This window comes from Equus asinus, chromosome 23 (genome assembly GCF_041296235.1).
Source record: "Equus asinus isolate D_3611 breed Donkey chromosome 23, EquAss-T2T_v2, whole genome shotgun sequence".
NCBI classification, from domain to species: domain Eukaryota; kingdom Metazoa; phylum Chordata; class Mammalia; order Perissodactyla; family Equidae; genus Equus; species Equus asinus.
The window spans coordinates 16,778,798-16,850,886 of record NC_091812.1 but is presented as its reverse complement, the minus strand read 5'-3'; positions in this window follow the sequence as shown (position 1 = coordinate 16,850,886).

Genomic DNA, 72,089 nt, shown 5'->3' with positions numbered 1-72,089 from the left:
TAAAGCCCACTTCGTCCTGGTATATTATTCTTTTTGTGTATGGCTGAATTCTGTTTTCTAATATTTTGTTTAAGAAGTTGTGTGTCTATATTCATGAGGGATGTTGGTCTGTAGTTTCCTTTTTCTTTCTTTTCTTTTTTCTTTTTGGTACTGTCTTACTGTCTTTGTCTGGTTTTGGTAACAGGGTAACATGAGCATAATAAACTGAATTGGGAAGAATACCCTCCTCTTCTATTTTCTGGAAGACATTGTGCAGAATCAGTGTTAGTTCTTTAATCATTTAGAAGAATTCTCCATTGAAACAATCTAGGCCTGGAGATCTCTTTCTGGGAGTTTTTAAATTACAAATTTAATTTTCTTAATGGTGGTACGGCTATTCAGATTTTCCAATGATCTGTTTCATATTGGGTGAATTGCAGCAGTTGTATTTTTTGGGAGATTGCTCCTTGTGCCCTGCGTTGCCATGTTGATGTGTGAGAGTTGTCGCAGTTAGTATCTGTCTGACGTCTGCAGGGTTTGTGGTGATATCTTCTGCTTCATTCCTGTTATTGCTAATTTGCATCTTCTCTCTTTTTTTCTTTGTCAGTCTTGCCAGAAGTTAATCAATTTTGTTGATTTTTTTGAAGAACCAGCTTTCATTTCATTGAAATTCTCTATGTTCTAGGTGTTATTTTATTTCCTTTGGGGCTCCCTGTTTGACTCACAATTTTTTTTAGAAGTGTATTATTTAGTTTCCATATGTTTGGAGAGTAAAAGAATTTGTACTGGGTTCTAAAATTCTTCCATTAAAAAAATTCTCATGTTACCTAACGTTGCTAACATAACATGGTCACAACTGACCACCAGTGGCAGATCCCTTGGACGTGGGTGGCTGTGCTGTGACATTAGGCTAAAGCAGTGTCTGGTCAGGGTGAAATTTGGCCTTGGATTTCCTTTCTTCTCAGGGAGGTGCTTTGGAGTCTCGACTTCTAAGGCTCTGGTCCGGCTCCCAGAGCTGGTCGAGGGGCCATTGACAGCCATGCTTCTGTGGGGCCTGGGAAGTTTCCTTCTTTTAGCAATGTCATCGCTGGAGAGCACAGACAAGGAAGCAGCAAACCACCCAGGAATAAGTTACATCAGAATGAAAGCTCTCTGGAACCTTAAATGCATGTTGCTCAGTGGAAGAAGCGCATCTGAAAAGGCTGCATACTGTATAGTTCCAGCTCTATGACATCCTGGAAGAGGCAAAGCTATGGAGACAGGAAAAAGGTCAGTGGTTGCCAGGGGTTACAGGGGAGAGAGGGATGTGTAGGCAGAGCACAGAGGAGTTTTAGGGCAGTGAAACTATTCTGCATGATACTGTGATGGTAGATACATGTCATTGTATGTTTGTTCAAACCCATAGAACATACAACACCAAGAGTGAACCCTAATGTAACCTACAGATGTTGGATGATAGCCATGCCAATGCAGGTTCATCCATTGTAACACATGTCCCGCTGTGGTTCAGGATGTTAATGGTGTGAGAGGTTGCATGCGTGTTGGGGGCAGGGAGCATATGGGAACTCTCTACTTTCTGCCCAATTTTTCTGCAAACCTAAAACTCTATAAGCTAAAGTCTATTAAATGAAAAAAAATCATCACAATGAGATACCGCCTCCTGCACATTAGGATGGTTACTATAAGAAAATCCCAGAGAATAACAAGTGTTGGACAGGATGTGGAGAAATTGGAACTCTTGTACACTGTTGATAGGAATGTAAAATTGATATGGAAAACACTATGGCAGTTCCTCAAAAAATTAAAAATAGAACCACCATGTGATCCAGTAATTCCACTTGTGTATGTACCCAAAAGAATTAAAAGTAAGGTCTCACAGAGATCTTTGTACACCCACGTTCATAGCAGCATTATTCACAATAGCCAAGAGTTGGAAATAGGGGCTGGCCCCATGGCACAGAGGTTAAGTTTGGTGCACTCTGCTTCAGCCGCCTGGGTTCACAGGTTCGGATACTGGGGACAGACCTATGCCATTCATCAGCTATGCAGTGGCAGCAACCCACATATAAAGTGGAGGAACACTGGCACAGATGTTAGTTCAGGGCTAATCTTCCTCAGCAAAAAAATAAAAATAAAAAAGAAAATAAAAGGTGGAAATAACCCAAGTGTCCCTCCACAGATGAATGGATAAACAAAATATGGTATATACATACAATGGGATATTATTCAACCTTTAAAAGGAAGGAAATTATGACACATGCTACAACATGGATGAACTTTGAGGACATTATGCTAAGTGAAATAAGCCAGACACAAAAAGACAAATACTGTAGGATGCCACTTACATGAAGTACCCAGAGTTGTCAAATTCAGAGATAGAAAGACAGTTGCCAAGGGCTGGGGGAAGGGAGGAATGGGAAGTTATTTAATGGATGTCGAGTTTCTGTGTTGCATGATGGGAAAGTCCTGGAGATTCGGTTGCATGACAATGTGAGTATACTTAACTCTACTGACCTGTACGCTTAAAAATGGTTAGATGCTAAATTTTATGCTCTGTATGTTTTACCACAATTAAAATTTTTTAAAAGTTGCAGAAGATAAGAAAAGAAAGCTCCCTGAAGCAGAAGAAAGCTGACTGGCTTTGAAAGTCCAGAAGACTCCACTTAATTTAACTTGACCTCCATTTGAATACAGTCTTAGCATTTTAATTTCTAGTGGTTCTGTAAAGGTTTTGGGTGGTGGGCGCTCTGGTTACACTGTCCTTGGATCTATCTGCTCAGCTTTCCCAGCGGTGTAGTGGTGCTTTCGCATTCACGGAGAGTACATCGAGGAGCAGGCAAAGGCCTGTCTTGGCCCCGAGGGGATCATAAACTAACGCAGACGGAGGCTTGCTTACAGAATCTGATCCTGTTCAGATAAAATAAGATGCAATTTAAAATCCAGCCTCTAATTCAAGCTGAAAAAAAAGACAATTGCCGTGGTTTTATCTATAGCTTATTTCTCAGTTCCAGCCCCTTTCCTAGCCAAGTGAAAACCAGTCTGCCCTCTTGTCCAAGTGTGCGGGTAACAAACGGCCCTGACGCACCACCTGCTTCATACGAGGTAAACACAGTAAAAATGTGTTAAACTGACTTGTATTCAGTAATATAAGCAAATGTCCAGTTTAATTTCTTTTATTGTGGTAAAATATACATAACCTAGAATTTACCACTTTAACCATTTTCAAGTGTATAGTTGCATGACATTAAGTGTATGCTCCTTGTTGTGCACCCATCACCACTATCCATCTTTCGAACTTCATCCCAAGCTGAAACTCCGTGCCGTGAACAGCAGCCCACCATTTCCCTCTCCTGCCAGCCCCTGGTCCAGTTTGTTTTAATTTTATAGTGACGGTTAAATGAGCACTCAGCTCTGGAAGCTTTGTGAAATATGTGCTCCCGATCTCTGTTTCTCTTTTTAAAAGTAATTCTTTATAATAGACTTGAAACTGTGTGTGTCAGATTTCCACTCCTGTTTTGTAGATCAGGAAACCAAGGCCCAGCAAGCTAATGCCACTCCCTTAACTGGGTGCAACTCTTGCCTGGCTTTTCCTTCTGGCCCAAGCGAATTATCTGCCTCCCAAGACTCAGGGAACTGGGGTACATTTCATGACCTCTGTTGCTGACTCAAGCAATTTCTGGGTTCCAGCCTCTTGCAGGCATCTTATAGATGCTTGTACCAATGGTGCCACCATAGCCGATTCTGTGCCTTCCTTGTACCCACAAGGAAACTGATGCCCCACCTAAGCGTGTTTAATCATGACAGGTGAGATCTCTGGCTGTGAAAGTTCTTAGCCTGAGTTCCAGGCTCGACTCTCCCTCCTAAGAGCTATTCAGTTTTGAGCAGATGACCTAGTCCCTCAAAATCTCAGCTTCCTCATTGTGCAAGGATGATGATAACGTTTGACATTTCTCCGTAGATATCTGATAGGCATCTCCAACTCTACACAATGAAATGGAACTCTTGACTTTTCCTCCCACACTGGTTTATTCTGCAGTCCTCTCCAGCCTGATAAAGTATCATCATCTGACTGCTTATGACAGAAACCTAGGAGTCCCTCATTCCTTTCTTCCTCTGTTCACCAGAAAGTCCTATTGATTGCACCTGGGAGTTACATTTCCTTACATATCCCACTTCTCTGTGAACTACCGCCCTGGTTTAGGCCCCAGTAAAGACTAAGGAGATGGCCTCTAACTGGTCCACTGGCTTTCATTCTTGGCCTTTCTCCAACCCAACATCAATAATAAAGATAAAGAGAAGAATAAGAATGCTTTTATAGTGCTGTCTACTCCAGCCACTGTTCCAAGTGCGTCACACGTATTAACTCACTTAATCCATATGCTAGTTGCAGGCAAATCCATGACTTCCCACTGTTTTTTTTAAATATTTAAAAACTGAATCTGTTTCAATTTCTTTTATATTATCACAGTCACACATCGCTTAATGACGGGATATGTTCTGAGAAATGCATCGTTAGGTGATTTTGTCATTGTGTGAGCATCCTAGAGTGTACCTACAAAAACCTAGGTGGTATAGCCTACTACACGCCTAGGCTATATGGTACTAATCTTATGGGACCACCGATAGTCGTACATGCTGTCTGTCGTTGACCAAAACTTTGTTATGTGGTTCATGACTGGATTATTTTTAAAAGTTTTTCATCCCCATGACTTATTTATTTTATAACTGGAAGTTTATATCTTTTGACCCCCTTCCATTGACTTCTCATTGCTTTAAGAATGAAATTGAAACTCCGTATCTTGCTCTGCAAGGTTCTGAATGGTCTGACTTCTCCCTCCAATCCCCTCTCCTTGCTCTTTCCAGGCCAACCACACTGCCTTCCTTTCGTTCCTCAGACGTGTTCTCAAGTTTTTGCAGTTTTCCCCCCAGCTCTTTGCATGGCTAGGTTATTCCTGGCTTTAGATCTTAGCTCACAAAATATCTCCTTGGAGAGGCCTTCCCAGTTCACTTCATCCTGCTTCTGGGCCAGGAATTCCTTATCACATCATCCAGTCTGTTATCTGAGCGACACTTGTCACAGTTTTTGCTGATCTTGCTTCTTTATTTGTTTGCTTGTTTATGTTTTGTTGTCCCCACTGGGCTGTAGGCTCCATGAGGGCAGACACTTTCTCTCTCTCATCAGCACCCAACAGAATCCCTGGAATCCTGTGGGGCTGAGCACCTGGGGGTGGAATGAGTGACTGAAAGGACAATGACACACAATAGAGAGCCTTGACCTCATAAGGTTGTGGGAGGGTTAAAGTGCGCGGGGAACCTAATTGTCGTATGTTAGGAATCAGTCTCCAACTCAGGGATTTGAGAACTATAACTTTCTTTCTTTCTATAATTTATCATTTTCTACAATTTTTAGGTCTGAATTTCCCTTCACCTGGATGAACCGACATGCTAACCTTAGTCTTCCTCTCTGGCCCCTCCCAGGGGATCCTCGTAGTGCCAAAGTTAGGTGGGGTGGGGGCATTCAGGCCAAGAGTTGAGAACCATGTCTAAACACCTCCATGGGGTGTCTTTAATGCTTCCAGGTCCCCCTCAGATAAGGGACCCTTGGGGGGCTCCTGGGGTCTGATCTGCCTTGATGGACATGTAGCCATTCCTCTCTGGGCCCTGATACCTTCCTTGTGGCGTTTCCAGGAGAGGCCCACAGACCTCTTCATCTTCCTTCCCATCCCCTAAGCTGGGGAGCTCCTCTTCTTGTCTTCTGGGCCTGGACAAGGAGCCCTGCTGTACCCCCTACTCCTGTCGAAGATCCTGTCTGTGCTCTTGAATCTCCTAAGGTCTTCTGGTGGCTTAAATTCCTTCAAGATGATGGTCAGAGAGATTTTTAGACTACCTCCCCTGAGACACTGATCACAGAAAGGAAAGGAAAAATACAAGAGGAAAAACGTATAATGTTATATCTTATAAAATATCCAGTCACATTGATAAAGCAGCGATCTCAGTAAGCACTTAACAAATATGAGTTCCCTACTTTTGTCACATTCTGTCCTCCCTCAGAGGCCCCACAAATTATCTGTGGTGTCAAACCTCACTGGGACATTGGGCTGACCGGGTGAAATAGCCTCTTCCCTGGCCCATCCTAGTCAGCTGGGGCTGCCACGGCAGAGTACCACGGGCTGCATGGCCTAAACAACCTCATCGCCTTCCACGGCCCCATCTCCAAACACCATCTCCCTGTGGGGTAGAGCTTCCACATGAGAATTTTGGGGGAATACAAACATTCAGTCCATAACACCAACTTAACTCTTCCCCCGGCGCCCAGCTGGCATGTCAAGTTCTTCCTCCCTTTAGTAGGTGACTTATCCAAACGCCACTTTTTTGGTGCACTTCACCTCCTCTTTCTCTACTTCCCACAGCCACTGGGTTTGAGATGTTGACATCTGCAAGTAGGGGATGATCTGGGTTTATCCACACTACCGGGCTTCGTTTCCCATCCCTCGATGTGCTCTGGCTTCCAGATGCCTCCATTCAGGGCTGTGCATGAAGCAGATCCTCTCTGACGACCGACTGGAAGGCCGAGGCCAAGGGCAATATCTGTATTAAGCGCCTGAAGGGAGACGTCGGAGGCTGTCCCTGCTTTCCATGACATTCTTCACCACGGCCTTGCCTTACTCTTTTTCTTTTTAAACTTTCATTATAGACAATTTTTAACAAATGTAAAAGTAGTAAGAATAAAAAATTAACACCTGTGGATCTGTCACCCAGAGCCAACAATCATCAACCCTCAACCAGTCCTATTCCATCCGCATGCCATCCATCCCCACTCCTGAATTATTTTGAGGCAAAGCCCAGACATTTTATCATTTCTGCTATAAATATTTCAGTTTGCATTCCTGAAAGGTAAGAGCTTTTTACTGTGTAATAACCACAATACCATTATCATACCTGAAGTGAATTTATTTAAAAAATCAATTCTTAATATCATCAATTATGCAGTGTTCAAATTCCAATTGTCTCATATTTATTATACATACCTTTATAGTTTTATATTTGAATTGATTCCAATAAGGTCTACACATCAGCATTGTTTGATATATCTTACAAGTATTTTTAGGTTTACCTATCTTTTTTTTCTTGAAATTTTCTTTTTAAGAAACTGAATCATTTGTCCCGTCGAATTTACCACACTCTGCATTTTGCTGATTGCATGTCTGTGGTGTAGTTGAACGTGTTCTTCCATTCTTTGCATTGCCTGTAAAGACTTTCCTTAGAAATGTGATCAGACTCAAGTACTCTTCTTTTGACAAGACTGCATCCTAGGTGGCATCCTGCTCTCGAATCCAGATCTTCCACAACAGCACTGTCCAGTAGAACCTCATGTGATGATGGCAATATTCTATATTTGTGTTGAGGAATGATGGTAGCCGCTAACCCCATGTGGCCATTGAACTCTTGAAATGTGGCTATTGCAACCAAGGAACTAATTTTTAAATTGCATTTAATCATAATTAAATAACATTGAAAATTAAAAGAGCTACATGTGGCTAGTAGCTGCCATATTGGACAGCACAGCTCTAGAGTTTCCAAAGAGGCATCATTGGCGAGCAAAGTGTGGCCAGTGGGGCTGGAGGTAGGCTTGTGATAGACTCTGTTTAAAAAATAAACAGGCTGGCAACTGCCCTCTCTGTGTTATATAGCCAGCATTGTTGCATCCTTCAGTGCTTGGAAGAACCAAAGTCAGGATCCAGCACCCGTCACTTCCTTTGGTACAGATGGGAACTCAGTCCCGTGTGCATCTCTTGCAGGCTGGGATGTGGGCACTGGCTTCCTTTACCGCTTCATCTATGCGTGTTCTCAATGGCTCCAGCTCCCAAGGATCCTCAAAAAAATATACACTGATCATACATAATTCTCATGAATGTCTTCTGTTTAGAAGAATCTTTCTAGTATATTTAGTTTTAGTTTTTCAAGTGAGTACCAACTTCCTTGAGAAGCATCTTAGCACAGAGTGACGTAAAGAAAGGCATGACGTTAACTGACTGAAGACACCATCCAGGGAAAACAGTGCTAGCAAGAGACCTGGCTGCTCCTGGGCTGACATGAACCTTTCTTTCAGGTGACTTTGGTCCTGTGAAACACACCGAGGCAGTCCTTAGCACTGCACACTAATACCCACTTCTTTCCTTCCAGGCACATAATAGGCTAAATCTGTCCCTTTCTGTGGTTTGGTGGAGCCATCTGAGCAGCCCTGGCCAGTGAGCGGTGAGTGAAATGCTGACTGCTGTAAGGTAGAGCGGTTCATTGCTGGGGCTCACCTCCAACCTTCCTTCTTCCCTCAGAGATGAAGCCTTCCTCAGGCTGGGTTCTTGAGCGAGGATGACAAAAAGGAGAACATGTTCCATGTGAAGGACATGTAACCTGAGTAAGAAGTAAGCCTTTGTTATCTGCAGCCACTCATGTTTCAGGAGCGTTTGTTACCACAGTATAATGTAACCTGTTCTAATCAGTGCACCTCTTTTAAAGCTACCCAGAGGACAACTTGATGTAGTGTGAAGAGATGCCTTACCCAAGTTCTAGTCTATTTAGTAAAGAAAAAACAAAAAAAAAAAAAAAAGGAAGGACTTCTCAAAGCTGATAACTGGGCTTCTGGAAGATTGAATCTCTGTAGTTGAATCTGCTCTTCCCTCCATAGGACTCCCCGGTACCCCCAGGGTCTTCATCGTGGATAGTCATTGCATAGAATAAGGATTAGAGGCAATGGCAATTGTGCACTGGAGCTGAGAAGCCATGTAACGTGGTAAGGAGCATCTTAAAATGGCCAAAATCAGTGTTATAGCTATACATATTCTTTTATGGTTATTTAATAATGCTTTCTCACTGAGCTAGATTGTAACAGCCGTGATGACAAGTATCAAATCTGTTTATCACTGAATCCCTAAACACCCTTTAATGAATGAATAAATACATGTCTATGTGTGTCACTGAGCATTCTTTGAGTGTTTCCATGGGTGTGGAGCAGCTCTCTATGGCAAAGGGCATGGGGGGTGTGTGTGGGTGAGGTAGGAGATGTGGGGGTGGGGGAGGGGAGGAAGACTGTGGTGGGTCCACAAACCACAGCAAGCGGATTTCTTGACTCAGAGCTCAGAAGAGAAAAATCTGCACACTTGTAATCTGTGGACAGGAGGAATGTTTGCAAGTATCCACCATAAAGTCGCATACAAAGTACTTTGCAGTGACATAAAAAATGATACATATACGTTTTATATTGGCCATGACCCAAGGCTAGATGCCAGCTAAAACAACACAGCTGCCTATCTTGTTTTAGCTTTGGTCTGTATAAAATACATGTACATTTGTCTTCATTTTCAGTGATGTCACTGCTAATTTAGCCAATCGCCCAACACACAGCAGTGAGAGATAAGTGATTATTTTAAAAACATTTTAAATAGCTTCTAAAGTAAATATTGATAGTTATTCATCATGAAAACCTCATACATATTTATATAAAAATGGAAAGAATTGCATTTCAGACCTAATATTGCTCTTAGTTTTTACTCATTTTACAAGTCCTTGGGGTTGTGTCTGGTTTGTAGCATCAGCCATCTTCAGGTCATGAGGTGGGCTGACCCTTTAACATGGTCAAAGGCTTTTTTCAAGTAATACTGTGTGAATAACTGACAGGTAAGTAATTGAGATATATTGTTGATATTGAAAGTAATTTTAATTCCAAAGTATTTCTCAGATGGTGGAATTTGGATAAGTGCTTATAGAATTCTTACCATATCTTTAAAGATAGAAAAGCTACGTAGGAATTGGTCTCTGCCTTCATGTGAATATAATTAATGATAAGGCTAACAGAGATGGGATGATTTTCTACATTTTGCGTAATTCGGTATTATACACCATATTATATGATAAAGAGCTATTGAAGTTATAGAAATGTACAGAAGAGAGAGATGAGTAACCTGAACTAATCAGAGAAGGCTTCATGCGGACTTTACAGCTTGAGTTGGATATAGTGCCCTGAGGATAAAAGGGAGGGCAAGCTAGACAGGGGGCTGTGAGAATAATAATGCGGGAAGGAGCACGCATGGTGCGTGTCTCACCAAGATTAGAGGGTGCATGGTTGGGAGACCTGGGAAATAGGGTAGGATGGGTAAGGTAGGGCAAGACTACAGAGAACCTAGGAAATCACTCATAAAAATCTTGTTGGAGGCAATGGAAGGCTATGAGAGTAAGTGTATCAGTTGAGATGCTTTGAGCTGCAAGTAATAGAACACTTGATTCCATTGGTTTTAACAAAGAGAAAAATATATTACGACTTCACATAGAAGTCTGAATGTATAGTCTGGGTTGGCCCTCTTCCTTCTGCCATTCTCTGGTGGCTTGTTCCAAGACTGGCCTTCCTCATGGTCTCAAAACGGCTGCTACATCTTTCCAAACATGACCTCCAAACACAATAACATCTAGAAGACAAAGATAGGGCCTCTTACCCTGAATGGCTTTTTCATTTCTTTAATCAAAGAAGTACATCTTTCCTCAAATCTTCCTCAGATCTTTCTTCCTATACATTGGCCAGAATTACATCACACGTGTCTGTCTAAGGCAATTGCTGGCAGAAGGGCTGCAACTGCATGAGGCTGGGGCTGGAGCCATTTCCCTGAGACCCAGAGTCATACAGGAGAAAGTGAGCCTCTGAACGAAATTTGTTTTCTCTTAAGAGACAGGAAGGGGTGTTGGCTGTTGGCAAGGTAGATCAGATTTTGTGTGGCTCAATGTTTACACACTGTGGGATCCCTCTTTAAGAAAAGGAGTACAAAGTTACTAGTACAAACTTAGGAGTAAAAATAATAACATTTTAAATAACTGCCTGGCACATCCCCATGGAAGATTTTTTTCAAAAGCCTTTTCACAGGATAATGATTTTGTGTATTATTTTCTATAGTGACGACAGAAAGATAATTTGGTTTTTCTTCAACAGGGTGGATCAAAAAATTCTTTTTAATTGGTAGTTTAAAGAAGTTTCTTTCAGTCTGACAACTTGCTATTGGTAATGTTATGTAACGTTTTAGGGTTGTTGCTAAAACTGGAGAAACCAACATCCAGTTTCTTCCACAGATGAATTGTAAGATCTCAGAGTATTTTAGGTTGTCTTGTGTGTTGACTAATCTCAAATACTCTTTTCATTCCAGATGCTCATTGAACAGTTAGTTGTCAATGTCCTCATTGTCATGTGTATTATGAATTTTGTGTTAAATTTGTTGATGTCAGAATGTCAGTATTTTGTAGCAAATCATTAAGACATTAAAATTGTTTCCAGTGTTCACATGATTCAAATTATTAATCAAATTATCAAATAATCCCAAAGTCTACTCATTATTTTTATACACAATTTATTTTTTCTTCTTAATATATTACTGCTTTAAAAAATATTCTGGGTGTAATTCAAACAGTTCCTAAACCTCACTGCTTTTAACCAATGTGGGTTTACCTTGAAGGGAACCACATAAACCTATTCTACTAAACCCAAACCAAGTGCATCCCCAACTTCCGCTTATCAGAACACCATCAACTACCCACAGACACCCTGCCACCATTCGACATGAGGGGAAGTGTGAGGGAGAGAAACTGGGGTGGGAAACGACAGTGGTCACAACCGATTGTGGTGAAAATATCTTATACACACATATAAGCTTGAAAGTGTGATGCCTTTTCCCGGGCTTTGGAAAGGAGCCCAGCTGAGCGAGTGGCTGGAGAGCTTAAGTTTCAGTGGCCTCATGGGAAGTGGAAGTCTACCCCTGGCTCCTCAGTAGACAACTTACGTCCGCTCTCATGACTTAAGTAGAGTAGGAAATCTTCAGGGGCAGTGAAGTGAGGAGAGCTTGGTATGAGGGATTGCAGGAACCAAGTCAGAGCAGAGTTCTAGGAGGACCTAGACCTGGGAGTGGTAGCAGGTGTGGAATGAAGCCGGGAGGCAGGAGACCCTGGAGGCAAGCACTACAATGGCTGGGGAGAGAGTGGATGCAGCAGATGAGCATGGGCCGCATCAATGACGCATCTCAGATTATCAAGGCGGGATCTGCAGGAAGATGGGCATTACTGGTGGAGACAAAGAGGGTGGAAGGGTGGGATCGTCACATTCCGTAACAAGGCACAGTGTGACTTAGTTAGCCAGTCAGGAGGGGGTGAGACCTGAAGCCAGCTGAGCCCCCAGCAGATGATGGAGGGCGGTTTAACGCAAGAAGGGACTTACTGGGGTTATTCCTCAGACTGTGGCAAAGCTGGAAGGGAATCCGTTTTTTTCTGGCTCCTGTCCTTTTCTTTACCCGAGGCTGCCTCCCAAATAAAACCTTTACCTCACGCTAAGCATTCCAAGCTGGAAGAAGGCATTCATTCTTGCCTTCCTCGGGGGCGGCTTGTCAAGTCGTGGTGGGTGGCTCCTCTTACTGATGTTTTTATCAGTTGTAGGGAATCTGCGCTGGGTGCTAAGAACATCCAAAAAGCAGCAGAGGGAGGGAGAAACCTATTGTATTGAGTCTGTCTGTCTCAGTTCAGTTTTCTCCCCACTGCCTCCCACAGACACCTGGTATTGGTGCCAAAATAGGCCTTCTGGTGCCTTTAAGCAAAACTAGTTCTTCTGCCAATGAGGACTCTGACACTAAACTTTCTGGTTTTCCCCCTTTAAAAACCCTTTATCAAATTTTCACCACACAAAAGGTGAAGCGTTGCAGTCACTGAAGCAGGTCAGTGATGGTTTTGGCTGTTTCTTCTTGAAGGGACTATTCATTCATTCATTCAACAAACACTGATCAGATGCTGCACTGCGGCAGACTCCACGCCTCATACTAGAGCAAACATCGTTACCGTCCTACTGTCTTGGAGACTCTAGTCAGATAAATCACAAACCAATGTAAAAGGGCAACAGTCACCTAGTGGAGAGGCACCTACTTGGCTGATGTGCAGCTGCTGTGCACATGCACTGCTGGGCCGTGTTAAGATACTTACATGTGTCCACAGTGATTGTGGAAGATATTTTCCTCAGATGTCCACTATCCTTTCCTTCCCTCTGTGTACACAGATGCTGTTCCACCCATCAAGAGGTGAAGTCTTTCCCCTTCCTTGGATCGGGCTGGCCTTGGGCCTTGCTTTGACCAGGAGGAAGCTCTGCAGGGATGTTGGGAGACTGAGCCAAGGCCTTAAGAGCACTGATGGCTTCTGCTTCTACCTTTTGGAAGCCATCCTGCACAGAAAAAGCCCAATATTCTGAGACTACAGTGTTGTGAGGAAACCCAGCTAGTCATGGGGAGAGGCCACACGGAGAGAGTGGTGTTCAGCCAGGTCCTGGCTCCCTAGCCATCCCGACTAAGATGCTAGACATGTGTTTGAAGGTTACCTGGGACACTGCTGCCCCAGTAGACACCACACAGAGCAGAGAAGCCACCCAGATGGAACAGCCCAGACTACAAAATGATGAGAAAGAACAAACTGCTGTTTTAAGGTCTTAAATTTTGAGGAGGTTTGTTACACAGCAGTAGATAATTAGCACACCAGTATAGCTCCTGCTTTGAGCCCCTTCCCCTATGGCTTGGGCCCCTCAAGTCCTGTCTCCAGCTCCCCTGGGGTTGCTCCCCTGGCAAGTTAGCACTAAACAGTCAATTCTTGGCAGAGCAGGAAGCCTCCAGGATCTTGTCCCAGAGTCCATTCTAACTAGGCCCACATTCTGTTGGTCTACACAGTCCTGGTAAGTGTTTTGAATACCATCGTTAGGTATAGGGTGGTGTCAGATCGTATAGTGGTGGTCCTTGACCTATTCAGAGAGACCAGGGAAGGATTCTCCGAGGAAGTGGCACTTAAGCAGAGATAGGAACTTTGTGGAAGTATTAATTTAGTGACAAGGGAGAAGAGCCATGACCACAGGGAAGGCATGTAAAAGAACTCTCAGGTGGGACAGAAGAGAGTGGAAAAAGGAACTGAAAGAAGGCCAGTTCACAGAGTGAGAGAGATGTGAGGGGTCTGGACTTTGTAATGCTCCTCTTAGGGTACAACTGACTGGATTAGAGAGCACCCTTCTCCAGCCTGGCCACTGACCAAGAAGAGTGTTGTAGGCTGCAAGGTGACTGGCTAACTCAATCAGATGCTCTCTTTCAGAGAGCTCAAATCAAGACATATCAAGATAGTCCACTGGTCAAGAGCAGAATTGCAGCTGGGCCGCTGTAATGGCAGACCACACAGGATGCCTCTTTCTGGTTGAGGACTGACCTCCAGAGTTTCTGTAGAGCAGAGGCAGCAGATAGTGACCTGCAGGCCAGTGGCGTGGCTGGCACAACTTTTGTTCTGAATGTCCACACAGGGTTGCCAGAACAATATTTCATTATTAAGTTAGTTGTGAACATTAAAATATAAAAAAGTTTTCAAATAGAAAGCTCTCAAGCATTTGGGAATTTGTTGAATATTCTGCCACATTCCTGATGGCTGCAATGGATGGAGATGAGTGGCAGCTACTTGTACTAGACGGAGTACGAGCAGGGCACACCGGTTTGGAACAGTTTCCACACTCCCTGGGGTGTTCTCCCAACAGTGGAAACCAGTGTCAGTCGCCATATATTATCCGACACAGGCCCTGCTGCACGTGCACGTTACCCACCAGCCCTTGGAGACGCTGGACGGTGAGGTCTCTTTTTTTGGGACATTACAGCTGCCATTGTAAACTGAAGACCCTTGATGTCCTCCTCGTTGTGAGGTAAGGTTGCCAGATTTAGCAAACAAAAAAAAAACAAAGCAACGACAACAGCAAAACAAATTAAAACCAAACTCCTGGTTAAATTTGAATTTCAGATAAGCAACAAATGACTTTTTGGATAAGTAGGTCCCCAATGTTGTATTTTCCCTGGCAGCTCCATATGTGAGGCAAAGCCGCATGGCTGCTGAGACGATGTCCTGGCCTCTGTATCCCCATGCACAGGCCACCACTAATGGAGGCAGCCTTGAGTGACTCTCTGCTTCTTGTGGCTGAAGCGCCATACAGCACAGTGTCCACGAGAAGCCCCTTCGAGTAGACTGACTCAGAGGAGTGATGAGAGCTCAGGTTGGAAGGTAGTTTGTGGACAGATTGAGGAGGGTCCTGCCAGGCTAAGGGCCCTAGATGGAAAGTGGCACAAGGGCAGCAGCCTTTCAAGAAGATGCAACTGACAGTGCCATTTTCACAAACTGGAAGACGGTGTTGCTTGGCAGGGCAGTGGGGCGGCAGGGGTGGGGGGGATTGCTAACTAGAAGATTGTGGTGACACTGAGGTTTGAAGTAACGAGAGTCTCCCCTGGAATGTGGAGGCTGTAAAGGAAAACTATTTCTCTGCTCACAACACTTCTGACACCACATGGGGGTTTTCCACACCAAGCAACTCTCCAGTTCTCTGTGGACACCAACTGGGTGTCCTACAATTTAATTCAACTCTGACTCTAACTACCTGGGGTTGGTGCAGACCCCACATGTCAAGGGCTCAGTCATACAAGACTGTCCCCAGTTGTTACTGAGCAAGTGCTTGCCACCTGATGCCCACAGGAGCCGACACTGTGGCACACCAGCTTTTGAGGGAAGAAAGGCTTTATTGCGAGGTCAGCTGGCAAGGAGACAGGAGGCTGAGCTCTCAAATCTAGCTCCCTGTCCAAGGTGTGGGGTAAAGTTTAAGGGATCAGAGAGGGCTGGCTGGTCTGCAGAAGCACTGGCCGGATGAGTTTCAATTGGCAGGTCAACATTTTTTCTTCTGTGTGTGCTCCTGGCTGGCTCACCACCCCTGACAAGTAGCTTTAACATTCTGTTGTCAAGATGGGGTCAGTTACGGGAGGTTGCCAGACAAAGCACAGTGAGCAAGGGTGAAGTTGTTATGTAGATTTCGGTCTTTGCCTTCTCCATGGATAAGAGTTTCTGGAGATTTAGAGTCATCTCCTCTTCCTCAGTACAGAGAGGGAGGCACCCCTACAAGTGGAGATTTCTCTTATAAATGTAAATTTCCCTTACAAAAGGGTAACTACTAGGTTTTCAGAGCTTTTCTTGTGTCTGCTGTTTCTTAATAATCATCAGTTCAAAATAGCCCTTCTGCCAAGAGGCATATTTCGGGGTGGCAAATTCTGTTCCTGGTCCTGAGGTTACACAATCACAAGCAGTGGGTCCCCAGGTTACTTGCACTTCTATCTGACTTGGCAGCAAATCCGAGTTCCTATGACTCCCTCCTTAGGTTGAATAATTGGCTATAACAGCTCACAGAACTCAGGAAAACCCGTTACTTGCTATTACCAGTTTATTATAAAGAATATTATAAAAGATACAAATGAATAGCCAGATGACAAGGTGCATAGGGTGAGGTCTGGAAGCATCCCTAAAGAAGGAGCTTGTATCCCAGGGACGAGTCACCGTCCCAGCTCGGGGATGTGTCCACCACCTGGAAGCTCTCTGAAGCCCTTTGTTTAGGGCTTTTCTGGAGCGTCCATTATGTAGGCATGATTGATTAAATCAGTGGCCATCAGGGACTCAATCCCCAGCCCTTTTCCCCTCTCAAAGTTTGGGGGTGGTGGGGCTGAAAGTTCCAACCCTTTAATCACATGATTGGTCTCTCTGACAAGTGGCCCCCATCCTCCCAGAGTGAGTTTAGCATAAACAAAGGTATGGTTGAAAGGGGTTAATTATGAATAGCAAAACACCCTCCTCTCACCCCAGTCAGGAAATTCCAAAGGTTTTAAGGGCTCTGTGCTAGAAACCAGGGACAAAGACCAAATATATATTTCTTATTATATCACAGGATCATAGCTGGAATGAAGAGGAAGTGACGAGATGACTGGTTTTGAAGGGAGAATCAAGAGGCGTTGGTGACAGGTTGGATGGCAGGAGAGGCGGGAGAGGATGAGTCAAATACGTTGGTGATATACACTTCTGTGGTTATCAAATAGCGGTACCACTGTCCTGGGCTTCTATTTCCAAGGAAGTTGGAAGAGGGAGCTACTCTGAAGAGAAGAAGAGCAAGACCTTTTTAGACGTGTTGATTTTGAGGTACAAATGGAAAAGTCCAGTGGGTGGTTGAAAATTCCATTAAATTACAAAGGCAACTAATATTTACCTTGTGCTTCTATGTGTTTCCTGTTCTAAGAACTTTACACACGTTAATTTGTTAAGTCCTCACAAAAGTTCTATGAGAGAGATCCTATTATGAGTCCTACTTTATAGATTAGGAAACTGAGTCAGAGAAGTTTGGTAACTGGTCTAACGTCACACAACTGTCGATGTTCCACCCAAGCTGCCCCTTAATGCCTTTGCCACACTTCCTCCCAACTTAGACCCAGGGATTTGCACCTCGGCTCCTTCTTCAGTTTATCAAATCAGTCTAGAGCTGAGAAGAAAAAGGTTTGTCAGTATCATATTAATTAATTAAAGTTTTGTTAGGGGAAACACACAATTGAAACCAGACATCCAAAATTAAATTATATTTACATATAAAAAGAATCAAAATGCTTGTGTGGCCCCATGGCACATTTATTTTGTGGCTCCTGATTAGGATGCTCTGCTTGTGCCGTTGCCATCTCAGTGTTTAATATTTAGTAAGGCTGTAGGTGGGGATCAGTAGTGAGATGAATCATGAGAAACAATATTGTGACTTTGAAGAGCCTTTAAACATGATTGAAATTATTAGCAATGATATGTTAATTAACTAACTCATACTAATTTTATAATGCGAATCCATGGCAATTTTCTCATACAGGTGGCAGAAAATAAGCTGCTCGCAGGTAACTCAGTTTACTTCTTCTTTAAAAATGATGTTTATTTTATTCTGTGTATAAGAGGAATACATTTTCATTAATCAATTTAACTTTAGTCATGCATTCTTGCCGGACTGAAAATTGCTATTTTGTCTTTTTGAAGAGAATTGTGGGATCCATGTGCTCAGATTAATAGCTGGCATTGCTCCCTTGTTCTGGAAACAGTTTGAAAGAGAATGTTGCATTCCTGACGTCAGAGGCTGTTCCTGGTTCCGGCCTTCCTCCACCCAAGATCCGCTGGAACAGACAACTTTGAGAGATGGGAAACTGCATCCACGGAGATGTGATGGGGTCATCACTAGGGGAGCAGATTTAGGACACAGGTGGTCAGGACAACTGCTGTCTCTTCCCACCAAGCCAGCAGCCGTGCTCCCAACTTCACAAGCAGAAGAGGGAAATATGGGAAAGGAAAACATCTTTACTCTTGCGCATGTTTTGGCCTGTTGCTGACTCTGCCACAGGCCGTTTGGGATGTGAGAGTAGCTTTAGTGTGTGTGCAGCCTGGCTCTTCTTGACATTGTGTGCTTCTCTCTGTCATCGGGCCATAAGGAAACTTGGGAAAAGTGACAGCCTGGAGACCTAAATTTGGGACTACTGTGCAGTGACACTGAGCAGTGGGGCATCCCCCACTCTCCCCAATAATTCACTGCTGACGCTGAGGGAACACATGTTTGTTGATGGCACAGCTGGGGTACTTTGGGATGGACTGAAGATGGCGGCTCTAAGGGCCCTCCAAGATGCCATGGGCCCAGGCACTGGGCGGTTGAACCCATTGTAGGGTTACTGACCCATAAATTTCATGGGAAAATTGGAAAAATCTTTGTGAATTTGTTGTGCAAATTAGATAAATACGCTTGCAGTAGATGAAATTGATCAAGTCATGTAACTTGGTCCAGCCTGAGAGCCGTGGGAATGAGAATGCCAGGGAGAAATCCAGTGGCCGTTTTGCTGAAGCAAGGGTGTTCGTGCGTGTGTGCGTGTGTGCGCGTGTGTGTTTGAGAAGCCTTATCCCAATTGCTCTTGGGCTTCCAGTACTTAGATCAGGATCCCTATCCCTTTCTATTCTAATAGCATTTTCAGTCCCCCAACCCTTCCCACTTCCTCTCATTCCTGAATATTAGTAGTGATTTTAACTTGACCCTTTTACCTTTCTTGGACACATGAATTTTTTTAAACCTGGAGAAAACTCCTTGGAGACTTATTTGAACAGTTGATTAAAACAAATCCTATACAGTCATGTGCCGTATAACGATGTTTCAGTCAATGATGGACTGCATATGCGATGGTCCCGTAGGATTTTACCATATAGCCTCAGTGTGTAGTAGACCATACCATCTAGGTTTGTGTAAGGGCACTCTATGATGTTCGCACGAGGACGAAATCATCTAATGACACATTTCTCAGAACATATCCCTGTCGTTAAGGGATGCATGACTGTAATAAAAAATATTAATAGTTCATATTCTTTAAAAAGGTAGAAAATCTGCTCATTTCAAGCAAGTTCTCCTGCTGGCCACTTGGAATAAAGTTAAAACACCTTTTGAATATTTCATCTGAATGTATGTTCTCCTGTAAGTAGGTTTAAGTAAAAACAGATTGCGGTTTCTCTTTCCGTTTCCTTGACATCACTACGTGATGATGCTTGTCTGAAGGCCAGACACAAAATGAGGGGGGTGTGTGTGTGGACATATGGAATCAGTTTTCTTCTCAATGATGAACACATGAGTGGATCCCATGCTTTCTTCCTTGTTGTGCAGTTTCAAGCACAGGCAATGAGAGAAGCCCTAAACTGTGCTGTTTGGCCTAGAACGGACTCCTGCAACTTCTCTTCTGCTGGTGGCTTAAGAACTAAGATGAAGACGGGAAGTAAGGCTCTTCAGAAATGAAAGATCTAAGTCAAGCTTCTAATTTGGGAAAACTTTGCAAACTTGATTAATTACTAACTTAAATTCAATAGTTTACACCCAGGGGGTTCTGTTGACTGTGTTGTACTCTTAGCAGCCCTGAATGCAATGAACATTAGGATTTTATTTAAAACAAAAATGATTTGCTTTTATTTTTCCCACACAAAGGTGAAGGGAGGGTGGGGGCAGAATAAATCTATTGGTGAGTTCTTGAAATGAAAGTCATGAAGCAATTGGATGATTTATTTTATGTTCAGATTCTAGAGTATTTTTTTTAAAATCTAAGCCACTTATGTTTACTGTGTTTGGGGATATTCTAAGAAAGCAGTGTGAATAAAATATTTCACTCTGCCTTGTCTAACAGTTTTACATGCAAATTTGGTTAAATGATTGAGAATGCATGTAAGGGGAAAAAAGTGCTAGTGAAAAGAAGAAAAAAATGTATATATTCTTAGTAAAGGCTGCCAAGCTAGTTTTATAAATATAAACTGTAATTACTAAAAGAAAAATAGTACATTTATTTTTAAGTTTGGTAGCACACATAGGACCATAATAATTATTGCCCAAAGGTGCAGGATGTATCAGTTATGTTACATTCTTTAATGGAGTAATGCAAGGGAGTTTTTGCAGCCCTTTACAGTAAACGCGGCATGGTTGGATGCATGATTATTTCAAGCATCTGTTCTAAGTTGTAGATGCCTCAGTAGCCTTTTGGTGTTTGCTTGTTTTGGGGGGAGTGAATAGTTTCACTTTTTATTTTTATATAAAGATAGCAGGAGAGAATTGCTGGGAAGGGTGAGTAGGCACATTCTCATCATCCTTGGGGCTTTTTAAAGTATGTTCTCTCTCAGACAGATTGTGCTGTTGCAGAGCCTGTTACCCCTTTATGAGACACCCACTTCCCCCTCAACCCCAAACCACACCCAGAGTCCGCCGCTGTGACTGAGAGAGTGTGCCTCAGCCCTCAGGTGTTTTGGGACAGAAAAAAAGTTTGAGAAAAATTTCGTATTTCTAAAAGGATTTGTATTTCCAGAAATAAGGACTAGAATAGATATTCTGCCACTATCTTCTGCCAGTCAACAGGATAATGTTATGCATCTTAAATTAGTTGTGATTTCCAAATAATTTATACTGTGATACTCAACCTAGGATACAAGGTCTTCGCAGAATTCGTCTTGAGTCTGAACTAGATGACTTTGCTTAAAGGGTCTCTATGAGACCCGTTTCAGGCAAGGAAGCTTCCAGGTTCTTCTCCTGAACTGTGGTAGGAAGAACAGGATATAAGCACCATTTTTTTTTTTTTAACACACTGGAAGATTCTGTCACAGTTTATTTTTGTCTGAAAGGTTGTTTGTGATGGTACCAAATCCCAGTGATCATGAGAGAGCTTATGTCCTTCTGTTGGATCCACCAACTTGAATGATGACCTATCAGCTTTGGAAACTTGAACTTCTGAGATTAGAGACAGCTGTGGGCAGAAGGAATCTCCCCCACCCCTGTTGTAACATTCCCACAGAAATAAATACACTTTTAGTTGAGACACCTCAGACAGGGAGGAGTCCACTGGAGCATTTATCTGAAAGGAAACCCTGGAATAATCTTGACAAATCTTGAAAAGACTTCTCAAAATCTAGACATGAGTGCAGTCCAAAGGCCTGCCCATGAAACACGGGTGGAGGGGAGATGATTTACACCTGAAGAGTGTAAATCCATTTGTGGGGTTTGTTTTTGAGGAAGATGGGCCCTGAGCTAACATCTCTTGCCAATCTTCCTCTATTTTATATGGGCCACCGCCACAGCATGGCTTGACACATACTGCCAGGTGTGCACCCAGGATCTGAACCTGCGACCGCCTGGGCCCAAAGCAGAGTGCACAAACTTAACCACTATGCCTCTAGGCTGGCCCCTATTTGTGGATTTTGCTGAACTTTGATCTGGCTCCCTGACATATGGCATTCGGGGTCCCATAAAGGAGACAAAGTCCATCTGTGGGAAATAGCAGCCAGGGGTGGCCTCTTAGAGGAGGTGGCAGTTCTTGGATGAAATACAGTGTCTCCAGAGCATAGGACGCAACATGGGGTGGGAAGGCACTTCTAGAAATTTCTCTTTTGGGCTTCTACTCCCTAAGTCTCTAAGTGTGATTTGGCCCCATTTATCAAGCTTACAAAGAAGGACAACATTAGATTCAGTGAAGGATTTTTTTCCCCTTCACTTTTCTCCTTCAAATGGGAAATAAAGTAGTTTAAGGGAGCCATGTTGAAGAGGGCTATCCAGACCTGTGCCCCCCCACCACTGCCCATGTCCTCTAAACTGATGGAGTGCTGCGAGGAAAAGGCCTTCTATTTTTTACGTAACCGAAATAAAAGGAAAGGAAAACAACCCAACTGCCAATTTCATTTCAGTCAATGGAACATGAGAAGTCACTGTTTGAACAATACTTGGCTGAGGAAATCAGTGTCACACACTCGGCTGGTTGTGAGGGGTGTCAAGGGGAGGCATGAACTTCAAAATCGAGTCAGTTCTCCCGCTTTGCTCCCGCCCGTCAGTCACGGAGAGGCTCTCTGCTGGGCTCAGCTCTCACGTTGCCGTCCTGAGGCCAGCTTTGGGCTCTGCTACTGACTAGCCGGGTGGAGAGTTCCTCCGTGAGCCTCAGCATCTTCACCTGTGAAGAAATTACTTCCCAGGGCTGCTGTGGGATGTGAAGAAGGACGGTGAGTGTGACAATCTCAGTGCAGTGACTGTCGCTAAATAACGGCTCAACAAAATGTTAGCACCTACATCCTTAGGGACATTCACTGGTAAAGGAGGACTGTAAACCTGGGATGCCAGAAAACGTCACGCTAGAAATGATAATTGCTCCTGTGAACATTTTAATGCACAATTGCAGACGTATTCTGTGAAGACTAGGAGATGTGCTGGAAAATTAGAAACGGCGAACGTTTTCATTTTCAAATAAAAACGTAGATCGTGCCAAAGCAAATCCTGGCTAAGAATGCAATGGATCATTAAATGGGTGGTCTCTGAGTTTGTAGAAGAGGAAGCCGTGTTGTAAGAATTGGCAAGTGTTGGTTAAGGTAATATGTACATAGTATGTAGTTCCTCATGTTTTTTAAGCCTACATGGGCAGAAATGGAAAAATAATTACTTCAAAGGTTAGAAATGTTCTATTTTACCAGAGGGGCAGACTTGAATTCAAGCCTTTGAGACAAGCTTGCATTTTTGTAATTTGAATGTATATATGTGTATGCATGTATTTAATTCTGGGAAAGGATCACAATGGGCTAATAATTTTAAACTCCATGAGGACAGGTAGTGTCCCTGGTTCCTAGCAGAGCCTGTCACACATGGCTATTTGTTGGATGAATGAATAAGCAAGTACCCACCCAACCACTGTTGGGACAAACCGGGCAGTAACCAGAAGGAGGTTCTATTTTTATTGGTTTGTTTTATTTTTGGAAAAATACATTGCAAGTTTTAGTAGGTTTCTTTGGGAGAATGTGTGCTTGTGTGCATGCTGCAAACTGTTGTCTGTTTTTGTGAAATTGTGTGTGTTCTTTGTGTAGTGATTGTGTTCCAGAGACTCAGACCTGAAATGGTGAAGACATTGGGAAGTTTATGGAGTTATGGAGTGTGTCCTTCACTTTGCACAGGAGAGGATTATAACGCAAACTGGTCTACACTTGGGCGTATGTAAAAATGGCCTTTACCCAACATACTGAAGTTGGACCAGTATTATTAGCTATCACTAGCTGTCCTTGGGCCTTGAGGGAGCTGTAAGGGAGTGGAGACCCTCAATCCTCCTGGAGAGAAAGTGCTCTTTGTCATGAGATGGAGAGCTGGGCCAGAGGAGCACGCACTTCCCCGTGCATGAGCACTCTCTCTCTCTCTCTCTCTCTCTCTCTCTCTGTCTTTCTTTCTGCCTCTCTCTCAGGGACCTCATGGCAGAAGTCTGCACTCTAGAAAGAAGGTAGGAGAGCTAGACTTTGTGATATGGTGGCAAGCTAGGAGACAGAAAAGGGGACTCCTAGGACCCAAGCAGGATAAGCTGGTGAGCTGGACTATTAAGCAATTCACCAAGTAAACAAGGTCATCCATAAGGTCCTTCCCATGAGGTACTTCCATGATTAGTCAGGCTTTTCGGAAAATGAATCAAACAGATTGTGGTAATCTCAGGCACTCCATTGGGTGATTGGGTTGTGAAAAGTGTTTAATGATTCTTGAAGTAACAGCGCCAGTGCCGCATGAGTCTCCTTTCTCACCATAAATCTCTCTTCTTGCTGCCAGTGATTCTCAGGCTAAAGAGCCTCGATTTCATCATCTTTCATCTTGTCTATGTTATCCCCATTGCTGAGAGAACACAATCACGTCCCCCAGGTCTCCCTTTTACTTACCCCACTAAGTTGACAATTCTGTAGTAGATAATATGGAAAAGGAAAGTAAAAGGATCTGATATATATCAATAAAGGATCCATGGTCTGTGCTAGGCACTTTGCATATGTAATTGTATTCACTCCTCTTGGTAATTATGACACATGAGTATTATTACCCCCACTTCCCAGATGTGAAAACCAAGGCAGAGAAAGGCAAGTCGTTTGCCTAACTTAGGGAATGAGGGGCCCACCCAGGCATGGAACCTAGAATTACCTGGCTCCAGAATCTCTGCTATTGCTGCCATGGCACCTCCCTGTGCTTCACTCCTGGGCGCTTTTTAACATTTTCTCTGGATAGATATGCAGACGTGCAGGTAGCATCTGGAGCAGCACGCTTGTGTCGATGTGCAGGTGGCATGCGGGAGCAGGCGGCCATCTTGGTGAATACTCAGCTCCTGTCCTTTTTCTGATTCTGCCTCCTTCCCGTCTCCCCCACACCCCAACAGTCTCCTGCTTCTGAGAGAAGTCACAACAAGGGATTTGTCACTTGAGATCAAACCAGTGATCCATCTAGCTCAGTTTCCTGCCTCTTGAATTTGGCTGAGTCATGACACTTGAGCAGGAGGCAGAACACTGGGCAGCCCCTCAGGCAAGCAGACAATATTGCACGGTGTAAGTGGATGAAAACATCCCAGCTGACCCCAGACCCGTGTGTGCCCCAAAGCAGCAGATTTAATGAAGCCAATGGCCAGGTGAGGTCACAGACCAAATTCCAGGCATGTTTTGCCCACATCGGCTTGAGGGGTCTCCTTGCATCTTTCTGTCAGATTTATAGACACATCTGAATCTCATTTTTAAAATTCCAGACTCTGAGCTTTGATATATTCCTTTCTAATGCTTTTCTGCTGTGCCCTGAGAAGCAAAGGAACACTTGCGTCTGCCTTGCAATTAAGATTAACAGAAGAGCAAAACTTGAAATGATCTTTAAAATTATTTTAATAACGTCTACAATGTTGAAGTCTTAGGTACAGGGAGCAGAATGGTAATTTCTTTTAAAATGTTTTCTTACTTTGCATGAAGTTGGTTTGTATGTACCTTCCTACCTTTCACATTGTCTTTAAATGATTCCCCAGCACTTAAGCATGCTGACTGCCAAGAAAAGCCACCAAGATCGTAAGCCCCAGCCAGGGCTAACGATTCACCAAGAAAGCAGGTCAAAAGGGCCATTTCGGTGGCTGTGCTGGCAGATATTGGGTCAGATACTGGCAGGACCCTGAGTCCCAGGTGGCACTGGGCTCTGGCTCTGAGAGTGACATCCTGGGAAGTGAAATTGGAAGAGTCCTGAGCAAAGTGCCAAGTCAGACGTGGCGGCTTGTGTGGGTATTGAAGGGCCAGACCCCAAAGGCCCAAGGCCATGGGGATTAGAGACCCATGCCTCAGGTCCCCAAGGTAACCAGGCCAGTGGTTGTCCCCTTGCGTCTACAGGGTCCCCTGTGATGGATGACAGGCAGGACTGGGTACACAACAGAATCTCCCTGTATGTGTATGCCTCACATGGCCTGGGAACTTGGTACTGATGCTGTAATGGTGGGGTGAATCTATGTTTTATTTCTTTGATGAGGAAGATTCACCCTAAGCTGATATCTGCTGTCAATCTTCCTCTTTTTGTACGTGGGCCACCACCACATCATAGCCACTAACAGATCGGTAGTGTAAGTGTGCCCAGGAACTGAACCTGGGTGGCCAAAGTGGAGGGCCCCAAACTTAACCACTAGGCCACTGGGGCTGGCCTTGTGTTTTTGTTTTGTTTGAAAATTTTCCCCATACTCCTTTCCTGCCTAGAGCGTGAATTTGGCCTTATTCTTTTCACATCATTTTGTGCTCATTTTTTCTTTTTCTGTTTAATTGAGAGGCTGAATTAAGTTTTGCCCACAGGAGTTATGCAGATTTAGTCAAAAGAAGAGCAACATCCTCTTTTCCTCTTTGTCTCTCTTGCCTTTTTCATGAACGTAAAAAGTAGATCTCAGGATCTTGACTGGAACTTTTCCAGATGACCAGGGTCACAATGTGATGGCCGGGCTTCTGCGGGCTCCTCTGCATGATTCAGTGTACAGCCACTTCCCAGAGAACCGATCCCACGCACCCAGATTATCACGGCCAGTGTGTCTGGAATGTAAACTGAGCCCAGAGTTAGCCCCGAGGGTTGAGAAGAAGGAGATTTGTGTCAGGAGTTGTGGTCAAGAGTTCAAGTTGATTACATGGCATTTCTCTTTGGAAAGTTGCAAAGCACTGGCATTAACATATCCTCTCTGTTAATGAAGGATTTTAACAGAACAGAGGTAAAGAATGTTAATGAGCATTGTGGCACCCTGGTTGGCTGAATTAATGACTAAGCAAAGGAGTCCCAGACCCTGGGCTTATCTGCTATCAGGCATCTCTGAGCTGGCGGGAGGAGTGAACTGACAAGAATCACCGTGGAAATGATTGAGTTTCTCAAGCAGCCTCTGTCATTTTAATTAGACTGGGATATTGAGAACATGGTGCATTGATAAACTGGAGGAATAATGAAGGTCGTTTCTTCTGCCCTCGTCTCTTTCCACCCCTTCAAATGAAGCAATTATTTCCCTGACCTGGGAGCTGCACTTCACAGAGGTCTGCAGGCAGGCCCAGGCCTGCTGCTCTGGGGAATTCTGCGGTGCCAATTACTGACCCCGGGAGTCAGCATTCCGAGGATCCGAGTCACCGGGAGTTTGCTCCCCAGACTCACTTCTAATAATAGACCTTCCGTGCAGACACCATTAACCTGCCTCTGCCAGTTAGCCAATAAGGTGTGTCTAGGGGCAAAATTGTTATCAGCTCTCAGGGGTCAGGCCCTGGCTCTAATTAGAAACAGAGGCATCTGCAGGGGAAAGTAATAAAGGCGCCCAGAGAGCAAATGCTGACAGTGAAGGACGGCAAGGTGAGAAGTCGTTTTACGTCTGGGGACCTACGGGAACAATACACCTTTGGAGCTGCAAGAATCACAGACGACTTAGCCTGTCTAGCATCTTGAAGCCAGCTCTGGTTCTCCTGCAAATTTCAGTCCCATGAGCTGGACAAGTGATGTTGATACCGATCTTATTTAAATGTTACTGAGGACACGGTGAATCCTTCTCCTTGCCCTCAAACCTGGAGACTTTACTCATTTAGTTGAATTGAGCATGCATTTACTGAGAGATGCTGTGCCAAACGCTGTGTTAGGAGGATAGCCGGCCCTTTCCAAGGGGTTCCCTGAGAGAACTGAACCCGAATGCCGAAGCCATCCATAGCAGGTCAGGAATTAACTTCTCTTTTATCCTACGTGCCCTCCGTGGGAGGATTGAGAAAATAGTTGACCATTTTCCTTTGTAGGGCTTAATTCCCTCAGGTAACACCCCTGACAGAGGCTGGACCACACACTCACTGCTGTTCTCCCATTGGCACTATTCTCGCCAAGAAGACGGGCAGGTAGGCCGGCACTAACACGGAGAGTGGCAAAGACAGGGAGAGGGGAGTGTGTGCTGTGGGAACACAGGCAGGAAGGGCTAACTTGGTCTGGGGGTAGGGTGGGGAAGGAAGGCCTGCTGAGCTCCCACCCAAAGGAAGAGCGGAGCCAGTCAGAAGAGGGGAAAGAAATGGCCCACCAGGGTGACGAGTGTGACTCACGAGTGAAGGGAGACAGAGGGGCCTGTTCCATGCTGGTGACTCTTCGGTATTTAGCGTGTAGTATATTTAGCATGACACAGTAGGTGCTCAGTTAGTACTTGAACAAGTTGAAGACGGGAAAGAAATATGACTGGAGCAAAGGGTGTGGTTGTGGGTGCTGAAGGGGAGAGGTGGTGGTAGCAGAGGGGCGGAGGTGAGGGACACATCTGGAGAGGTCAATAGGAGCCTCGTCGGCCACCTTCAACAATTTGGTCTTTATGCCAAAGGCACTCAGGGGCCACTACAGTGTAGTGAAGCTGCTTATGTAGCTTCTTAGTCATGTGCTGGAAGTATGGGAGGGCATAAAAGTGCGGGTCTTCACCGCAAGGCAAGTCTTGCAATTAGCTAATGACGAATAGGCACCAAGCTCAGGCTGGTGACCATGCAGAGTGCCCCCCTGATGGGCATCCTGAAGCTCCCTCCTTTCTCTGGGATCTCTGTGTCTCTGCCACTTCTCCCTCTCTCCATCCTTTAGCTTTCATACCCCTCTGCCTTTCCCCCAGAGCCCTGGATGCACCTGAAGGGGAAGTGTCAGACCCTCAGGTCCCATGGTTTGGGAGGGAGCCCCAGGTTCTTCACATTATACAATGAAGCATCTCTAAGACAATCCTCTTTCTTCCTTTAGTGTCACTTTGATATGTTATTATGCTCAGGACCTTTATTCAATTTTGTATGATTCTACACCTGTTCTCTTTCCATTTACCAGCCTTCCCAATGTCCCAAGTAGTTAATGGCAGTTGTGTTACGGCAGTGGAATTAGCAGGAACTTTTCTCAAAGCTGTCACTATTATGGGTAGTTTAGTTTTATTTTAAATATTGTTTGATAATGAAAGCAATGTTTCAAAGTTGTTTTGCCTTCATTTTGGGGCTTTGTTCTCTTTTCAGTGGTCAAGAATCTTTTCTTGACATTTTATTTTTTTTGCTGGGAAGATTAGCCCTGTGCTAACATCTGTGCCAGTCTTCCTCTATTTTGTATGTGGGTCACTGACACAGCATGGCTGACGAGTGGTGTAGGTCTGTGCCCAGGACCCGAACCCATGAACTCAGGCTGCTGATGTGGAGTATACAGAACTTAATCACTACACAATGGGGCTGACCCCTGTTGACACTTTTATAACATTCACACCACCTTTCTCCCATCTCAGACTCTGAGAGACTCTGAGACTTGAGGATAGTTTTCACTCTGGGCCCCTAGTAGGGAAGCTGGCCTGAGAGGACGAAGGAGGGGCTGACAGGGGCAGGTTCCAGGCCCTCACATCCCTGCTTCAACTGCAGTAACTTGGTACTGCTTGGGTGCTGCCCTCAGCACTAGATTCCATCAGAATCAAGCATTCCACAGTTGAGCAGAGGTCAAGATCCACTGCTCCAGAGAGTAGTTCAAGGCTGACTCCCTAGCAATGGGCAAGGAGCTACTCAAAGGCATTACCGCTGGCAGTGCGTTGTCTTCAGCTACTGACCTTGTGGGAAAGTACTCACGAGGCTGGGAGCCTTGGAGTCTCTGTAGCTGCACTTTGAGGACCTGTGATCATTTCTCACATTTCTTTTGGGACTCCTTACCGCAAACTGCTTGAGAGATTTAAGAGATGAGTCAAACGAAGGGATGTAACTAGCATTTATTGACATCTCCTGGGTATCAGGCCCTGTGCTGAAGGCTTTATGTGAATTATTCCACTTAGCTCTCAAAAATTGTAGGAGGAAGGTTTGGAAAAGAAGAGAAACATTGATTCTAAATCCATGTGCTCCCTAATGGAGCACAGATGAGCCAGAAAGAATGTGAACTTAAATCCCTTAATTTAAAGTGACTGGATTGGAAAGGTCAAGTTAGAAGCAATGTCTCCAAATGCTCCAACCTGTCCTTAGCAGGATCATTAATAGTAGACGCCATGAAACTATGCTGGGCTCAGTCCAGAATTGAGGCTCCCAAACTTTCGTCCGTAACTATCACCTAGAAGCATGACAAAAAGATAGACTTTCAGTCTCCACCTGCAGAGATACTGATTTGGCAGGTTTGGAGTGGGGTCCAAGAAGCAACATTTTATTACGAAGGTGAGAATCACAAGCAGACTATATTTCCCTATGCTATAGTACACTGCACCTAGGAAAGCAAATAACCGTCATTAAACCTGGAAGCTGGCTTTGCTCAACTTCACTTGTGTCGGAAAAGGCAGAGCTGCTAATTAATTTGGAAACTGAGGTCGCTGGATTGATTCATTTTTGGTTATTCTGCTGCGTTATGCAAGTGTGGCTGCAATTCTTCAGGATGGTCCAATATCATCAGCATTTATATTTGTGTAATAGAAATGCTCTTCCTTTGTTATTTTTCTCATAAGCTGCAATCTGTGCTGGTAACTAAACATTCCTTTACAGCTGATTATTTTGTGAAGTTTGTCTGTGTTCATACAATGAAATCAGCTTTGCAAATATATTTCCAAAGTCAATAAGCCTGAAGACCATCTAGGCAGACCCTTTCTTCACCATGGCCAGACGATGCCTTCTTCACCCTGTCAAATCTTATTGATCTGCAAAGGCTTATTGCGAATGTCACATCGTCCTAAAGCATTTCCTGATTTGTCTCTTTCCCTTCCCTTTGCTGCAATAGTCAAACGTGACTTCCATCATCTTTGAACCCACAAAACTCATGGTTATAATTCTTTAATGGGGCATCCTTTGTTTTTTATCTTCTATTTTTATGGCTTTATTAAGTTGCTAAGATGCTTATTATGATACTTAAGTACCACAGAAGTGTACAGAGTCAAGAGTGAAGCCTCAGTCTTGCACGTCAGGCCCACTCCCCACTAGAGAGCTTTTAAAATGTATTTGCAATATGTGTCTCTCTACACATCCACCCCTTCCTCCTAAACACGCACATAGACTTGCCCTTTCTCAGGAAGTCTTAGTCTATAACAAAGTAGGCTTCCGGTCAGCTGCTCTAGCACCCGTAGAATTCCAGAGAATATTCAGTCCATCCTTCCATTTAGATTTAAACAATATGATGCAACCCATAGATAAATTCATGGGTGGATTTCCTAGTCTGTCCATCTTGTCTAGATCTCTTTGGGGGCATGAGGCCTTCATTCTAGGCTCTCCCCACGCCTGATGTGCATATTCTCACAGTTGGAAGTGACAGTGCCACCCTCTTTCCTCTCCTCCAAAGCCCTTTGCGTTTTTATCCCTCTTGCTCAGCAGCTGGCAAGCCTTTTCTGTGCAGGGTCAGACAGCAAATATGTTAGGTTCTGTGGGTCACACAGTCTCTGTGGAATTACTCAACACAAAAGCAGCCAAAGGCAAGATGTAAATGGATGGGTGCGTCTGTGTTCCAGTCACCCTTATTTATGGACACTGAAATTTAAATTTCATTCTTTTTATTTTTTCCCCAATCATTCAACAATGTGAAAACCTTTCTTTGCTCATGGGCTATACAAAAACAGACAGCTGGCCCAGTTGCCCCTAGGACCGTAGATGCCACCGCTGGCTTCCTCCAAACTTCCCTGCCTTTTGAGTCTGGCTCTTGATGAAGTTGCTAGTGATTTTCTATCCTCCCCTTTAAGGGGTGGGGCAGGGGTGTGGATCTTCAGATTCTGAGGCTGGAGGAAGGAGGCAGAGGGGCCCTCCAGTTGTTCTGGGCTTCAAGTAAATATCTCAGACGCAACAAGCAACCAAAAACAACCTTGGAACTTCCAAAGTACAGAACGAGCTTCCTGCTTGCCATGTCTTTTTTCTTACAGTGCTAAAGGAGCATTTCCTTCCTAGCTGTGAGTTAAAGCAGCATCATGTATTGAATGTATTTTATTCTACTTTCCTCCATTTGATCAATTTCTTGGAAATAAAAGCTTTTAAAACTCTACTGTCTCTAAAGCATCCGTCCCAATGTCTGGTACAAATTCAAACCTTTTGAAAAGAATTGCTCTCAAGAATTTCTGTTAACCCTGCATTTTCCAACCACCTCCCTTCTTCCTCATTCTATACATTTTTGCTTTTTTCTACTATTCCCCATATAAATTAGCAAATAAAAAACAATAGGAATGCATCTTCAAAATTATTTTACAAACAGACTATCTTGGAAATCAAACAAAAATGGGGTGGAATTGAGTGAAGACAAATTTACCTCTCTAGACAGTTTCATTTCATCTCTTAAATGCCAAGGCCCCCTCCCTGGGGATGGGGCACAAACCTCTTCACCTGCTATCCTGTGATAAACCTTAACATGATGGGTTGTGCAGGCTTTCTAAGAAGTTCGCCACTCTCGGCCACTTATGTGAAGATGTAATAAGGTTCTGTGGCACTTGGATGAATGTGTCTTACTCTGCGACCAAGGCTACAGTGCCTCCGATGCCCAGCTCCACCTGTTCCTGCCTTCCCCATCTCTCTGGAAAGCAGGGATGGGATTTGTGGTAGATACTGAGTCTTTCTTTATGTTACTAATGTCTGAATTTTAGTGACCACGGAGAAATGCACGTTGGTCAAAATGGCAGCGGGGCACAGAGTGGTCTGAGAGAAACTTCTTCCAAAGAGCTTATACAAACCCTTGATTCTGGAATCTAAGCTAACACATCAGGGTCTTCAATGTACAAATTTTTTCTGGTCAAAAAATAAGATGTCTAACAAGCCTAAAGTATACTCAGTAGCCATGTTAAAGCTCTCATAAATCGTTTATAGGATGCAAAGTAAACGTGCCTGGCTCTTTGTATGTTAGTTCCTTGGCGGAGAGCTCCATTTCAGCTGGCCGCACGTCGGCACGGGTGTTTTTCCCAAACACTCAAGTTACATCTTCTAATGTGATCTTTTATTTTTTTTGAAGTGAATATCTGGCTCTCTGAACTCTGTACAGCTAAACATGTGGCCTACATGGACAGTTTCAAAATGTGCTCTGCCATCACTGGCAGTGTGATGACCTAGTGCTCAGAAGCCAAAGAATAAACACAAGCTATATTTACCCAGAAAGAGCCTTTCGTGGCTACGTTTTCAAGCAATCATGGACCCATTTTCAAAGATCGGTTTCAGTTCTGCTGACACAGCATGGTATGGTTCAGAGCAGGAGTCGGCATGCTTGCTTTTGTATGGCTCACGAGCTAAGAATGGCTTTAACATTTTAAAATTATTTTAAGAAATCAAAAGAAGAATAATATTTAGTGACCTGTGAAAATTATGTAAAATTAAAATTTCAGTATCCGTAAATAAAGTCTTGTTGGCTCACAGTCTGGCCGATTCAGGTATTATCTGCGTCGCTTTCACCTACATAGGCAGAGCTGAGTCCTCGGGCAGATGCTGCCATACAGCCTGCAAACACTTCAGAGGAAGACTTTGCTGAACCCTGCTTTCGAGCGCGGGCTTTGGGTCAGACATCTTGGTTTGAATTCTGGCTCTGTCACTTTTACTGTGAAACCTATGCGTTTTTCTTCTCTATAACGTATTTTCTTGTCTGTAAAATATGGTCTACGTGTTTTCATGTGAGAATTAAATGGGCTTTTCCAGGTTCTCCATTCCCTCTAGATGTCACTGTTCCAGTTGGGAGAATTCCACTCCTTCCTGATCAAGGGTGCAAATGTTCAAACAAGACACTTAGCAAGGTTGTGGATTTAACTGGTATTCAGATTCAGCAAACAACGGTATCAATCTTTGGGGTTTGGTTTTTCCATCAGCTCTACTCTGAGAATCACTTCCAGCACTCACTGAAAAGCCATGTGTTTTCTGCCATGCCTAGTGGTGGGAATTCCAAGGTTTGAGTGTGTATTTTGTAGCTTTAATTCATCCTGTGCATTCAGAAGGAACCCTCAGGCCTGTGGTCTTGGCATTCCTCCCCTGGGCAGCGACTGCCCAGTTCCTGGGGGTTCACCTGCTGTTGGGGTGCTGTCCCGGTGACCACAGGTCCTGCTTTGATCAGGTTCATCAGTGCTTGAATGGGCTGATTCCCAGCCCTCCCCTCTTACAGAAGAGTATCTCACTTCCTAGTGCTCCTCTCAGGGTAGTAACCATGCTGCTTTCGATCGTGCTCTTTGGTACTAAGTTATCAGTTGTGGTGGTTTGCTTGTACGCAACAGAAAATCTAGTCTGGTAAAACAGAGAAATATTTGTTGAAGGACACTAGGTGGCAAACAAAACTGAAGGAATTAGTAAGGAGCTGCCCCACCCGGCTTCAAGGAGTCAGGGAGGTTGTATGAACTTGAGAGCACAGAACTCTCTCTAAGATGTTGCTTTCAGGTGCTTTGCTCCCATCACTCTTGCCCATATGACTTGGCATAGGTTGGAGGATCCAGGAGAGTGAATCTGATGGGCCACTCGCGCTGTCAGGAAGGGGGGTTCTTGTCAGTGAAATCCCTCCAGAACCACATTGAGTGGGTGCCGTGGAATGCCCAGCGGTCTAAAACAAGGGATGTCAACCTCATTCTAACCTCTAATTGTTTTTGGTGGTGCTGGTGGATAGGGTAAAGGAAAGGGGACGTGCGGTTATTATTTAAATTTTCTCTAACTTTCAGTTTCCTAAACTATAAACTCCAGATAATAATACTCATTTTTCTCTGTTGTGCAGATTAAATGAAATAACATATAGAAAGTGGTCTATACCATGCTTGGCACACAGTGAGCCTGCAATGAGTTTTAATTATTATCCTAATTGTTGTTCTCTGCATCAATTCCTTTATACAACAATGTTTTCCCATCAAAAGCTGCACTCTCAGAACCTGGAACTCATAATTGAGAACTCCCATTCCTGTTTCCAGCTGTAAGCCACGCGGAAATTGCACTCTGGGGGTGGGGGTGGGGGTGAGATCAATGAAATAGTTCACTGCTCTTTAAACAAACTGTTTAGGTCACTGTCAAGGCTGTCTGTAAACCAACTCAATAGCTGTTTTCTGACCTATTTATGTGTCAGATTGAAATCTCTTTTAGGACAGGATTGGGCCTTCTTCATTTTTTTAAGTTTAATTCAACTGTTACTTACTGAGCATCTGCCATAGGCAAAGCTCCATGGGGGAACGGAGTGGGGAGAGATGCAAAAGGGATTCTTTATTAGTGAGAGTGAAGACATTGTACCTTCATTGCAAAACAATTTCAAAGTGAGAGGAAGGTCGTTAACCTAAAGCAGCCGGAAGACAGATGACTCGGGGGTTACTCGGCTGCAGAGACTGGGTAAAGATTACAGTGGCAGTCCACGGTTCTCTCTGAATACAACATTATTGAGAAGATGCTGTTGCGCTGTGTCTGTTGATATAAAGCAGCTTAAGTGTGTTTTACTGAGTGTGTTCACCAGCCAAATTGCGAATGAAAAAAATAAAAGGGTACCTGATTAGTTGTCTTTCTACGCATTTTACAAAACAGAGATTTCACTGTCTAATGAGTCTCGATCTCGGCCCTCATCCTATGAATCACTTTAGATAATAAGCATAAGTTTAAATGGTAAACATATATGCCAGGAAAGACACATCTCTAGGCTTCTCCCTCATGTTCATTCCCAAGAATGTTAGATCTAAAAAAATGTGAAATATGAGATCATTTTGTTTACTTTTGTACTCTAAAAATTAAGCTTGCTCTGCACAAGTCTGGTATTTCTCAACCATATTGCATGGATTAGACTTAATTTATTAGTCCCTTCATATTCTTTTATCTTTGGGCAATTACTAAAGACCTCCTTTTGTGGTGCCGATTAAAATACGATTTTTAAAATGATTCAAAAAACTTTTATCAATGAAATTACTATAGCTATTTATTATAGTGTTTTTTGAGGGAGTTCATTCACCTCTAGTGTAAAATAATAGTAGGCATTATTTTTTGACCACTTTATAATAGGTATTTTGGTTATCTATTCATGGTTTCAAACAATCATTCTATTTTGTGTGTGGTTTGGGGGTCAGGCCCTTGGAAAGGCCTTGGCTGGGCAGTTTGTCTCACTCCGCATGGTGTCACCTGCGGCAGCTGGGCTGGGGGATCCACTTCCCAGATGGCTTCTTCACTCACGCATCTGAGTCCTCAAGTCTGCTTGAATTCTCTGTCCACATGGCGTTTCATCTTTCAGGGCCTCTCCGTGTGACTTGGACTTCTTTTGGCACGGCAGTTTCATAGTGGTTGTATTTCTTACATGGCAGCTGGCCTCTAGGAGGCAGAGGTGAAGACTACCAGGCCACTTAAGGGCTGTGAGCAGACTGGTAGAGCATCACTTTCTCCTCATTCTCTTGGTCAAAGCAGATCCAGAGTTTGCCCAGATTCAAGGGAGAGGAGAAATCACACCTCTCGATGGAGGAGGACAAAGTCACACTGTAGAAGAGCACACGGTTTGGGAGCCATCTTGGTACAGCCATCTTTGGTAAATCCGATTTGCCACATTAGGGCATGTTTTAAATTCTTTCCGTGAATTGCCTGAATTGCCTTCATTTAAGCCTTTCAACAACGCTATGTACCGACTATTATCCCTACCATTTTGCAGACGACCAAACTGAGTCCCATGGTGCTAAATAACCGGCCCAAATGATACACAGCCATCAAGTGGTAGATCTTATTTAAATAATATGGAATCTGATTCCCGGGCCTGTGCTCTTTATCACTGTCTTCCTGCCAATCACACTAGACGCATCAGACCTGAGCCCATACATATTCTTGAATGAGTGAGATTTAGCAGTTGTTTTAAAGCCTTTTCGTAGGACATAAGACAAAGAATGTACACAGAGAGTACTGCAGTACATATCCTTGTAAATGTGTTATTGACTCATTTTGTATATCTGAATACAAAATGACTTGCTGGGTCAAGAGGTAAGCATATTTGTAAATTTGATAAATTCTGCCAAATGCCCTCTTGTAGACTCTTATCAATTTATAATCCCCCAGCAATGTATGAGAGGTCTGTTTTCCATCTCTTTGCCAACAATGTGATTTGAAGCTCTTTGATCTTTGCCAAATTAGTCAGTGAAATATAGTATATCAAGGTAATTTAATTAGCATTTCTCTTATTATGGACAATGCTGTGCATCTTCCCATGTGTGTTAGAACCATTGGTATCTCCTTTTCTGTGAACCATCTTTTCACATTGTTGCAAATATTTTTTCTATTAGAATATGCATATATACACACATATCTCACTTCCAATAGCACTTTCTATATGACGAATATTAGCATTTTGTCTGCAAGCATTTGATAGCTTTTGCGTGTCACTTTGCTTTGTTTATGCTGTTTTTGTTATGCAGAATTAAAAAATTTTTATATAGCCAAGTTTTTTCTTGTCTTCTGAGTTTTCTGACATACTTAGATCTTTCTCCGCTCCAAGATTATGAAAAGCATCTCCCATGTTCTATTTCATAATTTTAGGAATTATGCAAAGTTTCCCATTCTACCTGATTGGGGTAAACTTTTAAAATTAGAAGAACTCACAGAAAAATCTGGATTCTTGGTTGGGAGATCTGCGGCACTCATCTGCTCTCTCACGTGGAGATACGTGGCTGGAGGTGAGTAGCAGCCCCACCCGTTTGGACTGGACCTGTCCTCCTCGCTTCCCCATGCTCCCTACCTTGCCCTTTGTGCTCACATTCTAAGCAATGCCTCAGGGGCGATTAAGCTCACTACTCCTACATTAGAGCCGTATGTGAGGTTAGGGGTGAAAGGTCTAAACTGACGAAAGAGCTGGGCTCTCTTTCCACAGCAGTCTGCTTTTGTAACTTTTCACATTTCCCTGCATTGTAATATGGTGCTTCTAACAATGGGATCCACCCCCAGATCCTGGGAATAGGGAAAGCCATAATGCAAACGTGGCACATCTTTCTGATGGACACTCTGACTCTGAAATCTGTGGTAATGACGGTGAGATATGATTTACTGGTAAATAATTTAAAATATTGTTGCTAAAGTCAAGCACTAACTTAATTTGGAGTATAAATCAATATTTTACTGAATTTTTTTAAGATTAAAACAAACCTAGCTACATCTTCAGGCCCCATTTATGTATTCATTCATCTCTGATATAAGGGTTACTTAGCAGTAAAAGTTTGACACCATTCGGTAATGAATTCTATAACAAACCTAAATATAGATAAACTGCACTGTCAAGTCAAATCTTCCTGCACTTTATATAATCATCTTATTTCAAACAGCTGATGTTGGGCTGGTGCCTGTCAATTGAATTTTCAGGTAAAAATGTGGTTACTTGGTTCATGAAGCCAGAACGTATTGTGAATTAATGTATTATGAATAAAGACTGTCTGTCAATCAAAATGAAATATTTCTATGTGTGAGAAAGGAGTAGAAGTGGGCAAACAAGAGGGAAAATTATGTTGTTTCTCTAAGTCTATTCATAGTTTTACTCAAATAATAGAGAACAGATTTATTTCAAACAATAAATATTTATTAAATGCTTAATATGTGGGAGGAATGATGAGATAAACAGGATAGAATAGCTGGAGTATTTATAATCTGATGGGGAAAGAAGGATGGCCTATAAATAAATAACAGCATTAGCCCCAAAACACCATAGATTGTCTCTCTATATGGACCCTTCCAGGTTCAGAACACTCAAAATGCTGAATAAAATATATTTTAAAATAAAACATTTAAAAAACCCAACTGAGCTGACAGTAAAGAAAATGACCTAAGGCGAGAAATGATGAGAAAGCCTCTTTTCTTTCCCTGCGTGTGTCTGTTGCTACATGGTGGCCTACAGACTTGGTTTTAGTGGACTACAGCACGTAAGTCAAGGGACGAAGCCCAGGGCCCAGAGAGGGTGAGAAGTCTGGTTGGAGAACCCTGTTTAAAAAAAGGAACCTGGGGGCCAGCCCCATGGCTGAGTGGTTAAGTTCGGTTGCCCAGGGTTTCACTGGTTTGGATCCTGGGTGCCGACATGGCACTGCTCATCAGGCTATGCTGAGGCAGTGTCCCACATAGCACAACCAGAGGCACTCACAACTATAATACACAACTATGTAGTGGGGGGCTTTGGGGAGAAGAAAAAAAAGGAGAAGATTGGCAACAGATGCTAGCTCAGGTGCCAATCTTTAAAAAAAAAAAAAAAGAAGAGAAGAAAAAGGACATAGAATTAACTTTAAAAAACAGAACAAAAAACCAGGACCCTAAAGGATGACACTCACAATGGGCAGACTGGAAAGCCCAACCCCACAAAGGGGACTGGACTGTCTTGGACTTTGTTCCGAATGCTACAAAAAAAGAAAAGAAAGGAAAATCTCATCTGAGAATTCCTACTGCAAGCCTGAGTTTGAGTTTGGATGCCATAATTCATTCTATCTGAGTGGTCTAACAAAATTTCAGGACAAAAATTTAGTAAAAATTAGCCCTGGGTTGATAAGAAGCAAACAAATCCTTTCTTAGGAATGTACTTTAAACGTAGATTTCAGAGAATTTCCACAGATAAAGTCTAAGGAGCATGAGCTCACAATAAAACAATTTTTAAAAATCACTAAACATACAAGAAAATTGGATACCATGAGAGAGAGTCAGCAGGAAAACAAAGTAGGATCAGACTTGCAAGAACTGCAGAATTATCAGGGATAGACCATAAAATAAACGTATTTCATACACTTAAATAAATAAATGAGGATGTTGAAGGGATGGTAAAAGAGTAAGAAGCTATCAGTATTGATGAGGCAGATTTTTATAGCAAAACCAAGTAAAATTTCCATAAATAAAAAAATAATAATTAAAATGAAAAACTGAGTGGATAAATAGCAAATTGAAAGCAACCAACAAGACAATTAGTGAACTGGAAGATAAATCTGAAGAAATTACCCAGAAAATACTATACAAAAATAAGAAAATAGAAAATATAGAAGAAGTTAAGCGACATGGAGGGTATAGTAAGAAGGTCCAACAAATGTCTAACTGAAAACTCAGAAAGAGAAAATAGAGAAAATTGGGGGGAGGTAATATTCAAAGAGATAATAGCTGAGCTGTTTCCTCAATTTATGAATAACTACAGTCCTTAGATGAAGGAAGCTCAAGGAATCTCAGCTGGAGTTAAAACGAAATCCCATCTGAAAACATCCTGGAGAAACTGCAGATCACCAAAGACAGAGACGATCTTGAAAGCAATTACTAAAAGAAAAAGCAACAGAAGAGAAAAGAAAGGTTAGTTACAAAGGTGTGCTAACTAGATTGACAAGTAACTTCTCAATGGCAACAGTGGAACCCAGAAGAAAAAGTAATAATATTCTTCAATGTGTGGAAGAAAAAATAACTGTCAATATAGACAATTAAATATGAAATGAATATCCAGTGAAACTATCTTTTAAGAATGTGGACAAGAAAAGACATTTTTACACAAAAACAAACAAATAAGCAAAAAAAGAAAACCTGAAGGAGTTAACTACCAATAGTTCTTCATTAATGAAAGTCTAAAGAATATATTTCAGGAAGAAGAAAAATGAGCTCAAAGGAGCTCCTGAGATACAAGAAGGAACGATGAATAAATAATATGGTGTACTTGTCGGTAAATATAAATGAACACTGACTACAAAGATCAATTAAAAATCTAATTTATGGGTATACAAAATCAATATAGAAATAAAATACTCAAATACCTGATATATAAGTCAGAAGGCTTGTGATTAATGTTTAAGTGCTCTAAGGTTCACATATTGTTCAAAATGAAGGTAAAATGTTGATTAACCTCTACTTTTTAAAGTTAAATATGCATATTGATCATTTCTGGCATACCACTAACAGCATGGATATACAGAGTAGGACTTCTGAATCAGAAGAGGCAAGAAGTGGAATGAGAGGGGAAAAGGCGACACTGTTAAGCCAAAAGGAGGCAAGACATGGCGCAAAAATTAGAAAGACGGACAAAGAGAAAATACAAAACAAGGTGTTAAAAATTAATCCAAATGTTTCATTAAACAAAATGAATATTAGAGAACTAAAATTTATAGTCAAGACAGTCGCACTGGAGGAACAAACCAACAAGTGGACATCAATGCAGTGGGTCCAGATACAGACTGTTTACAAGTCCACATAACAGAATACAAAAGGTGGAAAGCAAATGAGTGGAAAAAGTTACACCAGACGAATATGAGCTCAAGACAACTAGTACAGCCAGATTAATATTAGATAAAATCTATTTTAAGGCAAAAGACATTTTGGAGACCATTATATAACACCTACTGAAAAAGCTTCAAAATTTGACGAAATTACAGAAATAGACAGACCAGCCATCATAGCGGGAGACTTTCAGACTAGACCCTCAGGTCTTTATAGACAAGGCAGACAGACACTCAGTAAATGTCTAGATTAACCAGGTCCAGAGGACATATGTGGAACACTTCCCCAACGAGCGGAGAACGTACAGAGGACTTATGAAAACTGACCTTGTTCTTGGACAGAAGGCAATTCTCAACAAAAATTAAGACTGAAGGGTCATTTAGACCACATTATGTAAACAGAATGCAATTAAGTTAGAAATCTATAACAAAGAAGATAGCTTTAAGACACACTATAGGTTGAGAAATTTAAAAATACACTCCTAAACCTCCTATGAATCAAAGAAACAAAAATGGAAATTAGAAAAGTATGTGAGGGGCCGGCCCGGTGGCACAGCGGTTTAGTTTGCACATTCAGCTTTGGCAGCCCGGGATTCACCAGTTCGGATCCCTGGTGCGGATATGGCACCGCTTGGCAAGCCATGCTGTGCCAGGCCTCCCACATATAAAGTAGAGGAAGATGGGCACGACTGTTAGCTCAGGGCTAGTCTTCCTCAAAAAAAAAAAAAGAGAAAATTATGTGAAACTTACCTTTAATGAAATTGCTATTTATGAAAATTTGTGTACAGTTGATGTTCAATTGCAGTTGATGATGCCTTGTGGAAATGGGGCCCAAAGATGCCAGAAATTCTGATTTTTTTTCAAAGGATTCTAGGAAACTGGGATTTTTTAATGTGAAATTTTATGATCTTTATAATACTTTGTGCACTGTCCACCACCCCTACTAAGACATAGGCAGATCCATAGGTCATCTGTTTGCAGTTCCCAGTGTGGGAAAGCATTGAAAGTTTATTGAAATGGAGAATGATATGATCACATTGGTCTGATTCAAAGCATTCAAGGGTTAGTAGTATTTTATACATGTATTATTTCATATATATAGATATATTTTATTTATACAAAATACATAATATATATTTAATTTATGTAAAACACATACATATAAAATATTATATATATGTGTATATACATGTATTTTAAATAGAAATAAATCTGGCACGATCCCTCACCGCCACAGTTGACGTAAGGCATGCAGCAGTTGATTTTGGCACTTAATCACTTTCCCTTGGATGCAGAGGATCCCTGCAGTTTTTGCAGCCCAGGAAAAGGAAGAAGGCCCTTGGTCCTAAGTCTCTGGTGATCGCTGTGGCCATTGATCCTCTGCTTTGAGTTTTTAGATTTTGGACATATACTAAGCACCTAAGAAATATTGGTTGCTTTTGTGATTGCTATTTCTGAGCTCCGTCAGTAAAATAGATTTAATAATACCAACATTGTGGCGCTGGTCTGAGGTTATCCAACACTTAGGATAGAGGTGATGACCCAAGGCCAGAGCCCTCTTTGAGTGTGTTGAATGAATGAAGCAAGAACCAGGAAGACACACGTTTAGCGGAAGGCCAGGGCAGGGAGGGCTGCTTCAATACAGGGAGCCTAGATCTATAGCAGTGGCAGTGAAGAAGGACAAGGGGCAGCGTAACGGTGGGGACGGCTGCTAAGATGGCATGTCAGTCTTCCTGAGCCTTCTTGTCATGACATTTCACTTTATAATGTCATCTCAGAAAGGACTTCCTTGATCAGCTGGTTACTTCCATCTCTTGGCGTTATTCTAAAGATTTGGAAAGGATTTGTTACAATCTAACATTTCCTTATTTATTGGTTTGTTTCCTATTGTTCACATTCTGCTCAAATAAAAGATAAATGTCTGTCTAGTTCCCTGCTGAGTCTCCTGCACCCAGAGGCTGCTCTGCACACACAGGCACTCCATAAATCTTAGCTGGCTGAGTGAATGTGTACTTTGTCAATTTGCCTGAGTCCAGCTTTGCTTTTATTTATGTTCTTTAGGAAAAGGAGAGTCCACAAATATCTGGATTCTGGCAAGACAGGAAATGCTGGTGGGGATGGATTAGCCATTGCGTTAATAATCCCCATCTCTCCTCCACATTCATCTAGGCCCTGAGGCCTGGTCCCAATCTCCTCTTGAAAAAGAAGAAGATGGTGGGATTCTGCTTGCAAGTTCCTTGTTTGACTGAGGCCATTGTCTCCCTGGAGAACAGCATTCATTTCAGAAGGCAGAGAGACTTCTAGATAAACTGAGGTGGTGCTGGCTTCAGACCAAATTCAACAAAGTGTGGAGCTGTGCAAGTCTCTAAACCGTCCTTCTTTCGGGCTCAAATCAGAGGAGGATTGATAACAACTTCCTTTCTTCCATTTGGTTTGGTATCTCAAACAAAACTTTTACCCTTGCCGAAACTCTTAAATACAGAAATATGGTGTTAAAGCAATTTTGACAGGAAAAAAAGATAAGTCTCCTCATTTTATGATGAAACTGTTAGTGTTGTTATGAATAGTGTATTCTACTGTTCATATAAACCTTGATTTCATATACATTTAACAATCCAAAGTGCTTTTTCCTTTCTGTTTCACTTTATCTTTGAACATTCTCAGATGTAAGTTATCAGACCCATTTTAAAGGAGGTGAGAGCTGTGGCTCAGAATGATTACGTGCTTTGCCCAGGGCGTTTAGCTACTTATCATCAGAAGTCCTGGGTTGTAGTCTTGGCTTTGCTGCTAAGTAATGTTCCATGCTCCTATCTTCATCTGTGCAATCATTCTCAGAGCTAACCCTTTCCTAGGAAATTGGAAGCAACCCCAGATCAGAGCAATTAAAATATAAATTTAGAAAATGAGAGGAAATACTCTTGGATTACTTCTTCAAAAAAGGCTACATTTTACAATTATCCAGGTATGTACTGATTATCACTGACAACATTATATGTAGTAATTAACAAATTACATTTTCTATGGGGTGCTATAGATCATAGTTATAAGGGGATAATAATGATACCTTATAATTGTGTTGTGCTTTCATCTTTCCAAAGTACTTTAACATTTATTATTTCATTTGTCCTTACAAATGAAGCCTTAAATTCTTGTAATATGGTATTTTTAGCAGGTTCTAGAGTCAAGTGCTTCTTAGGAACATTTGCCAACTACTGCAGAAAGCCCATGCAGTTGCTTAGGGTAAAAAGGAAGTCGAATTGCCCTTAAAAATACCTGGCAGCAAATTAAAAGTGGGGAAAGAAAAATCCTACACATTCAAATGCTCAGCAATCTAATTCCCTTGGGATTTCAGATTCTGTTCATAATAGCGAATCTTTTGGCATCAGCTAAAACTCCAAGTTGTGTTCATTGTAGTATAGAGTGAAATGTCAGCGAGCGTTTTTGCTTTCACTTGTTGCTGGGATTAAGGCTACACTAGTAATTAGCTATAACTCATTTGCCTCAGCAATTACCCACAATTATTCATAATCTCATGGGTAATGGAGCACACAATGCAGTTGGCCCACGCTGCCTTTTGGGTACTGACCTCTTGGGTGAGAGGTCATGCTAGGCATGAGGAGGGATGGGCTTTCGGCAGAGTCAGTGGGTCTGGTAGACAACATGTGAAAATAATTTACTAGAGACGCTGTAGAGACATTATGTACCCAGGGAAAGCTTTCTAATTTCTTTTTAAGGGAAAAAACAGAAACAGTTTTTGGCTTGTTTGTTGTTTGAAAAGAATGCTTTGGAAAACAATATGGCAGACTTTCCTTGGGGTATGCAAGGCAGACGTAGACTAGAAAGAACCACTTATCTGTTCTGGGTAGAAAACTATAGGGGAGAGGGGAGTTGCGACTGAGCCAAGAGCTCCTTGGGCTGGGAACTTGTGCAATCTTGTGGAATCTCAGTCCACAGCCCCTTCAGAGGCAAACATGCGCTCAAACATCGCTTTACCTTATTCTGTTCGGAGCCGTAAAGGCAGCCTACAAACGAAGCTCTCCCTAGCAGGGCGGTAGGTTGGAACAATGGATTTCCAGTAATTGCGTCACATGAGGACGTGTTCATTTCAAGGCTTTATAGTGTTTTTTTGGTAAGAGAATGGATTACTCCTGAACTAGTTGTCATAGCTTAGATTTATATTCTGTATTATAGAAGTTAACAGTAGAGATTTATGGAGTGGTGAAAACTGTGTTCCAATCCTGGCTCCTTGATACACCAGCTGGGCAAGTTACTTAGTCCTTCTGAGTCCCAGTCTCCTTTTCTGTAAAATGGGTAAGATTATAAGTACTACTTCTTTGGGTTGTAGTGAGGAGTAAAGAGATAATGTTAAAGCTCTTAATGGCACTTGGCATTAAGTGAATGGTATATCCTTGTTGTTATTAGTGTCGCTACCTCACGAAATGATATGTGTTCTATTTGTTCCACATAATCATCCTGTGATTGTACCATTTCCATTTGACAAGTAAGGAAACTGAGCCCCAGAAAGGGTATTTGCTATACTGAAGTTAACACAATTAGTAGGTCGAGCCAGAACTCAGAACTCTGGTTGATCAAGTCTTCCATTCAAAAAGCTCATTAGTTCAAAATAATGGCCTGAAGTATATTCTGTTGTTAACCAGAGCTCTAGCCTTTCTCCATATGTAGTTGTCAAGGATGGAATTTTCTTCCCTGTAGCTCTTTCAGCTTTGCTTACAACTCCTTACTAGCTCCTCCTCTTTATAATTAGTGGAGCAGTGTGGCAGGCAGGCTGTGGCTGAAGCTGCCACACTGACAGAGAAAGGAGACGGGGCTGCAGCGGGGTGGATCCGCATTCCCACTGAGGCACAAAGGAACATGCTTCCCCGGGGCCAAAGAGGAGCTTGTTGAAGGTGCCAGCCCTTGGGAAGCCGGCGTGGATGGCTGGATGCCAGGGGCCAAGGGAGGCACAGAGGGGTGGCTGTGCATCTGCTCTGCCTGGTGCTGCCGGGGTTATGCCGGATGCTCACCCCCACCCAGTGAATGACACCCCCTTCACTCTCAAAAATGAGTGTCCCAGGTCAGATGATACATGTGACAGCTACTCTAGGCATATGTGGCAAGTCAGGAAGGGCATTGCAGAGATCAAAGAATTACAAACGGGGGTTTCCATTGGAGATCTTGGTGGGAAAGAGTCAGTATTTGGCCATTGGGCAATCTAGAGGACCTAGGGCCAGATCATAAAAGTCCCAGTGAAGGAATATGAGAATCCATAGAACCCACAGAATCTGCAGTCTGAATCAGTCAGGGTTCCACCAGAGAAACAGCACCAGTAGGAGATACAGAGTAAGAGACTTGTTGCAAGGAATTGGTTCATGTGATTCTGGGGACTGGCAAGGCAAGTCTGAAACCTGGAAGGTCAGGCCATCAGGAAGGGCAGGCTGGACTCTTGGCAAGGGTGAAAGCTGCGGTCCGCAGGCGAGTTCCTTCTGCTGGAAGCCAAAGTGCTCTCTGAAATCCTTTCAACTGATTGGATCAGGCTCACCCAGATCATCTAGGATAACCTCCCTTGTGGAAAGGCAACTGATTACGCACTTGAGTCCATATATGTGTGTGTGTATATACATACATATATATATATTTTTTTTTTCCTGAAATTGGGATGCATCTCTCCTCCCGCTCTCCTTTCTTCCTTCCTTCCTCCCTCCCTCCCACTCTTCCTTCCTTCTGAATAGCCGTTATTGAATCCATAATGTATCTTACAGTCAGAACTGAGGAATTACTGCAAATTCTCCTATTTAATCCAGTATTCCTGAATTGTTTATGAGATTTTCCCAGTGGAAGATTGCTTCTCAAGAATATATATTGAAGCATAAAACTGTTCCCTGATATCTTTTGTGTTACTAGGCTAACAATCTCAAACCAAACTATGAAGTAGAAAGCTGCATTTCCCCATCTTCAGCTATCTTTTGACTTATAAAGACATAGTTCATCTTTTAGGCAGAACACTTTGCCTGTAGTATATTTTCCTTTTTCAGTATGGCCCCAGCAAGGGAAAGGAAAAAGCAGGTCATTTCTGTAGGAAAAATTGGAACCAAACTGACAAGCTATCCATTAACTTTGCCTTTTCTGTTTTTTGTTTGTTTTTTTGGTACAGTAAATGGTAGAACCAGATTGAGGTTCTTCAAATCTGAAAAACAAAACGATAACAATGACAACCACCACAAAACATTCTAATTTTAGACGAGCTACATACAAGTTGCTAATTTATGTGATTTTAAAAGGAGATTTAGAGAGTCCCAAAAAGGTGGAGTTTCTAATGGAAAGGCTGACGGACCCTTAGCTCCATGCGTGTTGCCAGGCGCCACCACAATAAAAGGTGGCGGGCATCCAGGAGTGCTCGCTGCTGCATGCCTAGACTTTATTAAACGTCTAACTGGAGTCTGCAGGCCCTGGCCAGCCTGTAACTCATTTCTGGCTGACACATTCCAGCTCATAATTAATGCAGTACTTACATGGTCCTCGATTTTTAATTCTTTTCCTGTAAAACAGGACTGTTGCAGGAGACAAGGATGCACTTCGCTTGGCAATAGGGGCAATCCATGAGGCTGGATTCTTCAGGTGCTTGTGTGTGGCTGGGATCTACAGAGAAGGGAAGTAAATTCAGCTTTCCTCTTCTCCTCGCAAAGCAGCATACGGATCCCTAGATCATACTGCAGCCTCTTCTCTTACAAAATCTTATGTTTTTCTTTGACTTGTTAAGGCATAGAAAATTGACCACACTTCTCCCTTGATCTTACTCTTTGTGGACAAGTGTAGAAAGACACAGCCTGTCAAACGGAATGACCAGAACGTGCACAGATTCAAACATTTTGATAACAGGCCTGCAACTAAGGTATTTCCCAGTTGTCGTCATTTCCTCTGTTCCTGTCCTGGACCGGCAGCCTGTGTGCTTAACTGAGGCAGAACTACATTTCCCAGAATTCCCCACCTGCCTAGTTCCAGGTTGACTTGAGCCACAGATGTGGGAGGCAGAAGTGGCATGCAGCAGTGTCCCCCTCGCCCCCGGAGGCTCGGGTCAAGCTCTGGTGCTGCTGCAATTCTCATATGTGGCTGCTCATCTACCTTCTTGGCGGCTTCTCCAGGTCCACGGGATCATCCCTCAGCTTCAACTTCTGCGCCAAGTGTGATTTTGCTCTGTGATATTATTTAATTTGAATTTTTGGAGAGACCAGTGTGGATTTCAATCCGCCCTCATGGGTTCCAGCTCATTGTCAGGGGTTCCAGTTTGTCCTTGCTCTCTCCTCCTTCACCTCCATCTTTCTTTCCTAACTGCCTGCCTTACTGACTTTAGGACCAGTGCCAGACACAATGACAACAGCCTTCCATAGACTGTTTAATTCCCACAATAAGTCCTTATTTCCTATCACTCTTAACGGTTCTGCTCCTCAGATCACGCTCTGCTGGATACAGTTGCATAGCTCTTGACAAGCCAACCTGAGAGCAGCGTCCAGGAAGTATTCCGTCAGTTATTGTTACTGAGGGAGACAGACCAGGCATCCTTATCCTCCTTTCACAGCTGAGGACACTGTGGGCAGAGAGATTCAGTGACTTGACACAGCCAGGAAATACTGGAGACAGGATTTGAATTCAGGCTTTTGAGACCATACCTAGTAAGCCCTGAGTGGGCACCATATGTAAATTGAAACCAAAGAGGTGCATGATGTCACACGACGAGATGCCACTTTCCATCCGCCCAGGTGGCAAAAGTTTCTAAAGCTTGATATGAGCAAGAGTCTTCTCCATGACCAGAGGGAACTCTCATGAACTGCTGGTATCAACCAATATAGCTACTTTGGGGGATAATTTGGTATGTACTAAGATTTAAAGGATTCACGTCCATGACCCAGCAAATTCATTTTGCACTATTTATTCCAGCATACCTTTCCACATGTGTGTGCACAAGAAGGCATTTTCAAAGATGGTCAGTGGAACAAACGAATGCTCATTAATATGAGTAGGACTAAAAGCTTGATGGTACATCCATGGTATGGAGTGGGGTAGATCTATTATGCACTGATGTGGGAAGATCGTCAAGAATATTGTGGAATTAACAAGAAACAAACACAGAATGATGTGTTTAATAGAGTACCAGTCATGTGAAAATACACAGATTGAACAGGGCTTTATATTTCCCATGAGCAAATATATGTAAGTGAAAGCATTTTTAAAAATTGGCAAGCTAATAATGATGATTAGAAGAGATAGGGAGGAAACTGACATTGGGAGTGATAAAGTTGAGTTTGACTTAGGATGTTTTATTTCTTTTACAAATAAAATACGTTCATGTATTGCCTGTGTAATTAATTTTTTGCTTAAAATAATAAAGGTGATATGTCTGATAGAAGAGTTACAGACCTCATTGAGTACTAAAAGAGGAATGGCATATTTGAAATAATTTAGTTAATGCTTTTCATTTTCTAGACGAGGAAATTGGGGCTTAGAGACATGATATAATTGACTAAAGGCAGAATCCAATAAAAATTTGAAATGAGATTGTCCCAGAAAAATTGTTAACAGAGCTTCTGGAATTTTTGGTTAATAATCTCTGAAATACATTGATGAAACCAGAATTTATTTAAGGCTGCCTTTGTGGGGACCTCCCGAACAAACCGGATCCAGCTTCGATGTCTATCATTTGGTCTTTTAACCATATTGCCCAAGGACTCTCTTAAGATCATGCCAACACCATGCTATCATCTTTGAGTCTTATAGTCTCCTGCTAATTCTATAAGTTTTTCTACCATCTTCAACCTTCATTGCCTCAGTAAATTCACTTTCTCTGTAGCGTGTTCAAAACTAGTTCCATCTTTGCCCTTCTTTAAGAAGGTCCACATTTGCAACATTTCCCTAGAAGGCACCAAACTCAGAGGCGGTTCCCTACAAAGCCGTTCCTTAAATCAACAGAAGTATTTTGGTGGTGAGTTCTAAGTTCATTTGCTCTGATGTCTCAGGAAGGAGAGAATTGGGCTCAAGATTGCGAAATAACCACAGAGCGACCCAATAGGTATAAGTCCCTTTGGCCCACAGCCTGATTCCAGTCTGCTTGTAGGGATGTGCTTGATAGAATCTACCAGGGGCCAAATGTTTACTTACCATTTAAGTCCTATATACATTATCCTTCATTCTAAAAGTCTTCTTTTAATCCTTGATCCTCATCCACCTCTCTACCTTAGGTGTCCACTCCAGATCACTGGGGTGACCACATTTGTGTTCTAATGATCCACTCTCTGTTTTTCCCCTTCACTATATTGTGAGCAGGGGGAGAGCTACGGAGGGCTGGGGCTGGCGGGCCTTATTTCTACCTTCTCTGGGGTCTCAGGATCTTCTATTACTGTCTTTTCCATATTATCATTTTATCATAGTTCCATTAACAACCACGCAATATGGTATTTAAACAAAATTGTTTAAAGATGCCACTTTTGGAGAATATACTCAGAAAGAACAATGACTTTCCTTGTTGACCCCCCACTCTCCCTAGCAGCCTCTCCATCGTGGACAGCAAAATCTTTCCAGGGCTACCATTTCGTCTACCATCCTTTCCTCAGGAAGAGGGAGAAGCTTCATGGCTGCTGCCAGAAGCCCTCTATTCCTCTCCTTCCAATCTGAGCCTTTCTCCTCAAACGTGGTTCCATCATGCAGAAATAAGGGCACCCAAGCAATTGTAACTGCCTACAGTTCTCACAAAAGATTTTATTCTATTAAATATTTTCATAAGTTTCACCCTCCTCCCCAGCAAAAATACTTATTTTTTTCTGTGCCTTGATACCCAGGGGTGTAGTATTACACTAGATGCCTTTTTTATCCTCTGAAAATCAGGAGGGATGCAAGGTCACGGCCTTTGCTTCATCTCTGTGCTGAGTCTCGGATGAGCCAGAATCTGAGGTTGTCCAGGAACCAACCCTCTCCAAATCTTATTTATTTTAGGCTGACATTTCTGAGCTTTGGTTCAATAAGCATCAACACACACCACAGATGTTACTCATATTCTTCAACCTACTGAAAAGAAAAATACCCAAGCTTACTGTGTTACCGGAACTGAAGTAAACATTGGCGACAAGTATGGAAGAACTGACTGACCTTCTGGTTTAATATTTTTCCATTTCAAGCTCTTAATGTGTATCGTTTGAATCATCAAACACCAAAATGTCATGCTCCCCATGAGGTTTCTCTGCTGACTATCCGGTGAATTTTGCCTTCGCGGTCATGCTTTGTGTGAGTGTGTCTGAGTACCTGTGATTCTCTCCCATCTTTATTGATTTTAATTGACAAGTAAAAATTATACGTATTTAAATTGTCCAACGATGTTTTGATATATGAATACATTACGAAATAATGGCCACAATGAAGCTAATTAACACATCTATTACCTCACATAGTTATCATTTTCTCTTCCTTTTTTTCTTGTGGCAAGAACACTTAAGATTTACCCTCTTAGCAAATCTGAAGCATATGACACAGGATTGTTAACTATAACCACATTGCTGTGCGTTAGATCTCCGGAACTGAAACTTTGTATCCCTCGACCAACTGCTTCCCTTCTCTCTCCCAGACCGCTGTGAACAGGATTCTACTCTCTGCTTCTGAGTCTGACTATTTTAGATTCCACGCATAAGTGAAATGATGCAGTATTTGTTTTTCTGTGTCTGGCTTATTTCACTTAGCATAACGTCCTCTGGTTTCACCTGTGGTGTTGCAAATGGCAGGATTTTCTTCTTTTTTAAGGCTGAATAATATTCCGTGATTTTTTAAATGTCAAGGGCTCCATTGCTTAATTCTTGGACAGATTTATTGGAAAATGAAGCTCCTGATGTCTTACTTATCCACCTTGGTCTTCTGAGGTTTGATTTACTATATTTATAAGAAAGAGCGATCCCACCCATGAAGTGAATGGATATGATCTCCTGTAGGGAGATGATGGAGAAAGAAGAAAATTAGTTGACATTTGATCAGAAGTGGTTTATTCTACTACTAATAAAATCAATTGAAAATATACAAGCATCTCCTGTGTGGTAGGTACTTTGGCAATAAAAACCATGAATAAAAGGTGGTTCTATCCCCAGTGAGGGGACACTGACATCCGCTTGATGGAAATCAATAATCCCAAGATCTGTGGCCTCGCTGTTGGGCCCTGCACGGCTGGCAGCGCTGGGGGAAGTTGCTGTGTCCTGTCCTCTCTGTCTCTGCAGAGCCCACCGCTGAGGCGGGGCCTCACACTGAGCCCAGCCCAAACCTCTCAGGGAAGCTGGAGACAGACAGGCTTTATGCTGCCCTCACAAGCTCAACCCTGGACTCAGGATCCCCCCATCTTTAGACGACTGTGTGGGCTCACACTCCAGCTAACGCCACAGCTCTTTGTCTCTCAAATCAGTGGTTCAGTGTGGTCCCAGACCAGTGACATCAGCATCACCTGGGAACTGGTTAAAAAAACAAACCCTCAGGTCCGACCCCAGATCTCCCGAATCAGAAACTGGGGGTGGGGACCAGTGATCTGTTTCAACAAGCCCTTCCCGTGGTCCTGACGTCCACTGAAGTTTGAGAACCATGATCTTCAGTCTTTTCCTGCGTGGCAGCACTCCTGTCCTGAGTGCACCAAACACAGTGCTCCCGGTGCCTGCGTCCCGCACCGAGAAGGGGCCAGGCTCGGAAGGACGCTCGCATTTGCTTGTGACCTCCCCAGCCCTTTTCCCTCAGCCTTTGTGATACATTAGTTTAGAGATTTGATTTTATCTTAATTGTCACATTTATGTATTTATTTATTTTTCAATTTTGGTGGCCATTGATTGTGCTTGGGGCTACCTAACCCAGACTGGAAACAAACATAATTTTGAGAATCCAATTTTATCAAGTGTACCAGAGAATCTATTGTTTGAGCTACAATTAAACCACAGCTATCAGTGCCCAAAGTTAGCGTTCTCTCGTGAGGTTATTGCAAAGGATGTGCCAAGCGGCAGAGTCCAGGTCACCCTCCAGTTTTCTTCGGGAATCTTGAGTTATTTGAAATAGGGTTTCGTGCATTCCCACCTCTAAGGCCGGTGGAGGCCAGTTACAAGGGTCTCAAATTAGTATCAGGTTGCCCACTTCACTGATGACCATGACAGTGTTGTCATGGCCCTTGTAAACAATCTGGTTGTTAGCACACCTCCCTAGAGCCCTCGGAAGATAGCTTTCGTGTGTGGAAAGTTCTCAAGGGGACAGGAAAGAGACCCTTCTGAGGACTCGGAGCAGCTCTCCTGCTTTTCCGACTACCTCTAGATCTGCCCTGTGTGCTTTTCTGCTGGCTGATCCCTTTTGGCTTGTCCTTTAACGATGGGCATCCGAGTTTCTCACTTCTACCCTATGCTCATTCCCCACTCTCTGGGAATGCTCCTCCATTCCCACATCCACACCCCAGAACTGAATGCTCCCTTCCCTGCTGGGTTGTCACCACCGGACCATCCTGTCAGAACCTCAACTTCAACATATCCAAAGAAGCGTCACTGTCCCCAAACTCTCTCCCTTCTCATTGTCCGGTTTACATTCGTTGGGGAGACTTCAGCTACTTCCTCTTGCTGTGTAGCCAGCGGTCAGTGGATTGTACCTATTTCATCCCCAGGGCACCTCCTATCTCTGCCCTCTTACCATGGCCCTACTTCACGCTTTTGACAATTCTTGCTTATATTATTACAATAAGCTTTCAACTAGTCACCGTCCCTCTAATCTCTTACGAAATCTGCACCTTCTCCACACCACCACAAACTGCCTTTCTAAAATACAGATCAGATTATTTCTTTCTCCTTGTTGAAACATACTGTGGCTCCTCATTGCCCTATAATTGAATAAAGTTCCAGATGCTAAGAAGACATTCAAAGTTCCCTGTGAGGAGGCCACTCACCTGCCTTTATGGCCATTTTCGCACAGCATCTCATCACACATCTTCCATGAAGTGGGTTCAGTTCTCTGAGCCCCTTGTACCTTTGTGTCTTCCTATCTGTTTGTCATGCTATTTTCTACACATTATCTCTGGCAGCCCTTTCTTCTACTTGTCCAAATTCTTCTCATCCATTAAAGCATTAAAGTTTACTGTAAATATCATCTCTCCCACAGTGTTTGTCCCTCTTGGATGTCAGTGTAAATTATTCCATCTGTTGGACTTCCCGCTCCGCTGCATACACTGTGATAGCATGGAATTAACCTTGTTTTCCTATTGGTTTGTCTCTCCCACCAGATCCTTTATCTCCAGGGAGCCCAGATATCACTTTGTCCCCTCATTGCTTTGAATGTCTCCCTATCCACTCTTTGGTGGCGGAAGTATAAGGCCCTTTCCAGATTTCCGCCAAATGTAAGTGTATGTGGAGGGGGGTGTGTGTGTGTGTAGTGGGGGGGCTATGTTCTCCTAACTTTCTCTGCCTCATTTGGCTTTGTTCACACACTAAGTTTGATGGCATAACTTTGTTCCCAACAGGAAACAGCTTCTTTGGTTCCATAATGAGAAATGTCCACATCACTTACACTGAGGCTTTAGTAGTGTGATAGACTTTCTGGAAGAAGAAAATTGTTGGATGGAGTGGTCCTGGGGAAGGCCATGTCATCTAGTGCCCACCTCCCACTGGGAGAGCTGGCCTCCTCCCTCTGCTGTCTCTCCCTCGCTCTTCTCAGCGCCTCCGCTGTCAGGCTGTCCGGGAGCTGCAGCTCACCTCCTCTCATGATGCGAGCAGCTTCCCTCCCTCTCTCACACTTGGGCCCAGGCCCCGTGCTGCTTACAGTCTTACCTTTGACCTCAGTGCTTATCAAAGTATTTGACTAAACATTTCTAGTTGCTTCTTAAAGGAAATCCTGACATCAGCTCTTAAGATAAAATTTTCTCTTTCTCATCACATCTATATCATCACATTTTCTAGTATAATATTGCTAAGGACATTTGGAAAAAAAATATTTGGCTTCTCACCATCTGAACACTTTCCTATTTGGGGAGGAATTCCAGGATTAATGGAAGTCGACGGGGTCAGATATTGAATTTCCAGAAGGTCTTGGGAATTGATACGAAGACCAGGGTTAATGAGAGACTATTCGTGGCTGCTGCTCTGGAAGCTGGTGTCCATCGCCGTGGACTGGAGGGCTTGTTGGTGGAGTGGCGGTGACAGTGAGTGTCCATTGTCCCTGGTGCCACTGGGCATGTCCTAAAGACACAGTTCCTGTGCCTGGATCATGGCTGCTCTTTCCCTTCCTAGCATCTCTCCGAGTCTTGTTCTCTAGGCTTCTTATAGATTCCCTGAGCTGCCCAATGCCCATCCAATGAGTTCCTCTTTCTGCTTAAGATAATCAATGTCCATTTCTGTTGCCTGCCAGCAAGAACCCAGACTGGTACAAATATTTTGCATATGCCTTCCACCTCAAGCTATTTTTAGATGAATATATTGAATACTTAATATTACCAAAATTTTCAATGATAATCTTTCTTATCATTTGGGTAGTATCAACTTGGCCAACATTATCCCATATTTTCCCTCTCTCCTCATGTTTTATCCTCTGTAGACTTAAGACTAAAGTAAATGTTTTGTTTGACTGTAAAAGAGCTTATTTTTAATTTTACTCTAATAGAGGTTAAAATGTCCAGATATTATTAACTCTGAAGATACACTAATTCCTGCTATTGTAGTTAACTCTAAGAGATATATCTGGGGAATATATTTAACCTGTTTCCTTGAATGGAGCAAGACTGCTTCTAGACAAAGCATGAAAGCAAAAGTCCCAAAGTCATCAGCAGACGTTAATCATCTCCTAGCTTCTTTCTAAGTTCCTCATTTCAGCAGGCCTGGACCACATGCCATGCACAGATGTTACAGGGAGTGTCTCTGAGCCACAAATAGCTCAAAACTCTGAAGTTTAGAATTTCAATTAAGTGGTTCCTGGTAGCAAGAGTTTTAAACCGGTGCTCTACAGAGCCCCGGGGTGTCTCAGAGCCTCTCTGGGGGTGTCACGGGCCGAGCAGGGGGCAGTGAGTAGGGCTGAGTCTCTTCATGCAGAACAGTGTTTTTTTCTTCTGTCTGAGTACTAGGTTTTCACACAAACCAATGGACACCTTTGAGGATGTAATGAAAACTATGCAACCCTCCGCCCTAGAAAAACGCACATACGCACCTAGAGAAATATTTCGCATATAATTTTAGGGTATTCAGAGACTCTCTGACAATCTCTTTGGATCTTCATTCCTGCGGCTCCCAGATTAAGAAGCTTTGAGAAGCTTTCTCAGTTGAAGGCTGCTTTTCCTTAAGAAAGAAAGAAAAGAGGATCTATTGATCTATCTCCATTCATATGTGTTTAGATTCTCTTAGTATTTGGATATCTGGTCAATCCCAAAGAGCTGCCTTTTCATGGCCCTTTGCAAATAGGTTTCACTTGCACACAAAGGTGCATGTACATAAGCTTTGCCCTTGGACACAACCAGGCCACTGTTTGCTAAGAAAAGTTTCTCTGTGGAATATGTCTTCTTGAATACCTTTGTGCTGGAGATGACTCGACTTTTCATAGGATCAGGCTGGTGTGAGAAGCTCATAGTCTGGAAGGCATCCTCAGAGGTCCTCAGACCCAAGGGAGCCATGGGATCTAGAGAAACAGTAAAGGAAAACCCAGAAAGGGCACCAAGAGTCCAGGTATGTGGAAAGGAGGGCAGAAATACGGGAAGTGCAGAAGGGAGGAAGCAATGACAAGCTCAACAAGGGTCAGAAGCCAGCTAAAGCACCCTTTCCTTCCTCAGAACCTGCGCACATGTTATCCCCTCTGCCTGGCCTTCATCACCCCTTTGATGGGGGGGCTGACTCTCTTTCACTCTTTGTAGCTTAGATAAATTGTCACCTCCTTTTCCTCACCCTTCAATATAAGCTAGGTTTCCTCAGTTATCTTTTGCCACAGAATTTAAAAAATTTCTCTTAAAGTACATATCACAATTTAAAATTGTATATATATATATATACACACTAAATCAACACAATAGGGAGGTGAGCACTAGAAACACAGATATTCCTTCTGGAAAGATGTTCCAAATGGAGATGAGAGAATGGAATTGATTATATTTCAAAGATTTCACATTTCGTAGTACCCTTCCTGAAGTGCATTAACTTTCTTATAAATAATGAGATGGATAACATATAGAAGGCACTAGCATCTCATTTTCTTAGTTAGAGTTCACAAGTTGACTCTTCTTGATCAATTAGAGGGAAGATAATGCTCTGATCTTTCTCAAATTACCTGAATATCCTAGAGAGTGATCCAACTTATCCATTTCACTTTTGCTCTGTTGATGTCGCACTGGCAAACTGTATCAATATTCTCTGAGTAAAAACTCTAAGAATACTTGACTTTTAAAGGAAACTGAACTTAAAAAGTCAGAAGCCTAGTTTTTTGTTTTTGTTTTGATGAGGAAGATTCACTTAAGCTAATGTCTGTTGCCAATGTTCCTCTTTTTGTGTGTCAGCCACTGTCACAGCACGGCCACTGACAGATGAGTGGTATAGGTCTGTACAAGGGAACCGAACCTGGGCTGCCAAAGTGGAGTGGGCTAAACTTAACCACTGGGCCACTGGGGCTGGCCCCAGAAACCTGGTTTTGAGTCCATTCCTACCAATTACTAAGCAGATGACCTTGGAAAAATGACCGAGTGACTGGCATCTGTGACTAAAAAGGAAGCGTTGGTTTAGATGGCCTCTGAGCTCCTTTTATAAGATTTTGTGATGTTCTTTGTGAATCCAGGAATTCATGCCAATGTCCTCCTATAATTTAAAGAAGAAGGAGGCTGACCAGTGAGTAAGTTGCCTACGTTCTCCAACGTACCTACCCTTTGGGTCAGCACCATGGGGTAGGCAAACTACTGCTCACGTGTTCCAACACCCTCCCCAGGGAGGGCTGAAGCCTGTTCTGCAAAGGCTTTCCACCATCTTGATAAAACTTATGAGGAGAGGGGAGAGAGTTTATGTGTGTTTCTTGAGTAAAAATATTTATGGAAACTTAATCCTAGTCTAAACCCTGATTCCATGTTCAGCGTAGTCAGAAATGTGTTAAAGAGTTGAGAGGGACAACTCCACCTAATGGAGAATTTCACAATGAAGCCTCTTGGGTGCAGAAGCAAAGTCATATATAGCACTGTTTCACAATTTAATGATGTGGGGTTGAAGCCAAATTTAAATGCAGAGCAGATGGGTCCACAGCTAACAGAAAGGGAAAAAGTGCTCCCAAATTGTCTTGTTAAATATTATTATCTCTGAATATAAACAGGGAGAAAATGAATTCTGCTTGGAACAAGCTGAAAATATCTTAGGATCTTTTGAGTTCATAGTCGTTCCTTTCACCCATAGATGAAAGAGCTATAAATCATGGCATGCTGTCGAGTCTGGCAGTACACCTAATATTATTTTAATTAGCAAATTCAGCTATCCCCTATAAAGAATTCTATCTAAAGACACTGTCTCTGAGAGAGACATTGAGAACTTAAGGGCAGTTGAGGAAGGGCGGACCAAGGGTGGCTTTTCTAATCTGTTGGACAGGTCAGTGACAAGTGATTTAGAAACCAGGAATTTCCCCCTTGCTCCTTGCAAATATTTTCTGCCCTGTTTGTTCACAGATTCTTGAAATTTCTTTCCCACTGACTTCCTTCCATTTTACAATTGAAAAATGAGATATGAGAGACAAATACTTCTACAGACGTAGCACCTTGACTAAAGTTCTTACTAAAGAGTAAATAACTGATAGGAAAATTTGTTGTCGAAGAAGGAATTTCAGTGGGATGGCTGGAGAAGGTCACACAAAGAGAGTAGGCTCCCCAGGAGAGTGGAGGGGGTACAACGTAGACCAAAGCTTGGAAGGCCGACTGTGTTAGAGAAAGACAAATGTTACTTTCTTGGTGCTTTTGTATAAAGCTTTGTTTTACCTGATATGGGAGATTTAGATAATTATTAGATTTTGCCAAAAGATGAGTCTTCAGCAATGACTTTCAAGGAAAGATTTGATCTGTAAGATGTGATAACGTCACAGTGTGATATATTAGGGACACTGAAAAAAAGCAGTGGTCCTACATAGACTCATCAACCCATCAGTTAGTGTCATAAATTCTTCACTCAGTGTGTTCTCATTGGCACAGGTGAGTGCAAAAAGACAAATATTTCTGGGGGGGGGTGGTTATTACTTTTAAAGAATGATCCTTCATGTATATATTCATGTGTGTAGAGGGAAGGGTGGGAAAACAGGGCTGATGGAGAAAGGAGAGAGGAAAGCTGTAACTGGGTGCCTGGGAGGGAGATAGAAACTAATAAGAAGAAAAATCCAAGAAACAAGACCCCCAAAACCCAAAAAGGTGCAAAAAAGAGGAGGCTGGGACAATAGAAACCAGTAGCGATACTGTAGTAATAATAATAAAATATAACACGTTGCATGGTTTCTATATGCCAGGTACTCCTGAGCATTTTATGCATATTGATTCATCTAGAGAACAAATTTGTTGATGTCATCATAAAAATATTTATTCTTAAATTACTCATTCACTCAACAGGTCTTCACTGAGCATCCATTATGCATCAGACACTTTTCTAAGGGTTGGAGTTACAGAGGTTAACAGCCAAGGGGGCTGCTTTTACAGAATTTACAACTTCATGGGGAAAATACCCAGAGAGTAAGTAAGTGACCAGATGATGCTATTCTAGATAATCATAAGCTCTATCTACTATCAGGGCAGCATGAGAGAGAGTCACAGCGGTGTGGGGGTGATGGGGTGCTCAGGGGGCACCTTTCTGGGGAGGAGACGGGTGACTTGCCATCTGAATGGTGAGTGGTCAGCCACATGAAGTGGGTGGGGGATGTCGGGCATGGGCACAGCACTTGCAATGGCCCCAGGGTGGGCAAGCGTGGCTCATTCGACGGATTGAGGGAAGGCCGGTGTATGTGGAGGACCGTGAGCAAAGGCAAGAGGTGCAGGGGGGAGGTCAGCTGGGAGGGAGCTATGTCATGTTTGGTCTCTCATTTGGGTTTTATTCAAAGTGCTAGGAAGCACTTACAACTGGTTGGCTCTGAAGATGAAACAGTGTAGACGATTTAGCTCGTGTCTCATGGGTTCACCTACTGGCATTATCATTCTAGAGCCTGCTCATTCGGCCCTTAACCAGGCTGAACATCTGCTGTGGTTCTAAGAAAGGTGCAACCCCTAAAGGTGAGAAAGGTCAAGAGTCTTTGCAGAGGAAGCTGGACTTGGGCTGGTCACGCAGAGAGGAGAGTTCAGAAAGGAGCCTGCATGGCAGAGGCTGGCAACCCTGCGTCCTCTCTTAGTTTCTCTAATCAGCAAGACTCACTTTTCTGACCTTTGTCTGAATATATTTAATTTATCTGGAACTTCCATGCTCCCTGAATGTGTGTGTGCACACACAAGTGAGTGTTTGTGTAAGGTATTGTCTACCCTTTGGAACCAAAAGAGATTTCTTGGGAAGCTTATTAATTTTTTCAACTCTACCAGCTGGATGGTGGCCTTGTAGCATGGCATAAGCTCTTTGGGGGTGAAAATTGTCATTTGATCTTAAATGTTTGCCCTGTTCGTCCTGTAGACAGATGTCTCTTGAATCTTTGTAGTAGCGGTGCATGCTCGGCCCCGTTCATCAAACATTTACTGAGGGCCCACTCTATGCAAGTGCTGGGGGAGGCACTGTCTCGGCAAGGATGGGTGATTTACATGTCTTGCTTTCAAGAAGCACATCTGCAACCAAGATCAAGTTTAGTGCATCAGCTTATTCTGCATTTTCAACATCTGACATATGCTTTATTTCAGGTCCTTGGACTTCCTAAAAGTCCAGTTGCACATTAGCTCACCCCCGTGCAATCCAGACTCACCACCTAATCGAGAGAGGCTCCACATTGCTCTCAATTAGCCACATCACCAGGCGAGCATGAAGTCGGAGGTGCCGGTGTCAAGAGCTGCATTTCACTATAATTCTCAAGTGGTTGTGGATAGCTGGAGCCTTTGAAATGGACACAGATTATTTATGGATAGAAAGCATTTAGAGGATAAAGTCTCAGGAATGAAAATCCAAGAGGAGGAATAAATGGGGACTGCATCCCAGGGAGACGCATAATATTTACTAGAGAAGATTTGTTTCAAGGCAGATTCCTATGTTTTACTTCTTAAAGTGGTAATCTTTGTGAGAAATTTTGGGCTTGAAAAAAGGATTTGTGCAGTGAGTCTGATTTGTGAAATGCTACATCCTTGGCATCTGCATGCTAGGGGAGGGGGCTGCGTGGCTTCTCTGAGCACAATATTGTTATATTTGCCTAAGACATAGTCTCTTTCCTCCTCCAATTTTCTAGAAGGTTTCCCCTTAGCCACCACTTTCTTAAGCACCAATTATGTACCTGGAACTGTGCTAAGTAGAGGGGATACAATGACGAACAGGATATGTGCAGGCCTGATGGGGAGTCAAACACGAGGCAAAGGATTACCAAGAAATTCACTGAGTTTACTTACAATAAACATTACGAATGTGATGCAGGAGAAACACCCAGCAGTACATATTTTGACCACCTCGATACGAAGATGGAACCTTTCCTGATTGTGCCCCGCTTCTGGACGTGGGTTTGTCTTTATTGACGTGAGCAGGATCTGGTCAGGTTGAGCAAGGAGAACGCCATCCCCTGCCGCTCCTCTGGACCAGTATTTGTCTCCATCTCCATCTTTCTCAGTCCTTCCACTCTGCTCCTCTTAGTCCTGCCTGGACTGTAAACTCCTTTAGGTCAGAGATCATGGTCTTAGCTCTGAGAACCAATGCTCTGCACAGTGACTAGTCCATAGCAGGTGCCAAATAAATGTTAGTTCAGTTGAACTGCGGGCCTTCCTGCTACTTTTCTACTTCCAAGTGTAGGCCTCAGCTCGACAGAGAGGCTGTGGGTCCTACCTAGGTGTTATTCTTCAGTGAGGCCCTTCATCGAGCATCCCCCACCACAGGGTCTGGCTGAGAGGCCTAGATGGGCACTGAAAGGTAAAGACGGCTGCTCGAGTGAGGGAGAAGCTTCTGCTCCAGGCACTTCCCGTCCTTTATGGGATGATGCAGGTTTCGTGCAGATGATCTCTACCAGGCTGTGAAGGGATGTGAAAGATCTAGATGTCAGCTGTACTCCTAAAGGGTTTCAGAATCAGACCAATGGCTGTATCTCAGCCAGCACCTTCTAGATTTTCTCTGAGTGGCCTCCAACATATCCAGATGGAAGATGTCAGCGTTTCATGGAAAACACAATGTAATACAGTCTTAACTCTACAGTCCCTCTGGCAAAAACGAATTGTTTTTCCTTGCATTTTTTAGGTCACTACCATCCACCCAAAACTTCACTGCCACCTGGAATCCAACTTTCTTACCACCACTACTGGCTTTCCCTCCAGGCTCTAAGTCTTACTGCGCGTACCTCCTAAATATATTATTCATTTCTCCCTCCTCTCAATCTCTGTTACAGATTCCTTAGAACAGACAACTGGTCACCATGCCTCCAGCTCATGCTATCCTCAGAGATATCTTTTCAAAATACAAATTTATAATGACCACCCTTGAGTGCATGCTATCATCTACAGTGTAAACGGCAGAGACCTTAGGATGGCATAAAAAGCTCTTATGATCTGATCCCAGGCCATCTGACTGTCCCTGTCCTCCATTCTCTCTCTCCCTTCTCAGACATTCTCTACTCCCATTATCCCAAACCATGTGTGGCTCTGAACCATGCCACCCTTTTCAGGCCTCTGTGACATGATGTGCCATCTCCCATCTCCTCGGACACCCCTCCAGGCTCTGGCTGCTCTTTCTCTGCATCAGCCTTGTCAACATCTACTCATCATTTAAGATCCAGCTCAAGCTTCGTCACTTCCCCACAGTTCTCTCAGGCTTCCCTCCCATTCACCGAACCCCCTTAATCAGGGCGTCTTCCGGGACACTATAGTTTCTACATGGCTCTATTTTGGGATTTATCACACAGCATTAGAATTTTCACTGTCTGCCCTTTTGTTCCTTGCCTGTGTCTTGTTCAGATTTAGGTTCCTAGAGCCTCACACTCTACTTCTTATTAACTAAGTGACCTTGGACACATTATACAACCCCTGTCTACTTCATTCTCAGTTTAAAGGGGCTAATGAGGTCCACTTTATAGACTGTTATGAGAGGTAAACGAGAAACGTACAGCACAATGCCTGGCACATAGAAGCAAATATAGCATTATCTATTAATATTATCTGTTAGTGTACTATCAATACAGAGAGGAATTGTCTTCTGGAGATGTCTGGGACTGGGCCTGTCGTCAGAAGGAAGGGTTTCTTCTGTGCTTTGGGTACGAAGTAGCAGATTTAGAGGAGTGAGGAGTGGGTACGAGTCCACTGCTGCTATCAGCTGCTAAAGGGAGACTTCACGAAGGGACCAGTCGGCATCCTGGAGAGAAGAGAGGCGTGAGCTTCGGCTGGGCACCAGCTGCTGGTGGCGAGGCCGTGGGGAATCTGGAAAATGAACAGGCTGCTATATTAGCTGTGCCACCACAGGACTTTCATATCAACATGGATACAAACTGGACAGAATCATAAAGAAATATTACATGGATATATTTTATGCATTTGAGTTAACTAATAGGTAATGGCCACCGTGAATTTAGCACAAAAGCAGTTCAAGGTATTGTTTTGGCCTTAGGTTTTTCAACACCGCGCCACCACCCCAACGAGGAGAGAAAGCTACTTTTATTTTGTGTAATCCTAGACACATGATCCAGCCGGGTGTGATACAGACTCCGTCCTCTTGGAGTTCAGTGAAAAGTGAGGTCAGCATGCACAGGGACCTGGGGAGAACAAACTGATTTAAGGTATGAAACCGGGAAACACTGTTCCATTTCCTTCTGAATGGAGTCCACAGTGGTGCTGGAAAGCCATCTGGAGAAATGCAGCCCCAGGAGGAAGAGCAAGCTGTAATGAATTTGATTAAAAAGACGAAGGAAAAAACCATAGCGTGTGTTATCCTGGTGCTGGGACTGGGGAGCAGGCAGCCTGCAGCCGTGGGCCGGGGAGCCTTCGCCTGGATTACTTTGAAAGCACTTTTGCAGAGCCAGGCAAATGAAAGTCATGTGTTTCTTCATCAAGGAGACCTTCTCTTGGGGATATTTTATTTGCAGTGCTATAAAGAGGCAAAACCTCCACATTTTTAATCTTCCGTGCAAGAACTTCTAAGCCCTGGAAAAGCAGTGACAGGAAAAATGAGCTTGCATGTCTCAGAAATTCTGATAAAGTTTAGGAACTTGTCCAGGCTCTTTGAACTTTTCGGCTGTGCCATTTTGGATTCTGTGTCTGTGGTAGCGTGTACATTTCTCAGGCTGTCTCAAGTGTTTTTATCAAGGGCTTGGCCAAGCACCAAAGCAGCAAAAGTAACACTGAGACATTCAGTCCTGAGTGTGGGATGTTTAAATACCCCCAAGTTTCTTTGGGAGTTTGAGAGACATGCTGGGGTCACCCCCCAGGTGAAATATCTGGAGGAAATTTTCTGTCAATCCAAAATGGCTCTGGGGGATTTCAGTGGTCGGTCTTGAAGCTTCTCGGTCAAGTGGTGCCAGCCCAGGACAAAGGGTCTCATCGTAACATCACAGGATTAGTGGAATGAGACCTTCCACTCCATTCTTTGGAGACTTCAGAAGGTTGAAGCTTCAACTTAAGAAGCCAACGCTGCTTTGTGCCTTTGGTTTGGACCAGGGGAAACTGGGTTCAACCACATACAGTCAACTCCAGCTTTCGTGATTCTCTGTACAGGCATGGTGACCGGTCGTGTAGTTTCTGGGCACTTGGTACATGTTTCTAAACGTGCCAAGTCTAGAAAGGCATGGAAAGGGGCTTTTATTTCCTTGTCTCACTTAATTTTGTATGCCACTGGACACACGAGAGCAAATGGAATTGCTTTTGAGGTAATATGATTCAGGACAGAACCACGTGCATTAGTTATCTATTTCTGTATAACAAATTACTGCAGAATTTAGGAGATTAAAACAAGAAATAGTTATTATCTCACAGTTCCTCACAGAATTATCTTACAGAATTCAAGAGTGGCTGAGCTGGGTTGCTGTGGCTCAGGATCTCTAACGAGGTTGTAGTCACCATGTCAGCTGGGGCCACAACCATCTGAAGGCTTGACTGGGGCTGTGAGATGTGCTTTCAAGATGGCTCCATCACATGGCTGTTGCAAGAGGCCTCAGCTTCTCGCCACATGGGCCTCTCCGTGGGGCTGCTTCAGTGTCCTCATCATACGGCAGCTGGCTTCCCCCAGAGTGAACTGAGAAGTGAGGGAGAGCAAGAAGGAAGCCACAATGCCTTGACCTAATTTTGAAAGTCACACACCTTCCTTCCACCATATTTTTTTCACTGGAAGTGAATCACTAAGTAAACCTCCTTTTAAGCGCAGAAAAATTAGTGTCCACCTTTTGATGGGAGGATTATCAAAGAATTTGTAGATATATTTTAAAAATCAACGACACATCATGAGCCTCAGAGGTCATTGACGTGGATGTGAATCTCAAGTCTGCCGCTTATTAACTGTGCTGCTGGGAGAAAGCTGATCAATCTTTGAGCTTCAACTTACTCATTTGTGAAGTGATGTACAAAATACCTAGTATAGGTAGGATCGGATTAGAAATTATGCTTACAAAATACTTCAAATAGCCACTAGCCTTAAGTTGGTGCCAAATAAAAAGGAGATATGGTAATGATAACGACAATCATGGTGATGATGATGAATGACGTTGGGCAAGTGACACAATATCTCTGGGCCCCATTTCATTTATAATACCTACGTCATGAGACTATCGTCAAGATTAAACACAATAATTTTTGAGACAGCAGTTCCTGGCACAAAGTATATTAGTTTTCCTAGTCTTCTGGAGAAACACCAATGAGATGATATTTTGGTTGTTCTTGTTGCTAAAAAACATCATATTTAAAATGGAAACATTAGCTGTCATTAATGTCATAAGCACTAAAGTGGTTGGAGCACACCCACGGAAAAAACATGAGGAACTCATACTCTAAAATCTGCTCGTCTAGACAAAAAGAGTTCCTCTCTCCTCCGTTAGAGGGACAATTTCCTTGCATGGCTCATTGCACCCATTTGGCTTTCTGTGTCAACCAATCTCTTCAGAGTGTTGTACCTTGAGACGACATTTGTCATGCCCTCTTACAAAGAATGGTATAGAGGTGGTCATAAAGTGTACACACACACCAATCTGTCATTTAGCGTGTCATTTAGTATGTTGCCATCATCTGAAAACAATTGTCCTGTGGATGGTTGATGCCATTGGATATGAAAGGGATGTCAGAGGGAGGCATTTGGTGGCAGACGGTTTTTACTGTTTTAAAATGATGCTTTGGCTTGAAGGCAGGGGCCCTTTTGGATCTGCAAGAAGGCCAAACAGTCGCCTGGTGTGGTGTAGCTGCCAGGGGAGCAATCAGATCTCAGACCCCAAGCTCAGAACAGTAGCAGGGTGGCCGAATCAGCACTAATTTTTTTAAAAAACTATATCCCTTGCCTCCCCAGAACCCATTAATTGAATTGGATCTGAGCAGCTCCTGGCAAGGTTACTCTGCGAAGGCTTGTTTACACGTGGTAATTTCAAGGTTCCTGGAATTTAAGGTAAAGTTGGCAAAGCTACCATTAATTTGAGGAGCGAGGGAAAGCAATGTTGTAACAGTGATGCAAATGCGGGAAGAACAAAGAACATTATCTTCATGCCCTGGGAAGACACTGCTTCCGTCCTTTCCACCTCCTATTAGTCAAAGGCAGGGCAGGTGGGGAAGGTTCCAGTTTTCGCTGGAATGAATTGTTAAAACTTTCCCCTCCAGGCTTGGAACACTTTCCCCTCCGAGCCGTTCAGCACGTTGTCAAACTGGTCTTTACTTGAAAGTCATATGGCATCAACATGAAAGATGTCACATAAGTCTCACCCACCCCCTTTTCTGAAAGATATTTGAAAGATGTTACATCTTGCATCTGGGGCCCACAGAGCAAAGGCTGCTGCGGAGAGCAGGCAGTCCTGCAGGGGAAGCTGCCAGGGGGCCAGAGACCCCTCAGGAGAAGGTCTTTGGCTGGTTTCTGTAGAGCAAATGAAGGAGGAAAACTACTGACAAGGGTGGGGGGTGGGGTTGGGGGGGAGACAAAGCAGGCAACGGGAAGTGTCGGTTTCGTGGAGCTTGAAAACCTGAACTCAAATATTAAAAATGCTTTCATCAGTCTCCTTAATCCAGAGAAATTCTTTTTGGCTTAGATGGGAGGAAAAATCAGTCCCTTAAGGGGAAAGCAAGAGGAGAAGGAGGTAATAAGGATGTGAGTCAGACGCAGGGAATTGCTGGCAAACGCGTTCGCCCTAGGAGGTGGAGGAGGGCTCGGGCAGCCGGTCTGCCGCTGCGGACCGATGAGAACTCCGTCTGTTTTGATTGATTTCTCCCTTCAGTTATGAAAAAGGTTGACTCCATTAAGTAGGGGAAAGGTGAGAGAGAAAGAACCATTTCTTTCTTGTTCACTTCTTCTCTGGGGAATAAACAGCACTTGGCTCCAAACCTGTGTTTTTCTTTGGGTTTTGCCTTTTAATAGGGGTTGAAGAGAGTGGTTATAGACATTTGAGGGGAAAGAAAGCCTGTGGTTTATTAACAGGGCTGGTTTTAATCAGCAGTGATTTGACCAGGGTAACATTAGAGCTACAACACTGATAACTGATACTATGATTTTCTACGCTTTTAACCCCAGACCGAAGGCTTGTGGATTCCCTGACAGACGTGCGTTTGTTCCCCGGCCAGGCTGTGGCCAGTGAGTGTTTTGTGAGGAGGACGGGGAGGCTGGGGGCTGGCGCAGCTGCGCAGGGAGTCCTGTCAGCTGGCATTCCAGCTGCTGAGATGCAAACCTGGGAGACCGAGGGCTTCCTCGCGAGGCCAGGGGCAGGGAGAGGAAGGAGTGGAAGGCAAGTTCCAGCTCCCGTCTGGCCCCTCCTGGTCAGGACTCAGATGGCCAGGCATTCAGGGGCACCTCTTCGCAGACCTGAGGAGACATCTCAGATGGTGACACCTTACATTTTCCAGATGTTATAAGTAATGTTGTTTCTTCCCTCTATTGGGAAAGTTGAAAGAGTCTAGGTCACTTCCCAGGCTGTAGGCTGCTCTCCAGGGTAACCCAATCCTGCCCTACCCAGGACAAAATCTTCTGGACTCTCCCACCCAGTCCATTTAGTTAGCATGGCCTCCACCAAAATCACTGCCAATATCCCAAGGAATTTACAGTTTGACCCGGAAAACCAAGGTCCAACGCCTGCCTTAGTCAGTAGCTATAGTTTGCCATATTTGCAGCCAGCAGTAGCAGCGGGGTTCCTGGGAAAGTTCTCTGCAAGAATAAGACAGTTTGCTTTCCGGGGCATTTTTTTAAGAGGAGAAACAGAGGCCCAGCATTTACCTTTCTCCAACCGACCACTTAAAAGACAAAGGAGATGATGCACAAAGCTCCCGGAGAGCCCTGGAGGGAGGGCAGTGAGCAGATGGACCCATCCGCGGCCGGCCTCCTTATGTTTCTGTAATGTTCTGTGTTCCTGTGCTGACATGTATACAAGGTACTCTTCCCAGCATAGAGAATGCTTTGGGTGTGTAGAGTTTCTTTCCTGTTTTCAGGCCAGAGAGGCACTGGCCTATCCTGTTTCTCCTTTCTTGTTCCTGGTGAAAGGGGGCACCTTTTCCAGGAGATGGCAGCCCAAGGTGACAGCGGAACCAGGTGTGTGGCCAGGGAGGAATCTGAGAGCCTGCCCTGCTCCAGGTCAGTGTTGGCTTAACTCCACCCACTCAGCACCCCTCACTTCCTCTTGCCCCTCTCTCTGTGACCACATTGCCTTCAGGTCCCTCTTCAGTGGGCATCTCCCGGGGAGGCTGCTCAGTTCACAGCACCAACTCCTTCTTGGGACCTGCCTCTGAGTCAGAGGGGTGAGCCTGTGGAAGCCATGTCTTACCACCCTTGGCTGAGAAGTGGCCGCCCAGGTCTGGGGCAACAGATTCTCCGTCTCAGGAAGATGAAATCAGAACTGCAGGTCACAGAGACTAGGATGTGTTAGAGCTGGGTCTCCTTAACAACAATATTTGAGGCCAGTGGTCACCAGGCGTTTTGTCGTTATGCATGGGTTAAAAAAATGGAACACATGGGGCTGGCCTGGTGGTGTAGCGGTTAAGTTTGTGCACTCCGCTTGGGTGGCCTGAGGTTCACAGGTTGGATCCTGGTCATGGACCTAGCCCCACTTGTCAAACCATGCTGTGGCGGGGTCCCACATACAAAACAGAGGAAGATTGGCACAGATTTTAGCTCAGCAACAGTTTTCCTCTAGCAAAAAGAGGGAGATTGGCAACAGATCTTAGCTCAGGGCCAATCTTCTTCACACACACACAAAAAGGAACATGTATATTTATATTTATGTATTTATAGATTATATATATGTACTACTATAACTAGCTAATATCTCAAAGTATACTGTACACTTAGGATTTTTTAAAATGAAAAGTAAATATGGCCCCAGTAGCAACAAACACATCTAATACCTGGATGTTGGTTTCTATTACCATTCTCCAATAAAAAGAAGCAGACTTCTTTGATAAATGGTTGATTCTAGGACTGGGGCAGGAACTGTGTGAGAGGAACCTGGAGAGTCTTTTAGTGCCAGAAAATATGGAAGCACTCAAACAAAACAAAACAAAACAACATAATACTGGGGGTCTGTCAAAGGGACCCAGGAGCCAACTGAAAGAACTCCCAATGGCCAAAACTGGAAAAATTTGAGCAAGAAAATAAATAAAATAATACAGTCATGTGTTGCTTAACAATGGGGATACGTTCTGAGAAATGCATTGCTAAGTGATTTCATCGTACGCAAATATCACGGAGTGTGCTTACGCAGACCTAGATGCTCCAGCCTACTACACACCTAGGCTATGTGGTACTACTCTTATGGGACCACTGCCATGTATGTGGTCTTCTGTTTACTGAAACATCATTATGTGGCACATCACTGTGTAGGGTTATAATCCAAAGCATAAAATAAATATCCATGAGCCCATACTGATACAAATAAATGATTGAATAAATAAATGGCGAAGAACAGACAAGTTTCACATGCAGAAGCATTCCAAATAACTGACGTGGATATTCCACCACTGGGGAGGTGGAGCATGACTCCTGACTTCGTGAGTGTGGGCTCCCCATAGCGACTTCCTTCAGAGGGGATAGTGTGGAAGATGGAGGGGAAAAAGGGAGAAACTTGAGAAGCACTACCTCCGCCAGGTGATCAAGGTCAACATCAGCAGGGACAACTCATGTTGACAGTATGCACCCTTGATATGATGTGATGAAAATGGCACTTTATCTCTGTGTTCTTGCCTTCAAGAATCCCTAACCCCAGACTAATCATGAGAAAAACATCAGACAAATCCCAGTTGAGGAACATTAGACAAAACACCTGATGAGCACTCCTCAAAACTGTCCAGGTCATTAAAACCAAGAAAAGTCTGAGAAACTAGCACAGCCAAGAGGAATTAAAGAATAACAGGAAGACATGATGACTAAATGGAATGTGGTAGACTAGACGCCATCATGGAACAGAAAAAGGACACTAGGTAAAAAGTAAGGAAATCTGAATCAAGTATGGACTCTAGTTAATAGTAATGTATCAATATTAACTCATTAATTCTAATAAATGTACCATGCTAACGAAAGCTGTTAATGGGGAAACCGAGTGTGGGATATATGCGAACTCCCTATACTATCTTCATTATTTTATGTAACTCTAAATTTGTTCTAAAAAAAGATTATTAAAAAAAGTACATATGGGATAAGAGTTGGGTTAAAACATAATTCTTTGTTGCGGGGACTGTCCTGTGTATTGTGGGATGTTTAGCAGCATCCCTGGCTCTACCTCCTGGATGCCTATAGCACCCTCTCAGTTGTGACAATCAAAAATCCTCCAGATGTTGCCAAATCTTGCCTGGAAGGCAAAATGGCCCCCCCCAGTTGAGAACCACTTTGCTTCAAGAAACACTTGATTGGCGGGGAGGGCTGGAATGGGATAAAAAGTTTAAGAATATTCTCACAGATAAAAAATGGCCACCCTAATTTTGCCAATGATATGTGTGTGTGTGTGTAGGTATTTATTTATCATTGTTAGTTGAGTTAGAGGAACCTAGACTAGCTGATTATTTATGGTTCTTTGTGTTGTATTGAGCTGGTGCAGAGGGCAAGATGACAGTGTCATAGAAGAAAGAACAAAAAACAGAAGACCTCGGGAGTGTGAAAAGCAGAGAAAACAAGGAGCAGGGAAACTGTAAGTTGTCCGAGGGTCTGATAGTGGGTGATGATAGCTCCACTTGCTGGTTGGGGAAGCTCTTGTATTGCGTTTCATCAAACTCAGTTAAGCAGATACCATATTAAGCACTTGCTCTGAACCAGACTCATGCCATGTGCTGGGCCTCTATGTAACCCCCTTTCACATGCCACTTGCTTCTCCCAAACTCATTCCCTCCCTGACGGTTCCTGTGATGCTGTCTAGCAGCCTGGGACACCCTCCTCGGCTCTACAGTTGGGCCTGACTCCTCAGAGACAAGCCACATGCTCAGGTCTTTCCTTGTCAATAAAATTGTCTAATGCTACTTATCTCTGGCCTCTGCTGTATGGAAGTGGATACACACACACACACATTGTTATTATACACAATGAGTGTTTATTGTTACATGGATATAATAATATACACAATATTATGTATATGTAATTATACATAAAATTACATATATATTCACATTATTACATCTATGTTTAATTTATATATATAATTGTATAAACTACATGGGTTCTCTCTTTTTTTCCCAGTTCTGTTGAGATACAATTGATATATAACATGGTATAAGTTTAAGATGTACAACATATTGATTTGATATGTTTAGATACTTTGAAATGATTACCCTACAGAGCTAACACCTCCAACACCTCACATAATTGCCGTTTCTTTTTTGTGGTGAGAACATTTAAGATCTACTCTCTTAGCAACTTTCAAGTATTTAATACAATATTATTAACTGTAATCGCCATGTTGTATTGCAGATCTCCAGAACTTATTCATCTTATAACTGGAAGTTTGCATCCTTTGACCAAGATCTCCCCATTTCCCCCACCGTCCAACCCCTGATACCCACCATTCTACTATCTGTTTCCACGAGTTCAACTTTTCTAGATTCCAGATATAAGTGATAGCATACAATATTTGTCTTTCTCTGTCTGG